Source organism: Cavia porcellus, unplaced genomic scaffold, assembly GCF_034190915.1.
Source record: "Cavia porcellus strain 051 isolate PalLab524CR breed Dunkin Hartley unplaced genomic scaffold, mCavPor4.1 scaffold_35, whole genome shotgun sequence".
Classification (NCBI taxonomy): Eukaryota; Metazoa; Chordata; class Mammalia; order Rodentia; family Caviidae; genus Cavia; species Cavia porcellus.
Window position 1 is genome coordinate 1,539,788 of NW_026947518.1, and position 72,089 is coordinate 1,611,876.

At 39.0% G+C, this 72,089-nt stretch overlaps 1 long non-coding RNA gene across 1 annotated transcript; it reads right to left on the reverse strand.

The window, feature by feature from the left end:
- Positions 1-26,920: 26,920 nt before the first annotated feature.
- Positions 26,921-52,529, reverse strand: LOC134474690 (uncharacterized). Its single transcript, XR_010045566.1, has 4 exons — positions 52,397-52,529; positions 42,249-42,375; positions 37,278-37,354; positions 26,921-28,164 (listed from the first exon to the last, which is right to left on the reverse strand). It is a non-coding gene; the product is annotated as an uncharacterized LOC134474690 (long non-coding RNA).
- Positions 52,530-72,089: the final 19,560 nt, after the last annotated feature.

A 72,089-nucleotide genomic window follows, 5' to 3' on the forward strand; every position in this document is an offset into this window, starting at 1 on the left:
AGAAGAGCCCTGTCCAGTAGCTCCCATCACAGCTCTACACAGGTGTCCCCGGACCTTGCAGTGCTCACAATAGAGATTTATCCCACACAGAGATCCGCATAACTTTTCAAGCTTTCTGTTCAAGGCTGTGGTTCACAGCACTGTTTGAAGCAGGAGGAAACTGGGAGCCTTGCTACACTCCACATAGAGAGTTCAAGTCATCAGAGTGGGTCATGAGAACCAGGGAAAGCTGCAGGGATGCTGAGCTCAGTCTCTCTGTGCCCACAGGGAAAGAGGAAAAGGAATCTGATCATGAAGTAATACACTGATGAGAGAAGGATGTGTGCATGGAGCATCTTGGTTTGGAAATGAAATGTCTCTGACATCAATGTGTGTCCATAAACAGACATGTAAGAATCTATGCCCAAGGATGGTGTCTCACCAGTGTACTTACTTATGCAAACCCTGACTCAAAATAAAAAGAAATTTAAAAACAGAATTTATTCTAGTTCTGTGCAAGGGCCTGCATTCACTTCCCAGAATTGAGTTAAGGAAAAAAAAATTGGGAGCAAGCTGAAGAGCTGCAGAACACCATTGCTTAGTCTTTCCAGAGAGTAGTGTGCCCCAAGCATCTTGAACTTCCACATCTTTCTTGGGCACTTTGATTTTAAAGAATAATCAGTTCCATGAGGGATGGAGAAAGAAGGATTTTCATAAAAGAATACAAAGTCTCATTAACAATGGAGAAGAAATTTTCAATGATTATTAAATTGCCTGGTGACCACAGTTAATAAGAAGGATAGCTTGCAAAACTGCTAAACAATGGGATTTGCAGTTGTGGTCACTGTGAAAGTTTTTGTAGGTTAGAAAGTTGGTAGACACATTAACTAGATTGATTCTTTCTGAAAAGGAGCCATAGATCAAAAGGACATGTTACCCCAGAAATATTCATAATTATTGTGAATTACCAAAGGATATCCTATACCTCTACTCCCAGCACTCCGGGAGTGTAAGGAAGGAGGACCACAAGTTTAAACCCAACTTGGAGAGCTGAGTAAATTATTTAAAGATTGTCTGAAAAATGAAAAAAAAAACAAATTTTAAAGTGCATGGGCATATAGCTCATACAGAAATCCCTGGGATCATTGAACACAGTGTATTAACCACTATTTTGTTATGAAAAAATTTAACCTATTTATAAAAGTTTTTTCATACTTTATTAATATCTACCTGTGCTACATTAAAATAAAAAAGAGTGGAAAAAGTGGTTGTTTGTTTGTTTTATTTTCCTTTAACACAAGGTATTGCTATGTACTGCAGGCTGACCTTGACTCAACAAGTATTTCAGGCTAGCCTTGAACTCCCTGTGATCCTCGTGTCTATCCCTCCCATGTGTTGGGATTACAGGCATGCACCACCATGCCTTTCAAGAAAGTGTTTTTTTTTTAATTGTAAAGAGGTTAAAACCAAATGAAATAAAACAGAATAGAATCAATCAAAACAAAAGGATGAACATGGTACATCCGTTAAAAATAAAATCCAACAGTAGGGTGTGTTGCCTCTCAGCTGGTACAGAAAATGACTCAGCACCTTGCTGAACTCCAAATTTATCCAGATAATTGGGTAAATGTCTAAATTCTGCAAGGTGTCTATTGTTAGTATGTCTTATCTAAGAAGTAATTCATTTCAAGTACTAGGGAAAGAACACAGAACTTTGATTTACTATTTCCAATGTCTGGAATTTATCCCAAGAAAAAAAGATATATGCTCAATGCAGTTTTTCTAAGAGGAACTAGACTTGGGTACATGGTCAGTAACAGGATAACTAAGTAAAACTCTACCTATGCATATAATATAAATAATCAACACTATGCAAATACATAAATGATGTGAGCAGAACTGGGGAGTATGGTTAGAGACAGCTGAATACAGACAAGATGGATATTCTGCAGCAGGTTCAACAATGTGGGTGAATTATTTTTTTTGTGGATTTAAATTTTTAAACTGCTGATCACCCTTCCTCATCCCTCAAAGCCCCATGCCACATTCAGACTCCTCACAAAGCTTAAACACCCAAAAGGCACCAATATTAAAACAAGCAGAAAGCTCTTATCAATGGAATGGACTGCAGACAAAGCATGTGCAGGTGGAATAATAACTGCTATCTTAGTTTAACATGTAGGTCCTCTCTCAGTCTCTGCACAAACTTTGAATGAAATGAAATCCTCGTTTTGGGGGCAAATGTCCGCGGCTCAGCAGGGCCAGGCTCACTCACAGCAGAGGCCATGTGAGACCCTGAGCCACCCCACCACAGGTCCCACAGCAGGGCTGGGCTCTCAATAGCATCTGGCGAGGGAGGGGTGCAAGGATCCGGGGCCACGTGCCAAGCTGGCCATGCGGACCCCGACAGAGAGGAGGGAGGAAAGGAGAGAGGGCCCTGAAGACCTGAGACTAGGTCGCCCCAGAGCCGCGCCCGCCGCCTCCCCGGACCCCCGACCATGGGCACTTGCGCCGCTAACATCGGGCCACCGGCCTGAGCTGCCACTCAACACCGGCTGCCACCCGCCTACCTGCCAGACCCCAGTCCCAGCCCAGCCACAGCCTAGGCAGAGGAAGAAAGGAAGAGTGCTCAGGTCTCCAGAAGGGGTCGATAGCGGCAAAGTGGCCACTCCGTGCATCCCCCGTGAAGCGAGGGCGGAGGCGGGGCGGGACTGGGTGGGATGCGGAGGCCAGTGGCTAGGGACCGTCACTGGGCGCGGGCCGCCCATGTTGGGCCGAGTGGAGTGTAATCTTGCCTGGGGGCCAGGGGGTGGGGCCAAGCGATGTGAGGGGCGGGGCCAGAAGCTGGGACCCAGGAGGTGCAGAGCCCTCCAGGAGGCAAGAATGAGGCGGTGGGCGTGGCAGTGGGGGTTAGGATTTCTCTGACGCTGGGTGTGGCTGCAGGTTGAGCTTCTGGGAGACTGAGCCCCAGGCCTGCTGTGAGAGGAAGCAGAGGCGTGGACTGAGTCTGAGGCTTGGAATTTATAGATGTCTGGACTCAAATCTTCCCAGGCCTGACACCTTAGGCACACTGCTTCTCTTCTGGGAGCCTCAATTTCCACTATTGTTATTCTCGTATTATTTTGCTTTGAAATATTGTGTGTGTGTGTGGTTTTTTTTTTTTTTTTTGTATTAAAAAAACAAACTGTGATGAATGTCAATACTCATCTCTTGGCACTGCTGTGAAGATCCAATGAAAACCCTGCAGAGTCTTCCCATGGTTCCTACCATACAGCTAGTGCTCAGATGCCATTGTTATTTGCGTTGTTGCCCTTCTTTTATTACAGAGAAATGAGAGCTTTCGGTATTCGTTGTCTGATGTCTTCATAACTTAAAAATATGTTTACATGTTAATATAACATACAAACAAGCATATGTAACACTTACAAGTGTAAGGCTAGGGCCTCTCTGAGGTGCTTAACATACGTTAATTCTTCCAAGAGTAGGAGTTAGGAATTATCTTCATTTTCATAGCTGTGTGAGCCAAGACACCAACATTTAAAACCTTTTCCAATGACAAACAAGTGGACAGAATTTTAACCCAGTAGGCCTCATACCAACACCTCCGTTAACTAACCCACACTTGGCACAGCACTGCTACTGTTCTGCTTTGCATTTTTCACATGAGTGAGGCATGAAATTGTTCATGGGAGGTTGCACAGGTAGCTAGAGGCAGTTTGTATCTGGGTTCACTAAAAGGTCAGATTTAATTCGTGTATGTGTGTGTGTATGTGTCATACATAAATGATTTATAAAGTAGGATTAAAATGGCCATCTGCAGAGTCACGGAGAGAACACAAGAGGGCCATGTTCTCCTTCAAGATGCAGAAAAATTGGCTGAAGTTTACATGGGCTGCTCATGGACACTGTGGGAATACTTGTTGGCCTGCTTTGGGAACTCAAGGAAGATTTTCTTGGGTGAGGTGCCAAGGTTAGAGAATGTACATGTTCAAGACATCAGCAACAGTGGTAGTCAGTGTGGAGCAGAGCAGAGAACCACGGTTTTTGTTGTATAATTGTTACAGTTTGTTATCTCATATTTACATTCTTGCATAGTGCTCTAAGCAGTCCATGGTGGCCAGGAAGCAGAGTAGAGGGACAGCGCCAGGGAGGAAGGAACCAGAGTCCAGATGGAGTAGCTAGCATCATTCCTCCATGACCCACACAGATGAACCCAGAAGTACACTTTACTAATCTCTTGGACAGTTCTCAAGCTCATAAAGTTGACAATGGAGTTAATCATCACATAGCAGAAGTTTTTTGATGTTAAAATTATAGGTGATTTACATATGTGCAGGCATATATACAGTATTTTGAGTATTTTCCACCTTTAAAATTCTATCCAAGATCAAAAAATGCTGAATTTTATGTTATAGAAATAAACTTTCCTTAGGTAAATTTTATAAAATGAACTGACAAAGACTGAAAAATAAATGAACAACAGGTTTAAAAACAACAGGGTTTAAAACTACTCACAGGAAGAGCCAGAAATCTTTACTTTGCTTTGAATAACTACTTGAAAGACAGTTAAAACAATTTCTGAGTTAAACATGCAAGACTTGAAATATTCAACTTCACACTAAGTATCTTCCCCTTGGAAATTGGTGCTACAGCTATACAAACACAAGAATGACTACAGCAACTTTATTTCTGAGATCAAAACTGGAAACACCACAAAGGGGCCTCAGCTGATGGACACATGAGGATCTGTGGTTCATCCGCACAGTGGGATGGGATGGCTCAGCCACTGACAAGGAGCAGCAATTAGGAAACTTAACATGGCTATGTGGATTGAATAAACCCTACCAGCTCCCCCCAAAACAAAAACAAAAACAAAAACAAAAACAAAACACCTTCATCCTGTGTGATTACACACCTGTCACCTCTAGAAAATACAAAGTGTTTCCCAGAGACAAAAAGCAGACACATTGCTTTGGATGGAAGAAAGCAATTATAAGGAGCCATAAGGAAAATGCTAAGGTGACATATTCATCACCACTTTGGTGACTATTTTCAAGGGGCTCTTGTATGACAAAATGCCTAGAGGAGTTTTTGTTTGTTTTTAGTTTTAGTTTTATTTTTGGTACCAGGAACCAAATTCAGGACCCTGTGCTTGCCAGGGAGCACTTTGCCACTGAGCTATATCCCTGGCCCATGTCAAGATTCATCCAATTTTGTAGTTCAAACCTGTAAGTTCATTGTATGTCAATTATAATGAAATAAAATTGCTTTTAAAACACTTCTCATCTGAGCTACCCACAAAAAATTTATTTACTTATGGATTTACTAACAAGCAATTGTGTTTATTTATAGATGTATTTCTAAGCAGTTTTGTTTATTTATAGATTATTTTATAAGAGTTTTTGTTTATTTACAGATTTATTTATTTTTTGCTGTGCTGAAGATTGAATCCAGTGCCTTGCTCCTCTTATCATAATTTATTCCCAGACAGGGCCTTCCTAAGTTGTTTACATGGGGCTGGAATTTTATTACATTTATTAGCATTTTATATACTGAAGTACAATAAAGGTAACTAAATTGAGTAGTCTCAAGTAAATCAATAAATACAGCTTAACAAACAAGAGCTGGGTGTGATGGTACATGCATGTAACCCTGGCACTTAGGAAGCTGAGGCAGGAGGATTGTTGCAAGTTCTAGGACAGCATAATTTACATAGTGAATGGAAGGCCAGCCTGAACTACACAGTAAGAGTCTCAAAAAGTAAATTAATAAAATAAACTCTGGACTAAGGCAAGGAATTATCTTCTAGTCCAGAGCATGGGCATCTGCAGAGGATTTACTTTAGAAGGTGTTATGGTTTGTATCTGGGTGTCCCCAACAAAGCCTCATGAAGTCACAGAGGCAGCTAAACCTAGCATCTGTGATTGGTTCATTGTTTAGTGCTGTGATTGGTGATGAAAATGCTTCACCTTCTTGGGGGATTTGAATTACCAGAGTAAAGGAGGTCTCACCTGTCCATTTTGTGAGAGAAGGGAGAAAGTCTTGTAATTGGAAAGGAAAGCACCACCTGTGGCCAACAGGTGCAGAAAACATTCAGCCTCCCAAAGTTGATTCATGCAGGCACAAATCACTGAGATGTGCTATATCCCCACCCAAAGGCACATTTTAAGGCAGGAGCTGAACAGCACTGGAGAGAACATGGGGGACAGAGCAGAGTCCTGTCCCACAGCTCCCATCACAGCTATATATGGAACCATCCTTAGACCTCACAGGACTAAGACAAGAGGTTTCTCCAACACAGAATAATACACAAATTTTCAAGATTTCTTTTCAAGAGTTTGACTCACAGTACTGTTTGAAGCAGGAAGGAACTGGGACCCTCCCTAGCCTTCATGTTGAGCATGCACAGGAGAGCTGTTTGGAGAATGCTGTGCATGATTGTTGGAGGGAACTATTCCCAGGCCATAGAGGTGCAGATTTAGGGGTGAAAATCTCATAGCACAGCAGGTTTTTCATGGGCTAACCAGTGTGCTGAGAGTCTAAATTGCAAACCAGTGCTTCCTGACACCACGGATAACACCGAGCAAGGGCATTTGGATGCCACAGTGGCCAGTCAGGTGAGGGGCAGCCCTGCCTGACACACCTGAGCAGAGTATCCCTCTGGAGCTGAACCCCCAGCAGGTCCACCTCACTTCGTGCTTCAGGTCTATCAGCAAGGACATCACACAGAAGAATGGCAACACAATTGAAGTTTGCTCAAACTAAATCATTTAGCTTCCTTTTGAAGAAATGATTGAAAATGCACAAGTCTGAGAAATACAAGGCTGAGAACAGCACTCTGCATGTTGTGTAAATAAACTGACCCTTTACAAGTCATGGAAACAATGCCTGTGGGTGAGTCTGCAATGGCAGATCTGTGAAACCTCATGCATGCAGGTTTCACAATTGCAAAAGAATAACTCCAAATAAATGCTACATGGACATGACTTCCCTTTGGAACTGCACTACAGCAACCTAGATTTACTGAACCACCTCTGTAAACACAAGGCAAAACCCACCAGGTGATTCCATTACCCAAATATGAGGGTTCGGGATCTCTGCTTCCTGCTTGATGCTGCTGCTTGTTGGCAATTTCAATGTGTTTCTATCTGCACAAGCCATCTCCACCCCTCCCAGCTCTTGTTTGACTTGGTGTAGATCAGACTATGTCTTTACATAAAATCCCATCATGATTTCAGGATCGGTAGCAGTCTCTTGTTTACTGAAAATTATTTTTGAAGTTTGAGTGTAAGAATCCTTAGACCATGTGCTTAGCAAGTTGAGGGGAAATGAGATTGCTTAAAGTAAATGTAGGAAACTCATTTGTCAGTGGCAGATTCAGTTGGTAGCGAAGCCCATATGTTATGGGTAAACATGCATGAGTCAGGGTTTGCTGTACAAAATGGTGGAAGGCACAAGAGTGTCCCCAAGTTCAGTTTCTGCTTTGCTTCCCTCATTCTACCAAGCTTGAGAGTGGATTCTCAGCATTCAAGCACATAGGGCTTGAACTACACTAGAAATCTATAAAAACTTCTCTTAACTGGGTAATGAAAAGACAAGGAAATGTTTTTTTTTTTTTTTTTTGGCAAAATGCAGTTCTAAATATATGCTTAAATAAACAATGAAGCCAGAAAAAAATAACAACGAAAAGAAATGTAATGACAATATTGTGTTTTGTTCCAATGCCACTGCCTCAGTCTCAAAGATAGGAGTGAAATTTGCAGAGTAGAAGGGTCACTGAAGACAGTGGTCTTCGTGGTCTTGATCCCCAGAGGTGCAGATTGGGTGCCCTGCCCACTAAGCCAGATGAATTCAGGATAGCACCTGAATCCTGGTGGAGGCTGAGACCAGGACCCAGGAACTGAGCCCCCTGGGGCTGAGGAATCAGAGTTTTTGCTGCATCCTGGCTGCTCTGCCTTTCCTTGCCTGCAGGGCTGCAGCACGGATGAGGTGGGGGAAAAGGGTGTAAGGCAGGCAGTGCTAGGCTCCTGTGCAAGCTGCACACTCCCTGTGCTGCCCGAAAGCAGCAAGATTCAGGACTTCCTTGCTGGAAATATAGACACTGAAGCAAATCGCTTGCTGTCCTATGGCAGTAGCAGGCAGGTCAGCATGGTGGCTTTTATGGTAGGAAGGGCAGGGACACCCTCTACAGCAGGTTCCTCATGGCTTTGTGTGTTGGAATTTTTAAAAGTTAGTCATGAATGATGTGTTGGCTTGCTGAATACCAAGCCTCCTTATTTTATATTTACAGTGATATTTGAAGTGTCTGTATTGTGCGTAACTTTCAGTATATATAATAAAATAAAATCAACCATTTTCACATACCTACTCAAGAAATTAGCCACAATTAAATATTAACTGATTTGAATAAAAGGAATATTGAATAGAATACTCTAAATAATGCAATGGAATGGAAAAATGGAAGAAACACCAAAAAGGCTTCCCCCCAGGTTCAGTGCTCTGCTCTCCAGGAGCTCCTTTCTTCTGTCCTTGCCTGCTATTCAGGCCTGGGTCTCTTCACTGCTGGGTGGAGAGAGGGCCAGGCTATGAGCTCTTCTATCATCTCAGGTAGGATCCAGGACATGGCCTAGGACATGGCCTTCTTTCAGCATTTTCTGTGAGTATAATTGTATAATTGGCTCAGGAGCTCTGCTGTGGTACATTCATGGTTTCTAACTATCTACACTCATAACTGAATAAGAAGAGATCATGGGTGTCTCTCAATCTCATTTTTATAATGAGGCCATAGAAGTGGAATTTCTAGGTTAAATGTATATAAATTGAATTTCCTGATGATAAAATTCACATTAAAACTCACCATAGAGTTGGAGCCTGGAAGGGGAAGCCTGGGGCTGCTCAGATCTCTGTGGAATTCTGAAGTTGGGGGAAGATGGACCATGCAGATGTGGAGGACACCACGGCACCAAGTAGTGTACCATGTGCAAGAAAGTCTCAGGTCCAGGACTCCTGATCCATCAATCAGCTTCTCAGCAAACAGCATACACTGCATGCTGGATAAGAGAGGGCTGCTGTGGCCCTGCTGCCAGAGCTCTGCCCTGCAGTCCTGAGGCCCCATGTCTCACTCAGGGGAACTCTGTATGAGAAGATCAGCATGTTTCAGAGCCTACAATGCCTGAATGTCTTCCACCCAGGTGAGATCTCAACTGCCACATGTGGATTCACCACAGCTGTGGAGCAGGACAGGTGTTTACAGGCAGCAGGTCAGGAGGTGGAGACACTGCAGGCAGGTAAGTGTACAAAGCCTGAAATAAGAGACTTGGCCCTACCCTGCCCCAGTGTCCTCCAGGAGTAACTGCACCTGCAACAGTGTGCTTTAAAAGACTAAATAACTTAACAGATTACTCACAAAATTATATACTGTAGGGGTAGTTTGAAGATATAAAAGTAAACTGCTACATCCCTAAGTAAAATGTGATGTGACCCTTAATCAGTACATGACCTCCTGTGGTGTCCCTGACCCACACCCTCAGAAGAAAACACACCATTTGACATAGCACTAACAAACACGGGCAATGAGTCAACAATCACAACTGCCTAATAACAACAACAAATGCCAGGATATGATAAAGGCATGCTGACTTGTATGAAGTGTATAGTAAAGAATAAATTCTGGATCTGTCCATGTTGGGACTTAGGCGTCTGAATAAGAAAACAGTTCTCCTGCCTTCCTGGCAAGCACCCCTAGTGCAAGTCAGGAGGAGAACCAGTCAGCATCTCCCGTGAGCCTACTGGTGCATGGACTGAGAGCCATACATCCCACTTGCCCACCCTTGGTTAGCAAGGAGAGGCAGAATTCTGAGCATCTCTTGGGAAGATGACTGTGTGCAATATAGAAAATATGGGGGATTTCTTTCTATCTTGTGTTTGGAAAACAAATGTTGTCTTTAATCTTTTGCTGTGTTCTGATTAATTGTTTTCTTCTATTCAACATTATATTTTGAGTGGTTTTAAAATGTTCTGTGTTTGTTTGGATGTTTGAATGGAAACCAATTGTGAAGATAATGATATATACTATGGTGCCTATTACTGTTATCATGGACCCTGCTGTGAATTTTTGTACCAATTTCAGTGCATTGTCTCAATTTGCTCTGTTTTGTTTGCTCTGTTGTGTTTTATTACCTTCAAAATGAAATTTTGAAAAAAAATAAATACTAATCATTTTTCACGTCTTTCAAGGGAAGGCAATGACCACCAATTCCTTTTAGATGACAAAGTCACCCTGATGACAAAGCCAGACTATAATGCATTCAAAAAATGGTTATACTCTAATGGCCAATATTCTTAATGAACATACACAAAAATATTCAAGTAAATGCTCATCAGCTAAATTCACCAGCACATGAAAAATTTAAACACCATAATAAACACTGGGTTCACCCTCAGTGGTGCTACAATGGTTCCACTTGCACAAATCATTCAGTGTCACTTGCTACATTCACAGCATGAAGCACAGCTAACCCCTCAAGAGATTTGGAAAAAGAACTTTGAGAAATTCAAAAGTTCACCATCTTTTCATGATAAGAACCATTCACACATCATGTGTAGGTGAAATGAATCTCAGAGAGCAAAGAACAGACATGAGAAGCCCAGCACTGACCTCATGCCCGAGGCTGACAACCTGCAAGATTTGCTTCTCAGGTCAGTAACAAGACCAGGCTTTGGACTCTTTTCAATACACTACTTGAAGTCCTAGTTCTAGAATTTAGTCAACAATAAGAATCCAAAAGTTTACCAACTCAGAAAGGAAGGATTAAGAGGTGCCTCCGTTTCCTGAGGATACATTTCATATAAGAAACTTAAAACTCCACTGAACAACTTTTAGAACAAATTGACAAATTACTTCAGTTTCAAGGTACAAAATCCATATGTCATAATCAATTCATATCTATGTGTTTCAAACAAACTGCAGCCTCAAATTCAAGGAACACAATTCATTTCATAATTCATCCAAAAGAATTAATGCTTATGTAAAATTTAAACCAAACTCACCTGTTCTTGGAAAATTGTAGAAATTGAAGCAATGAATGAAGTGGCACTAAGAGAAGAAAAGAGAGACTGTGATGGTGGATGGGAAGAATTCATGTTGTTATAATGTACATGCTACCCAGAGCAACCAGGTGTTTAAATGCCATTCCTGTCAAAATATCAGAGCCATTTTCTTAGAAATAGAAAAAACAAAATGAAAATTCACAGGGAAGGACAAAGAGTCATCCTATAGCCATGGAAAAACATTAAAGTTAGAGGCAACAAAAAACATAGTTTTCTGGTATATAATAAAGTGACAACAGTCAAAAGGGTCCTATACTGCAAGAACTGGACCACAGATTAAAAAGGCCAGCCCAGTAGAGAAAAACTCATACAGTCACCAGAAATTTTGTTTTGTTTCTCCTTTTTCCTTCGCTTCCCTCCCTTCCTTCCCCTCCGCTTTCTTTCATTTCCCTTTCCTTTAGTTTTCTTTGTTTTTCTTTTTCAGTTTTTGGTCAAGTTCTTCCTGTGTAGCTTTGGCCTAAGCTGAACTCAGAGTGTGTTGCAGGCTTGTCTGGAACTCCCAGGAATCCTGCTGCCTCAGCCTCCTGAGTGCAGGCATTGCAGGCATTTTCAACATTCCATGCTCAGCCAATGAGTTTTTAACAACACTATGATGAAACCAGGTCTGGTGGAGTGTCTTGTAATGCCAGCAGTCAGGAAGGCTGAGGCAGCAACATCACAAATTTAAGGACAGCCTCAGCAATGCAGCCACTTATCCAGAACTTGGATGAAAATAAAAAGAATTTTAAATGTGGAAGGCCATGGGGCTAAGTGCAAATCTCTGTATTCAATCCATAGAAACTGAATGTAAAACAAAAAAACTTGGAAAGTCGAATGGTAGAAAAAATATTTTACACTGTCCTGGCCTTCTGGAGGGCAGTGTGCCCCAAGTGACATTAGCTTTCACATTTTTCTTGTGGTTTGACTTCAAACAATCATCAAAATCCATGAGGGATTAAAAAAAAAAAACAGAATGTGCTTCAAGGACACCAAGTCTCAGTCCCAGTGCAGAAAGCATTTGCAGTGATATTCTGAAGGGCATGGTGAGCACAGTTACAAAACAGAGAATCTACAAACAGTGTTAATGGGATTTTCAATCCTACTCACTGTGAAAAAACTGCCAGTTAGGATGTTGATCGATGGCTTAACTAGATCCACTCTTTCTGCAAAGTGTCTAACGATCAAAGCCAAATATTTCATTCTATGAATGCAAAAATTACTGATGATGACCAATTCAAGATAATACCTGTAATCCTAGCACTCTGGGAGAGGGAGGGAGATTGAATAAGGAAAGGTTTAAGCCTGCCCTGGGAAACTCACAATCTTAGTGAGATCATGCTTTAGAATTTGTAAAAAACATTAACAAATTTTACAAATGTATGAAAATATAGAACATGAAATCATTGTGCACAATGCAGTAGCCAATGTTACTCTCTTTTATTGTTCTGTGTTTTATCCTTTTATAGACTTAACAATAGCATCTTTTATGTGTTCCTTATTAATATGTACTGGAGTTACATTAAAATAAGGAAAGAAAGTCTTTCCAAAAAACAGTAATTCTTTCCTCAAATCCTACTTCCATATATAAAGTTAGTACAAAAATAAAAAGAACCATCAAATTCTCTTTATACTATGCTATCCGAATCCTACGATTCTGTATTCAGTAGCATATATACATTCATCTCAGTAAAAAGGTCAAAGAAATTGAAACAGTTCAACTTCTTGGCAGTAGATCAATGTCTACCTCATGGTTAACCTAATGCTCAGTGTGTTGACTAAAGTACATATGTAAGAAAAATTCAGGAAGACTTGATTTGTTGATTTATAGACGATTTTGTGTCTTTTTAAACCTTTTAAATGTATTTTTATTTTGATTTATTTATTTATATTTGAGACAGGATTTTGCTATGAAGTTTAGGCTTTCATTGAACTCACATTGTAGCCCAGGCTGACCTAAACTCACAGCAATCTTGCTGCCTCAGACTTGTAACTTCTGGCCTTAGAGATGTTTACTACCAAACCTGGATCTCATTTACTTTTTAAATTTTTCCAAAATTAAATTACCCAGGATTATGTGATATGTCATAGTTTATCAGGTGAGTTATAAAAAATGAAATCAGAAAGCACTGAAAATGCACTGAAGGAGACTCAAAATCCTCACCAACAATAAACATAGTGTAACATAACATAATATAACATCATAACATAACATAACATAACATATTATAGTATAAAAAACAACAAAACAAAGCAAAACAAAATAAGAAAACAGGGTGGGAGGTTTAGTTCAGTAGTATAAGTACCCACTTGGCAAACCTGAGCTCATAAGTTCAATCCTCAGTACCAAAAAGAAAACAACCACCTAACTCTGATTTTAAAAAATGCTTCCAAGTGTACCTTAACAGTCTGTAAGCTAATCATACACAAGACATATAATCTGGCAATTTCACATCTAAGTACTTGTTCTTTGAAATAAAAGTCTAAGTCCACTTAAGACCATGTATAAGAATGGCTGTGGTAGCTGGCTTTCCAGGACCAACCCGCAAACAGAACAAATGGGATCAATAGATGGTGACAGAGGCATGAACAAGTTGCATTTGGTGGGTTCAGCCCCATGAGAGTGTGTGGTGGCTCCACCACCAATAAGCAGCTGTATGTGGAGAGCCCAGCACAGAGATGCTGCTTGAAGGAGACCAACCAAGAGCATTGAGAGTGAATAGGCTCAGCACCATCACCTCTAGGAAAGGCAAACTACCCAGCAGGGACGCAAAGCCCATGGTCTGTTTGGGATGGGAGAACAGGAAGTGAAAACAGTGATTAGGAGACAAATTCCCCAGGAGGGATGCCCATGTGTCCTCATCAGCACGGGGTGATGATGTCCACGGCCTTGCAAAGCCTGCCCTTGCCCTCACCACCTGTTGTCCTTCCTCAAAGGACGTCAGAGTACGGAGCACTACAGTGTGTGGCTGAGGTAAACAAGAGTAAAACTTGCTATGAATCCTCCTTTCCGGACACATGGGTGTTATAACATGAAACATTTCATATCCTTCAAGGAAAATTATTTTGGGCATTATGGGAACATCTCCATGCTCCTTAATGATAATGAAATGAAACTAATGTAAGTCCAGAAAAAAAAGTCAAAATAAAATTTGAGAAATCGCTAAATGAAGAAACTGCATCTCATTCTCAAGGGAAAGGATTTTTGGATGGAAAAGTTGAAAAACACACATTTTGCTAGTTTTTTAACTTGCTGTTTCTAAAGAGGACACAGATTAGCTCACAATAAAAACAAAGGAGGCATCAGAGGTGGAGCCTCAACTGTGGACCCCAGCACATGACCTCACTTCCTTGGTGACAAGTCCAAACAGAACTCTGAAGGCTCTGGTCACCAGGCACTGTGGTCTGGTGATAGTTGGCCTTCATGGATGGCTGGCTCGAGAGAGTGAACAAGGAACATGCTACACTACTTTCCCAGGGCTAGTGGCCCCAGCCTCAGGACCCCGTGTCAGGGAACCACGTGGGAACATATGGAGAGGATGGTTCACTTGGTCCAGATGCTTCAGGAAGCTCAACTGGAAACACCCAGCTGTCAGCAGCTCAGGCCAGGACTCATTGGCACACAGGCACCCAGAGGCACCCAGAGACAAGAGGAAGCACAGAACACATATTCTTAGGCTCAAACACCAGCCACTCAGAGACACTGAGTCCAGGGCTAGTTCAGATACAGGAAAGTTAAGTTCTCACCTGAGCAGCCCTGTGGGACTTGGGCACCGGTGTATACAAATCCTGGCAATGTACAAGCACCTCAGTCTCAGTTTACAACACTGAACTGTGGGGTGCTGCGTGGATCCAGAATGCAGGCTCACTGCGGATGAAATTGGGGCTACATGGCAAGGGATTAGCCATGGCCTTGGCCACATGAAGACCTGCTAAGGAGGCTGTCCTGATTCCCAGGGATGACCTTCCACCCACCTCACTGACACACACACATGGGGAAAACTGTTCTGTCCTTTGGAAAGGAGATTGGAGAGTCACTCTAGGGGTTTCAGGGTATGCTCAGGGCAGGAATTCTTAGGGATGGCAAAGTGTCCATGGCCCACAGGTATCATTGGAAAGTGGGTGGGTGTCATCAAGCCAAAATACACATGAAGACACCCTGTGTGAAGACACTTTTCTGAGTATTGTCCTTGATCTTGTACGCAGAATACGTGTAACCACTGCCCTTTTGAGTTTTGATGTTCTTTGGAGGCCACAGAGTTAGAATTGGCAGCAGAACAGATATTGCTCACCTCAAGGACGTCTTTCTGTGTCCAAGGCCTCCCTTAGAAATGGTTACAGACCATGTAGGAGGAGTTCTACAGAGCCCAAGAGAACTGGGCAGCAGATCTTTGTCTGATCTAGACACTGCAGAAAGTCAGGATAGACATCGATGACTCCTCACTTCTCAGATATTCATGGAGCTCCAGCCCTGACTGAGCCCTTGAGTGCAAAGACATGGCAGATATCAGTCTTTGCCTTTGTTGAGCTGACCTGTGGTGGGCAAGGGCAGGGAGAAACTGTGTCATGCTTCCCTAAATAAGGGAGTGGTGTCATGAGCTAAGCAAGGACTGCCTCCAAAGGAGCATTCTCTCAGCCTCTCAGGGAGTGGACACTGAACTTGCTGGGCTAGAGACCCATGTGCCTCTCCCTAAGGTAACCTGTGTAGGTAGTGTTAGAAGAGAGGCCAGACCTCTCACTTTGCTACCTCCCTGTTTGCTCCAGGTCCGCATCTCCTGTCCTTGACTCCTCACTGGAGCTGAACTCCAAGGTGGATTCCCAAGCCAAGCTTCTCATGGACCAGCTGGAGTCTCCTAAAGCCCTGGCACCTAAGTCACAGGTAAGGAGCCCTGGGATGTGTGTTGTGGCCTTGAGAGGAGGAATGTGCGAGGGAACTCTGCAATGTGCCAGATGGGGAGACCCAGGAACATGATCCCCTCAGCAGCCAGTGTGGGGATGCAGTCTGGGAGGTTTTACCGGGGCTGTGTTCAAGCACACAGCTGCCTCTGACAGGCAGTGGGAAGGTTTGGCCCTGAGAAGTCCCTGGAAAGTCACTGAAGTTTTCTTCTCCTGAAACTGCAGGGGCAATTCCAGTGCATGCTGAATTTGCACCCGCAGAGCTCATGTCAGCTCCACCTGCAGCTCCCTCACAGCTCTGGCCCCACAGCAAGAGCAGGCACATGTTTTCCTTTCTCCACGAGCTGCACAGCTCATCTCCTGGTGGCTCCCCAGCAGGAGGCATCTCTTGACCTCTACCTGCAGGCAGCTCTTGGCCCACACCTGCCATTCCCCTCTCTTCCAGATTTACTTATTATTCTATTTATTATTATTATTATATTCTGGGCTGCCAGTGATAGAATCATTGTAAATTAAATTTAAGGGTTTATTCTTGTTTCAGTTGATGAGTTTGGTACGATTTAGGGCATTCTCCATATTGTGAAACCTTCACCAGTGTCCTCTTCCAGAACATTTTCATCAACTCACTACCCAAATATATTTTCTTTTCTTTTCCTTCCTACTAGATCCTGGCCACCACTCATCCTATGTCCTTGTAATTTACCTGTCCTACCTTTTTCACATCACTGCAATTGTGTTTCTCCTCTGCCTTACCCTGCTGTAAGTAACCATTTAGTCTCTCCTTGTCTGAGAAGGGAAAATCCAGACACACTGCATCACTTTCTCATTCACGTATTCATGAACTCTTGGCAGGGCATAGAAAAAGAATTCAGGAATTTTTTGTAATTCTTAGGATTCTTTGTTTTCTTTATTATGTTCCTGGCTTTATAAACAAATACACGTCAAACTTGCTCCACATTTAATTACATGTAGGTCATTTCATATCTATTTCATATGAAGAAGACTAACTCACTTTCTTTTGTTACAGAGCAGCACCATGTGAGTGTCACACCCATATTTATACTTTAGATATTTCCAATGATAAATTATTAATTTTAATTTATGAGTGCTTAACAGGAAAAAAATCACAAAAGTAAAGTATTGTAGTTGTAATGCAACCATTAAAATGTGAGGCACTGTGTGTTCCATGGAAAGTCTATAACCCAGTATGGAAAGTGCAGTTTCGCAGGCAGCATGTCCATTGAATTCCCCTGTGGTTTATCTCCATGCAGTGTCATGAATATGGCTGCCTATGTCCTCTTCTCTGGACAGAGTAAATTTGCATAAAGTCTGACTCAGCATGTCACCACCTATAAGTTTTAGTTCTTACCCAGTAGTTCAGTCAAAGAACAAGACACATGAACACAGCCCAGTTAAGAATAATGAGGCCTTCTTTACATAAGAAAAGAAACATAATGGTCAAGGAGGCAAACATGCTGGAGAAATGAGCACTGGAAAACAGCAGTGGCATTAGGTCCCAGGCAGTAAAAACCAGCCAAGAACTCGAATCCACCAGACTCCTGGCCAGGCTGGGGTAGATGGTGGGGACCCAAGAGCTCTCCATGACTCCTCAGGAGCTGGGGTGCAGTCTTCAATCACAGATCTGCTGTGTCATGGTGTAAACCCCTGCAGCCTTCACAGAGGCCAGCTGACTGGTTGCTCCAAGCTATAAATGCTCCAGGCTGAAATTACTCCCCCAAGGCCTGGCTGCACTGTGCTGCCACTGGGGGCTGGGCAGCAGGAGAGGTTAGGTCACTGATTCAGCAACCACTAGCTTTCCCACAAAGAAATAGCTGAGCACGTGGGTGCCTCAGTGTGTGCTAAGGTGTAGGTCCTGAGTTCTATGGATGATAGAAAGTTTTCCCATGGTCTTTGAACCAAGTGGGCCTATAATGTGTCACAGGCTTGGGGCAAGGCATCAGTGACAGTGAGTGGTGAGTTCTAAGTCCAGGCTTTGCCCTGCCCAATGGACTGCATGTGACAATGGCAATGTGATGCAACCCAAAGATGATGGCCTTAGTAGGGATGGTACCAAATTACAGGCAAGTGTGGATGGGTACAGTGCCCAGGTGAAGAGAACCACATGTGACACTCTAGTGCCTCACCCCCAAGCATGCTAGAAAATCCACAGTAAAGGACTATGTGTGTTATTCCACTCCTGATGGACATTTCAGAACCAGTGCCAGGAGACGGACAATGCCAGGCCCAAGGCACAGGACATGGGCAGAGTGAAGAGGATGGGGGAGAAGTCCAAAGGAGAAAAACCTCCTAGCACAGGACCCAGCCCACTCCCAAAGGCATTAGAAAAGCAGCCCCCAGGATCCTGGGACCTGAGCCTGAACATGTGGGACTGATTTCAAGCAGCATCCCAAGGGATACACACACATGTGTGCGCACGCACACACACACACACACACACACACACACACACACACACACACATAGGAACACACAGTGATGCCATGGGCACCCACTGGGTTGCTCAGAGGAAAAGTGATCTGATTCTTTCAATTTACATGCCTCAAATTCTCACCTTATTCCTGGGCTGAACCAACACAGAACAGGACAATATGTCACTGGCCACCCAGAAGCTGGAAGGCTGGAGGAGAGGGACAAACCACAGCAGAATGTAGTGGAAGAGAAGACCCAGTGCTATATCCCAATAAAGCAAGGGCACACAGAGGTCAAAGTCACTACATGGGGGCATCTGAACAGCCTCACTGAGATGGAACTGATGCCTGAACCTGAGACATGTGGGCCCTAATGCTGTACAGAGTTGAGTCTGAGTGGCAGAAGACAAAGGACCAACAATTTAGAGATTCAAAGTCAAATTTTTTTTTAGTCAAAAAAGAGATGAGAAGTGACAACAGAAGGCCTGGCAAGAATATGGGAGGGGAGGAGTGGGGGAGGGACAGGGGTGGGGCAGATCCTGCTATAGTGCACAGTGCACATCTGCTATAGTGCATCAGTAACCACTGATGAATGTGTGGCTGCAAACTTAGGTACAAACAGGTAAACTTCAGTTCTCTCAGGTTCTGTGGGTCAGGAATTTAGGAGGTGCTCCTGCAGGATCCACCATAGTTTCTCCTGACCAGTTTCTACATAGTTTCTCCTGCACACTCAGCAGAAACACTGCTGTGGCAGAATCTGTTCTCAGGCTCTCTCTCTTGCTAACAGGCCGGAACTCAGTTAGGATGGAGTTCTGATCTCTCCTCTGTCTGTTACCCTTTTTCTCTGCAAAGAGTCAGCCTCTGCTCAGGGAAAATGCAGAGATAGTCAGAGATTTAGAGAGGAAGACAGAATGAAACAGAGAGGAAGGAAGGAAGAACAGAGGAGGGAGAGAGCAGGAGGTTGGTCACAGTCATTTTATGTGTGAACCTTGATAGTCACATCCCATTATATCTACCATGTTCTGTTATTAAGAACAAGTAAGGAATTGGGGAGAGAGCTCAGGATACAGCACTTGCCTACCATGCCTGAGGACCTGGGCTCAATTTCAGCCTGGCTAATACAAACCAGAACAAAAATCACTATGTGTGACCCACGCTCAAGGAATGGGCTACTCAGGATGCGGCCATCAGAAGGTGAGCTGTCAGCAGTTGAGCACCCTTGCCATGGATGTGGTGATTCACACAGGTGTGAATGTAGGCAGAGTGCTGGTAGATTTGGGGGTGCATCTGCATCCATAGTGCTTGCTTAGCCTGTGTGAAGTCCTGACTTGAGGCCACAACACCAATACATAGAAGAAATTGAGATGCTTAGCTTACATAATGATGCCCTAATCAATTCATTACTACATACTACAAACAAATTGTAGCCTCAAATACAAAGAACACAATTCATTTCACAAATAATCAAAAATAACTAATGATTAGGTTAGATTGAAGCAAACTCACATCTTATTGGAATGCAATAAGTAGAAGAGCACTAACAGAAGAAAAGCCATACTGTGATGAGGGATGGGAAGAATTCATGTTATAATGTACATGCTACCCAGAGCAACCAGGTGTTTCAGTGCCATTCCTGTCAAAGTATCAGTGCGATTTTCCTAGAAACATAAAAAAAGTATGAAAATTCACAAGGAAGTATAAAGAGTCATCCTATAGCCGTAGAAAGAACATTAAAAGTAGAGGCATCAAAATACTAGTTTCCAGGTACTATAAAGTAACAGCAGTCAAAAGGGTTTTGCACTGGAAGAAAAGGACACAGACTAAAACAGCTTGCCCAGATGCACACCAAGTGACAAAACCACTAGAAATTTTATTTATTTCTTCTTTTCTTTCTTTTCCTTTCCTTTTCTTCCCTATTTTGTCATTTTCATTTTATAGTCAGGGTCTCCCTGTGTCATTGTAGCCTCAGCTGAACTCAGAATATGTTGCAGGCTTCCATGGAATTCCTAGGAACCCTGCTGCCTCAGTCACTTGAGTACAGGCATTACAGGCATTTTCACCATTCCTTGCTCAGCCAATAAGTTTTTAACAACACTATGATGAGACCAGGTCTGGTGGTGTGGCTTGTAATCCTAGCAGTCTGGAAGGCTGAGTCAGGAGCATCACAAATTCAAGGGGAGCCTCAGCAATTTAGCCATTTATTAAGGACCAGGATCAAAACAAGAAAAGTGTTTAAAGGTGAAGACAAAGAAGCCAATGCAAAGCTCTGTATTCAAATCCTAGAAATTGAACAACAACAACAACAACAACAACAAAAATTAAAACCTTGCAATGGACACCAGGAGGTTAAATAAAGTTTTACACTGGCCTAGCCTTCTGGAGGGGAGTGTGCCCCAAGTAGCTTTAACCTTCCCACCTTTCTTGCGATTTGACTTCAAACAATCATCAAATTCCATGGGGGATCAAAGAAAAAGAGAATGTGCTTCAAAGACACAAAGCCTCAATCCTAGAGCAGAAGGCATTTGGAGTGATCTTCTGAAGTGCCTGCTGACCACAGCTAGAAAAGCAGAGAATCTACTAACAGTGTTAATGGGATTTTCAGTCCTACTCACTGTGAAAGAAGCTGCAGGCTAGGAAGGTGGCAGACAGCTTAACTAGAGTGACTCCTTCTACAAAGTGTCTGAAGACCAAAGCCAAACATTTTATTGCATGAATACACAACATTGCTACCAATTGCCAACTCAGGATAATATACACTTGTAATCCCAGCACTCTGGGAGGGGGAGGAATGATGAGGAAAGGTTTAAGCCTAGCCTGGGACATTTAGAAAATTAGTGAGACCATGTCTTAAAATTTGTACCAAACCAAAGCTTTTACAAATGTATGAAAATATTGATCTTTAAGAAATCTCAGAAGTCACTGAACAAGGTACATTAATCACTATTAATCTATACTTATTTTATCTCTTTATAGACTTAAAAGTGTGTTTTTATGTGATTCTTATTACTATCTCAAAATAAAATAGTAATCCTTTGCTCAAATTCTGGTACTAAATATAAATTTAGGACAGAAAAAAAACCTGAATGATCAAAATCTCTTCATACTGAACTACCCAAATCCTAAGAGGATATATTCAGCAGCATATCTGCAGTCATCTAAGTAAAAAGCATTTAAAAATTGAAAGAGTACAAACACCAGGAAGCACACCAATGTCTCCATGATGGTAAACCTTATGCTAGGTGTGCTGACTAAAGTACACATGCAAGAGAACCTCACAGAGATTTCTCACTAGGAAGTTGATTTTTGACTTCTCATTTTTATCATTTTTTTAGCTCTCTTTCTTCTTTCCTTTTTTCTTCAGACAGGGTTTTGCTATGCAGTTCAGTCTGGCCTTGATCTTCCCTTGTAGCCCAGGATGACCTAAAACTCACCACAAAATTTCTGCCTCAGCCTTCAGAGTCCTGGAATGACAGATGTGCACCAACATCCCTGATTGTGTTTTCCTCTTTAAATTTTCTCCAAAACAGAACTCCTCAAAGTTTTTGATATTCTAAAAGTACATCAGGTTGGTTATACAAAACCAAATCAGAAAGTACTGAAAACACTCTGAAGGACTTTCAAAATCCACACCAACATATAACATAATATAACATAACAGAGCATAATATAGTATAGCATAATATCACAAAACAAAATAAAAAAGGAACCACATAACTCTGCTTTAAACATCTGCTTCCAAAGATACAGTAATAATTTCTAAGTTATCCTTACAACAGCAATACAATGCATTTTCTTTGAAATAAATGTCAGTATCCACTCAAACGCTTGTGTAAAAATGGATGTGGCAGCTTCCTTTTGAAGTCCATCCCAAAAACATAAAAAATGACCATCACAAGATGGGTGACAGGTGCATGTGCTTGGTTCAGCCACATAATAGTGGGTGGTGGCAGCACAGAGAGAGCCCAGCATGGAAACACTGCTTCAAGGAGACCAACCAAAGAGTATTACAACTGAAAAGGTTCAGCACCATCACCTCTAGGAAACTACCCATCAGGGGCCCAAAGCCCATGGTCTGATTGGGAGGGGAGGAAACGAAGTGACAGTAGCAGCTAGGAGACAAGTTCCCCAGGAGTGATGCACATATGTCCTTCATCAGTATGGGGTGATGATGTCACCTCCCCTTGTACTCACCACCTGCTGTCCCCCTTCCCTGGAGGTCAGAGTTTGAAGCACTACAGTGTATAGCTGAGTTGAATGTCTAAGGATGAATAAATAATCATTCCTAAGCACGCGAGAGTAAAACTGGCTATGAATCCTCCTCCCCGGATATATGGGGTTTATACCATGAGACCTTCACATTGTTTGGTAAAATTTTTATGGCTATTCTGCTTCCTAATGGAAGTGAAATGAAACTAACATGAGCCCAGGAAAGGAAGTCATCCTAACATTTGACAAATCTTTAACAGAAGACAATGTGTGTTTCATCCTCCGAGACAATGGACCCTTGGCATGGACATTTGTGTTTGGCACACAGCCTGACACATCTGAAGCATCTACATGTTTGCTGCATTAAAATCTTCAAAGTGCAGCAAAGTCTAAAAGTATACACAGTTCTCTAGCATTTTAACTTGTTGTTTCTAAGGAGGACATAGATTTGTTCCACAACAAAAAGAAAGGTGATATCACAGAGGAAGGCCAAACGGTGGACCCCAGTGCATGACCTCACTTCCTTGGCAATAGGTCCAAACAGAACCCTGAAGGCTCAGGTCACCAGGCACCTTGGTCTGGTGACAGTTGGTCTTCACAGACAGTTGGCTCAAGACAGTGAACAGGGAGCAGGTTATGCTGCTTTCCCAGGACATGAGACCCCAGCCTCAGGATCACACATAGGTAGACAATGTGGGAATGGCTGAAAAAATGGTTCACTCGTCCCAGAGCCTTCAGGATGATTGAGGGCAAATGCCAAATGACAAGGGAATTAAAGTACAGGGCTCACTGTCCCCAGCCTTCTGGCATCCAGAGGCAGGAGAGAGACCAGGACAGGTGTCACTAGACTCAGCCACAAGCCACTCAGAATCACTGAGTCCAGCAGAGTAACCTTAAGGCCTGACTACCACTGTGAATCCCCCTACACAATTCCTGCCCTAAGTCAAATGTGACTGGGTCTGACATGCCCTGAAGGCAGATCCTCGTGGGCTGGTAAATGTCCTGGGAGGATGCAAGCCTGGGCCACTGTCAGGTTCCCACCCAAGACCGGGCTGGCAGAGCAGAAGAGCAGTACCCCTGTCTAATCCAGAGTCTCCAGATTCATCTTCTGTCTTCCTGGGTAGAAATATGGGACAGAGCTGTCTGTCTTACAGAACTATAAGATTATCTGTGTTCACAAAGAAAAACCTGTGTTGTCTCAGAGCCTCAGAGCTTCTGGCTTCCTGCCAGAAGCTGTGCTCTGCCTCAGCAGAGTGGCATATAGGACACCGGTCTAGAGGCGGTCACAAAGCTACATGTTCCATGGACTTGCAGCAGACTCTAGGACCCACAACAGGTGCTGGCTCAGGCACAAAGTGTGTGTACAGAAAGTACTATAGAGACTCTCAGATGACAGAGAGTTATCTTTGGGTCAGTGCTACACTGTACTTAACTGTCAGCATTTGCATGAAACTCTAGCCAGAATTATTGATCCTCTGATTATCCATGGAAATTTTAAAAATGTTTTCTAAGGAAAGTAGAAAAAGAAACAGTTATGTACAGCTATGTTTCACTGCAGTACACTGACAGCTCTGAACCCAGTAGACAATGTCATGAGGATGGTGATATGCACATCACCACCTCAATAAGGCCAAAGTTTCTACAAATGCTGGAGGTAAAATATGGAAATACTTTAACAACAAAAACAGTTGAAATAAAATATCCTGAATATGCACTTATTATACCAAATATAAACTAGGCATGGTGGCCCAGTACTTGAGACACTGAGGAAGGAGAATTGTTTGAGGCCACTCTGGGTTATAATGTGACCTCAAAGCCAGCCTGAACTTCATAGCAACATGCATTCTCAAAAAGATAAATACATCAAATCTAATGAATGTAATAGTGTACTAGTGATGGCCTTGTGATATTAGCATGACTATCATATTTATACTGACCTGTAGTCTACTGGAAAACCTAAGTCACAGCCAACTTCACAATCAAATATCACACCATTTATCAAATGGAGTACAGTGGGTGAGTATTTGTTGTTTATCATTGGTATTTGGTGGTGATGGAACAGTGCTTGCTGCTGCTCTCCACAGAAAAATGACTATTGCTGCAGTAACAGGAATCTGCATGCATCACTGCAGTATGTCCTTAGCTCTTTGGGGGAAGAGACCCACTAAAGGAAGCACTGCACTAATGAGAATTACTAATTTTAGTCTTTTGAATACTTTAAAAACTGAATTCAGTAGTAGTTGAACTACTTACCTACATTTCCACCAAAAAGATTAAATAATTCCTTTTCTCCTGTAGTCTCCTGAATGTTCTTTAGATTTTATGGTGATTGGTTCTCTCTGCAATGAAATGATGTCCCTATTTGCATTTCTCTATTGTGCAAAAATGCTCAATAGTTCTTCAAGTATTTCTGGGCAATTTGTACATATTCTGAAAAATGTGCATTCCTTTCATGTTCCTATTGGCTTTACATATCAGCTGTCAGGGAGTAATAGGCAAAATTTTTCTCATTCTGTAGTTTATTTCTTCATCCTTTTGTTTTGACTTTTTTGTGGCTTGTATGCTTATGCAGGAAGATTAAAATCTTACAAAGTCCTTTTTGCTTCTTTTGTCACCCTATCTTATTTTCTACACAAAACAGCAGGAATAGTATTTTAAAATATGTTTTTTAATACCTCTAGGCTAAACCATCTAGCAATTGCCTTCCAAAGTCAGCTTCAAAGCCATTATCATCCCATCTCATTCTCTCCTGATGCTTGAACTAAAGAAATCATCTTTAGCCTAATCTTTATAGGTAACTCCTTACCAATGCAATTATTGAAATACAAAATGATCCAAAATTGCATACTTTTTGTTAGTTTTTATAAAATAACAAGGAATATAAAAGTGACAATTCTACTGTATTCAATACAAGAATGAATGGTTTAAATTGACAACTGCCCAAATGATGCTCAGGATGGTCACTGCATAAACAAATGTGTTTCCCAAGAGATTCTCCGGGATAACTGCTACATGGCCAACCGATAAAAAGACAACTACTGATGTGCAATTGTGAGTATTAAAAAATGTTGATGCTGGGGAAGAAAAAGAGTAGATCTAAAGCATTAAGCAACATCTGCAGAACTTGAAGATATATTTTGAGACAAGGTCACTCTAATTGTGTAGGTTAGACTCAACTTCCTCTTCCACTAATTTAAGCCCACTGAGGTGCTAGGATTACAAGAATGCATCAACAGGACCAGCAAGATTTACTTTCATGGTAAAATGAGAAAGTGCATGTACTCAGGATATATGTCTTATAGATTCAGTATTCTATTATTAGCTGTAATACAAACTCCAAATATTCCCACTGATGGTAAGCAGAAATATGCTGCAGGGAATCTGGCCACATGCTGTAGTGCACAGAGGCTGACAATGTACTTCACAGTGTCTTTTACTTTGTGAAGTATATCAGGTTCTTCAGGTACAAAATAGATATAGTTTTAGTGGTGATTACATAAGAGGTGAGTTATTTATTTTCCCAAGGATAATTGAGACTTGGGCAAGTTATCTTCACTGGATTAGGGGTATTTACTGCAATGTTCACTTGTGTTTTCATGACACCACTGTTTTTAACAACATAATTCCTTTTTTTTTTTTTGTCTTTTTCATTTTTATCAGTACCAGGGATCGAACTCACGACTGCCTGCTTGCAAGGCAGGTGCTTATGCCGCTGAGCTAAATCCCCAGCCCAACAACATAATTCCTAAGCAGATTTTGTATTCAACAACACTGCATTAAACACACTACAAATTACATGAATGTTAAAATGGAAGTGAAAACCACAGGCCACAGGAAACCAACTGGGACTCATGGCCCACTTTATGTGTTTAAAGATAATCAGTACACACCACAAACATCATGCACTGGTCCTTATAAATAAGGTGATATGCCATTGTATAAATTCACAATTCAGTAAAACAGAACACAGTCTGAATCATAATTTAGCAAATTTACTTTTTACTGTGTTGACAGATCAAAATTTAGGTTTCCCTTCATGCCATTACTTCAGTATTTTAGGAAAAAACAGTAATAATTACAAAATATATAATGCATTCACAGCATCAAGGAATAAAATAAAGGCATTTGCATGATACATCCAATAACAACCTTTTCCACCAAAACAACTCCATATTTAAGAAAACCTGATTTCAAAGTATGGTTACTCATAAATCATGCCAAATTTTATAATTTCTGGAGATACTGATATATATATGGTGAAGTGCTATTGGAAACAAGTTATAATTCTGTCAGTATGGCACAATCAGAAATTCACAGTAGTATGGTTTACATTTGGTACATGTGGGGAAACCTTAATAGCAAATAAAGATGTAATATAAACATAACAAGTAAAATTCTGATGGTTAGAAAAACAAAGGTTTACTTAAATGACCAATATTGGCTCCACTGAGAAACAAAATCAGACAACATAATTTACATGATATGATATCCAGTGATGCTAGGAAATCAGCAGATCTCTTATCACAACTTGGAAAACATAACATTCATTAATGTACAAGTTATGTGAAAAGAACACAACTTTGTCAAAAACACGTACTTCAAGCCTCAACAAATGTATATCTTAATGCCAAATATTGCATCAACTTCAGAAAAATCATTTATGAAAGAGAAAATGAAGCATGTGCATCAAAAGATTAAAACAAAGCCATATTAAAATTACAATTCCCCCCAAAAAATAAGAGACTAGACTAATATCACTCTGAACAGTGAATAATAGTATTGCTCAATTTTATATCATAATTCTACATAAATAGCATTGGGTTTCTTAGTGTCACTTCTTCTTCAGAGTATCTCTTCATTACATTATGTATTATATTATTGGATCCAATAAATAGGTTATAAATTCTTCCCATGTGTGAATCTCTATGTGTATATCTATCCTTTCTGTGTTATGGGGAAAAACAGATCAAAATAAGACAACAAAACAAATTCCTAGAAAATCATGATATGAGAGAGACATATAAGGCCACAATATTAGGTGATATACAGTATTTATTATGCTTTCTCTTGTTATTTTCAATAGAATTGTCCACATCATCAGGGACTATATAATAAAGCATAACATTATATAGCTATTTTTATAAAAACACAACTTTGAAGACGTTGTAGGATGTGAAAGCAGTTAATAATCAAACCTGATGTAGAACCCGTGGTTTCCTGCCAGGACCAGCGAGTCAGGCCAAGGCACAGAATCCCATCCCAGTCTGGAGGAACTCTCTTCCTCACCTGGGGACCAGGTGGTTGCCCACTGGGAACAGTGAGTTGGGACCAGTGAGTCAGAACCAGGGAGTCAGGCCAAGGCACAGAATCCTTTTTCAGTCTGGGGAAACTCTCTTCCTCACCTGGGGATGAGCCCGCAGATTCTTGCTGGGACCAGCGAGTGGGGCAGAGGAACAGATTCCAATTCCAGTCTGGGGAAACTCCCTACCTTGCCAGCAAGTTCAGCCGAGGCCTGGAATCCCATCCAATCTGGGTGAACTTGCTCCCTCACTTGGAACAACACTTGAAGCTTGAAAATCAAGCAAAATGACAAAATGAAAGACCAAAATGCAATTTCAAACATCCATCCCATCCCAAAAAAGGCTAGGAGCCATGTGCATAGAAGAAAACACATTCCACATAACTGAAATACCTGAAATAATAGTACCTGAAATAAAGAAGCATCTTTGGGAAGCATTAAAGAAATTCAAACTAGAAATAATCTCGTAGGTAAAAAAAGAAATGTTAAAAGAAATAAAGGACATTCTGAACATATCTAAAGAAGACACAGTTAAAAAATTGGAGGAACTAAACAAAAAGATAGAATCCCTGGATGAACTCTGTAAGAAACAAACAGAATACATAAAGTAGATGCAAAGTGATATACAGGAAATCAAAAACTCCACTGAAAGTTGTAAAAACTGTCTCAATGAATATGAAGATAGAATCTCAGACCTCAAAGACAAGATTGCAGCCAGTGAACAGGAAAGGAAATATCTTTTAAAAATAACAAGATATCAGGAAATAACTATTGAACACCTGCAAGATGATGCAAAGCAGAACAACATAAGGTTGATAGGGATAAATGTAAAAGAAGGGGACAACATAAAGGATGTCAAGAGGATATTTAGAGAAGTAATAGCTGAAAGTTTCCCAAACACAAGATTGGAAACTGATATCAAGATCAATGAAGCATATAGAAATCCAAATACCCATAACCAAAATAAATCTACACCCAGACATATAATAATGACCATCCCAGAAATTGAGCAAATGAATAGAATATTAAAAGCTGTCAGAGAGAAGAGACAGATCACCTATAAAGGAAAACATATCAGAATCACAGCAGACTTCTAAGAACAAACAATGAAGTCAAGAAGAGCATGCAGCAAAGTATTTCAGATCCTAAAGGAAAATGATTTCCAACCTAGACTGATGTACCCTGAAAAACTGTCCTTCAAAATCAATGGAGAAATAAGATACTTATATGACAAAGAAAAGCTGAAAAACTTCATGATCACCAAGCCAACTCTGCAAAGAATACTGAAAGACAGCTTAGATACATTTAGGGGAAAAGCACTAAACAAAACAGACAGTTAAAAAGAGCAGAAAGATAAAAATGCAACAGCAAAAAGATAACATGTCAACAATAAACCAATATATAACTGTTCTAACCATTAACGTAAATGGTCTCAATGGACCAATTAGATGAAACAGACAGGCAGAATGGATTAAGAAACAAAATCCAAACAAATGCTGTCTACAAGAAACCCATCTAAACACAAAAGGATATTCACAGACTGAAAGTGAAAGGATGGAAAACAATACTTCATGCAATAGGAACCAAAAAAAGGGGGGGGGGTAGCTATTCTGTTTGCAGGCAATGTGAACTTCAAGCCAATAATGATCAGAAGGGATAAAGAAGGTTACTACATACTGGTTAGGGGAAAACTCCAAGAGGAAGAGAAAACTATCTTAAATTTATATGCACCAAACTCCAGAGCACCCAGTTATATATAACAAGTACTAACAAAAATGAAAAATCAAATTAGCATTAACACAATTCTAACAGGAGATCTTAACACACCATTGACACCAATGGAAAGATCAACCAGACAGAAAATGAGCAAAGACATTAAAGAACTGAATCGCACCTGGGAACAAATGGACTTAACACATATACAGAGTATTCCTCCCAACAACAAGAGCATACACATTCTTCTCAGTATTACATGGGTCACTCTCTAAAATAGACAATATATTAATTCACAGAGCATATTTAAATAAATGCAAAAGGGTTGAAATTATCCCTTGCATGCTATCAGACCATACCACTATGAAATTAGAAATTAATGATAAGATACTGCAAAAATCCCACAAACACATGGAAACTGAATAACACTCTTGAGTAATCAGTGAGTCACAGCGGAAATTAAAAAATACCTACAAACAAATGGAAGCACAAGTACAATGCACCAGAATCTGTGTGATGCAATGAAAGCTGTCCTCTGAGGAAAATGTATTGCACGAGTTCCCACATTAGGAAAACAGAACGAATACAAATAATAACCTGATGTTATACCTCAAACATCTAGAAAAAGAAGATCAAGTCAAGCCCAAAGCCAAAAGAAGAGAAGAAATTATAAAAATCAGAGCAGAAATCAATGCAATAGAGACAAAAAAAATCCAAAAAATCAATGAATCAAAGACCTTGTTCTTTGAAAGAATAAATAAAATCGAAAAGCTCCTAGCCACCCTTATTTAAAAAATGAAAAAAAAAGTTCAAATCCATGCAATAAGGAATAAAAGATGTGAAATTACTACAGACCCTATTGAAATACAGAAGATCATCAACACCTATTTCAAAAACCTCTACTCTCAAAAGTTTTATAACACAGAAGAAATAGACAGATTCCTAAAGCATATGAAGTACCAAAGCTAGGTCATGAAGATGTAAAACTACTGAATAACCCAAATTCTATTAATTAAATTGAAAACATAATAAAATCATTACCTACAAAGAAGAGGCCAGGCCCAGACGGATTCACTGAAGAATTCTACAAGAAATACAAAGAAGACCTAATGCCAACCCTCCTCAAACTCTTCATTGAAATCGAAAGGCAAGCAATCCTTCATAAATTGTTCCGAGAAGCAAATATTACTCTAGTACCAAAACCAGAGGAGGACCCAACTGAAAAAGAGAACTACAGACCAATCTCCCTAATGAACAAAGATGCAAAAATCCTCAATAAAATATTGGCAAATAGTATGCACCAAATCAACAAGAAGATCATATACCATGACCAAGTGGGATTCATCCCAGGCATGCAGATATTGTTTAATATATGTAAATCAATAAATGTAATACACCATTTCAATAGAGCCAAAAATTATAATCACATGATCATTACTATAGATGCAGAAAAAGTTTTTGATAAAGTCCAACATTCCTTTATGATAAGAACCTTGCAGAAAATTGGAATAGATGGTCCTTATCTCAATATAATTAAGGCTGACAATGACAAAACAACAGCTAGTACCATACTAAATGGTCAAAATCTGAAAGCCTTTACTTTAAAATCAGGCACAAGACAAGGATGTCCCTTATCACAGCTCCTATTTAATATAGTACTGGAAATACTGGGCAGAGCAATTAGAAAACAGAGAGAAATAAAAAGGCATAAAGATAGGAAAAGAAGAAGTTAAATTATCATTATTTGCAGATATCTTGATATTTTATATAGAAGATCCCTGAAGTTCCATTGAAAGACTCCTAGATACAATAAATAAATTCAATAATGTAGCTGGATACAGAATCAATACTCAAAAATCAATAGCATTCCTATACACTAACAACAAAGTCACACAGACAGAAATAAGAGAGGCCACACCCTTCACACTAGCAACCAAGAAAATGAAATATTTAGGAATTACTCTCACGAAAGAAGTGAAAGGCCTATACAGGGAAAATTATAACACACTGAAAAATGAAATTGAAAATGATCTCAGAAAATGGAAAGACATCCCTTGCTCATAGATAGGAAGAATAAATATTGTGAAAATGCCCATTTTTCCAAAACTGTTATACAGATGCAATGCAATCCCGATAAAAATACCATCAACATACCTCATAGAACTTGAGAAATCACCCCTAAAATTCATCTGGAATGAGAAGAAACCTAGAATAGCAAGGACAGTTAGAAGCAGCAAAAGCAAGGCAGGAAGTACCACAATCCATGACTTGAAGTTATACTACAAAGCAACTGTAGTAAAATCAACATGGTACTGGAACCAAAACAGAGCTGAAGATCAGTGGAATAGATGAGAAGATACAACCACAACTACAAACACACTCAAGTACCTTATTTTGATAAAGGGGCCAAACATGTTCACTGGAAGAATGACAGTCTCTTTAATAAATGGTGGTGAAAAACTGGCTCTCCATATGGCTAAAACTAAAACTAAAGCCATGCCTATCACCATGTACTAAAATAAAATCTAAATGGATCAAAGATCTAAATATTAAAACAGAAACACTAAATCTATTGGAAGACAAATTGGGAAAAAACCTTGAAGACATAGGTGTAGGTAGAGAATTGATGAACAGGACTCAAACCACATGGGAAATGCTTCGCAGAATCAATAATTGGGATCACCTCTTATTAAAAAGTTTCTGCACATCAAATGAAACCTCCAGTATAGTGAAAAGAAAGCCCACAAACTGGGAAAAAATCTTAGTGAACTGCCCCTCAGACAGAGGACTTCTGTCTAAAACATATAAAGCATTTTAAAAAAGGAGACCACCAAAATTCAAAGACCCAATCCAAAAATGAGCATCTGAGATGAATAAACAATTTTGAGTTGAAGAAATATAAATGACTAGTAAATACATGAAAAAATGTTCACCATCAATGGTCATTAGAGAAATGCACATTAAAACCACACTGAGATTGCATCTCACTTCTGAAAGAATGGCCAAGATCAAGAAAACCACCAACAACAAATGTTGGAGACACTGTTGGGACAAAGGAACTCTCCTGCACTTTTGGTGGGAGTGTAGACTGGTACAACCATTGTGGAGCTCAGTGTGGAGATTTCTCAGAAAGCTGGGACTGGAAGCACCTTTTGACCCAGCTATTCTGCTTCTAGGCATATTAACAGAAGAACTGAAAGCATCATTCCACAGTGATATATGTGCACCCATTTTTATAGCAGCACAGTTTGTAATAGTCAGATCTTGGAAACAACCTAAGTGTCCATCAACTGAGGAATGGATAAAAAAGTTATGGTGTTTTTATACAATGGAGAACTACTCAGCTATAAAGAATGATCACATTGACATATAAATAAATGGACACAGACTGAGACCATACTCATTAGTGAAATAAATCAAACTCACATGTATAAATACCAAATATATTCCCTAGTATAAGAAATGATAATACATAGAAGTATGTGGTAATCATGATACCCAATCATATTGGTTTGAATCCATATAATGTTTTCACTCATTAAGTGCAATGGTTTTACCCTGCGTTTTTCGATTTTAGTACCAAAAATAGCTGTTCTGAAGAAAATAACACATCATAAAAGCTAGTGCTGATTTAATATCATCTCCTTTGGAACTCCCATCAAGTTGTTGTACATGTTTCCACTGAATTTAACATGTTGTATCTTAATATATTTTACTGTGATAGTATAAAAAAATTTTTTACAGGCAAAGAGATAATATAGAAATTGTTGTTCATTTTCTGTTAACTGGTTCTAAATACCCTGAATTCTTTCACGTCTTGAATGGCTTCACACTGTCTTGATGTGATTGATTCTATAGTATAGTATACGATTGATTCTTCTATAGTATAGTATCTTCTATAGTATAGTATGTGATTGATTCTTCGTATAGTATACGAAGTTATACTCAAATAAATCAAGGAAAGAGGCATTATGGTGACTAATATTATGTTAGATTACCTGGTGGTGAAACCAAATGATGCTTTAATTGTTCACTTCTGACCTGCATTGTTCTATTACAATGTCTCTTTTATCTCGATCTCCACCCTTTTAAAAAAAATTATTCTATTTTTTTTCAATTAAAGGAAAACTAAATTAAAAAATAGTGGGATTTATAATAGTAACTTTTTATTTTCCTATTAACATGATTTTAACCCCAGTATTGCTCTCCCCATCTTGTTCTGCCTGATTTTACTATATTCTATTTTGTTTAATAGTATCAAGTTTGAGGGTATAGGCAACCACTTTGTAGGCAATAAGATTTAATATGATGCCCATTATGATTTGACTATTATCTTCTTTTGAAATTCTGTAAGGTCTCCAGTGTAGATTTTATTGGTCTTGTTCTGTACTGTTTTGATCAATTCTATTATACCTGATGATATAGGGAACTCTTTTTAAAAATACCAAGAGGCACAGTGGAAACCATTTTTGATCACCTGATATTCTATTTTTGCATCAAGTAGTATGCCCATCCTTATGTTCTAACCAACTCTGTTTTGTTAACTCACTTGAGGTTTTATTCTCTTCAAAAAAAAGTAATAAGAACTATGGGAGTAAAAAAAAACCCCAAAAGTGTAATTGTTATTGTGAAGAAGAGAAGAAAGGAAGGTGGTCTAAGGGAAGTAGGTGCCTGTTTGAGTGTGTAGGAAGGAAAACCATATTACTGAGCTTTGTTGGATCATTGAACGGACCTGTTTGCAATCTCGCTGTAGGAATGTTCACTTTATATGCTTTAATTTTATAATTTTGACAACTGTTTCTAAGAAGACAATATGTAACCTATTAACTAGTGATTTCTTACTGTATTTTTTAATTGAAATTTTGTATTATTTGTACCCTTTTACTGCTTTGCTTTTTTATGTTCTTTTTTTCTCCTTAAATAAAAAAATTAAACCTGGAATTTATATCTTTTATTTATTTATTTTTTGGTACTGGGGATCAAACTGATGACCTCACACTTGCTAGGCAGGGGCTTAAGCCACTGAGCTAAATCCCCAGCCCCCCAATATATATGTGTCACATCTTATCATCTTCAGAGTAGTTGCCTCTACTCTTGGACTTGATACCAGCAATCATATCAAATGTGAATAAAATCAGTCAAGGCCAAATAACATTCAAACAAACCAGCTTAAAATAAGTTCAGTCGTTGTAAGACAATGTTAGTAATACAGGGTTTCAGTTTTAGTTAATAGGAAATTAAGGACAATTACCATCATGGTATAACCTGCCATTTTTGGGTTATCTCCCTGTGCCCTCAAATCTAATATGAGTAGACAAACCAGAACAAAATATAATCAAACTAAACAGAGCAACAGATCTACTGTAGCTTTTAAATCCTGATACACTTTTAACAAGTACTCTGCCTTCTTTTTTTAGGCATTTCCTCACCTTTCTCCTTCTCAGGATACTATTATTCACTAGTGATATTAGTTTAGTCTCTTATGTTCAATTTCAGCATACATAAAAATAAAGATGTCTACTACGAAAAGAATGAGACACATTATGGTAATCATTATCAACTTCCCCAAAATCAGTCTTAAAGATCAAAAAAGCCTGCATCATCCTGTAATTATTTGATTAGCTCTATAATGTTCAGTATATATTCAATGCTTGTGAAGCTGCGAACAACTATTTTGAAGAAAACTAGAGACAGTAAGATAGAAAATGAACATCTCAGTGGACTTGCTTTGAAACCTGTGTTTCCTTAACTTGTTTCCTTATGAACTGTTCTGTTTTGTCATGTTTAATCTTACCGTCTTTAAGATAAAAAACAAGTTTGTAGAACAGATAAGCATATTAATACGTTTTTTTTGGATCACTGAGGTAAACTGTTTGCAATGTCATTATTTGAATATCACTTTGTATGCTTTAATTTTGTAACTTGAACAATTACTTCTAAGATGACAATATGTAACTAATCAACTAGTGATTTCTTATTGTTTATTTTTCAGACCTCTGTATTATTTCTACACTTTTTGGTTTTCTTTAAATAAAAATAATTCACCAAAAATATAAAAATTAAGGTTTAAAGACAAAATATTAAGTAGATAGACACTATCCACATTTGAAAGTGAAAAGCCCATTTCAGTTTACCATGTTTAATTACAAGATGCCATGTTGAAGCACAAAGATACTTTAAAAAATCTAAAGAGGTATAACTGATTAACTGAAAACCATACAAAATATGTACTTGAGTAGAGCTCCACTTCAGATTTGTCATTTCTGGAAAATTTGTGAAGAAATATTGATATCAAACTTCTGTATTGATTATTTCTTCAGGTCTACTTGGAATTTTTAAAGTAAACTTAGATTTAAACTGTCTGAAGAGTGCTGATTTTTCTATATATTTAACAAGAAACATGGATTGCCATATTTCTCACATTGTTCATGCACATAGGATCCAGTGAGTTCTTTCAGATATGTAACAATGATCATGTGTGCTGAGAGTATTCCCATAACACATAGGATTTATCTCTTGTGTGAGCTTCTTCACGTACTTCACTTATAATCTGGCTGCTGAAAGTGTCTCCACTTGCTTACTTAGCCAGTGGTTCTTCCCAGAGTGAATTCTTTCATGTGTTTTGCAATGACTGTATGTGGTAAAAGCTTTGCCACATTGTTATATACATAGGTTTTCTCACCAAAGTGGAGTCATTGATGTATTTTACAAAACCCATGTGTGGTGAAAGCTTTCCCACATTCTTCACATAAACAGGGTTTCTCAACATTTTAAATTTTTTCATGTATTGGACAATGAGCATTTCTGCTGAAACCTTTCCCACATTCCTTAAATATATAAGTTTTCTGCCCAGGGTGAAGTTTTTCATGCATTATGCAATATGTACTTGTGCTCAAAAAATTCTCATGATGCTTGTATACACTGGTTCTACCTTGAGTGTGAACTTTCATGTTGCTTACAATGTCAAGGTTGGGTAAAAGCTTTCCCACATTGCTTACATATATAGGGTTTCTCTCCAGTGTGAATTCTTTCATGTTTCTTAAAATCTCCCCATGTGTTAAAAGCTTTCCCACATTGCTTACATACATAGGGTTTCTCTCCAGTGTGAATTCTTTCATGTATTTTACAATTTGCCCATGTGTTAAAAGCTTTCCCACATTGCTTACATACATATGGTTTCTCTCCAGTGTGAATTCTTTCATGAACCTTACAATATGCACGTGTGTTAAAAGCTTTCCCACATTGCTCACATAAATATGGTTTCTCTCCAGTGTGAATTCTTTCATGCTGCTTACAATTTCCATGTCGGGTAAAACCTTTCCCACATTCCTTACATACATAGGGTTTCTCTCCAGTGTGAATTCTTTCATGTTTCTTAAAAATTCCCCTTGTGTTAAAAGCTTTCCCACATTGCTTACATACATAGGGTTTCTCTCCAGTGTGAATACTTTCATGTATTTTACAATTTGCCCGTGTGTTAAATGCTTTCCCACATTTCTTACATACATATGGTTTCACTCCAGTGTGAATTATTTCATGTTGCTTACACTGCCCAGATTTGGTGAACCCTTTTCCACATTGCTGACATACATAGGGTTTCTTTCCACTGCAATATTTTTCATGGATCTGAACATTGTGTTGTGTTTCTGTTTCTTTCACATTCACATTACCTTCTGCAGTACAAGGGAATACTTCTTTACACTGATTCCAAGATGTATGTCCATAGGATTTCCCTAGCTTGTCATTTCTGTAAAAAAACAAAATCACATATTGGATTGATAACCATATTACTAAGTTTTTATTGCAGTCTCACTGTTTGAATCCCCACATCATATATTTCACTTTTGTATTTCATTAACTATTTCTATGAGCAGCATATGTAATCACTGTCTTTAGATTTCTTACTGTTTATTTTCACTTTGAAAGTGGTATCATTTCTACTTATTTTTTTTGTTAGTCTTTCCTTACATTAAACAAAAAAAAAAAAGAAACACACAGTGAAATGGGTCTGAGTTTAATGATTGCATTAATGTCAAGTTCTGTTTTTAATGCCTGTTAAGAAACCATGAAGTAACAGATGGCCTTGTAAGACATGTTGAAAACAACCATTCCCAAAAGACTGGTACACATTTGGAAATCTTAAAATTTGGAACCTTTTGAAAGGCAGAATCTTTATCTTCACTTTGGGCATGGGTACATATATGTATCACATACAGATCATTATGATATGTTTCCCCATCACAATCTCCCTTCTGTCCTTAACCTGTAGTTCCCGTTTCCATATGGTCAGTCTTACTTTTCTCTATTAACTCTTTCATTTCATTCCACAATTAATATTTTGGTTTCTCATCTAAGAGAAACCCTGTGAACTTTTAAGTTTTATAGCTGAGCTATTTCACCGAATTGATGGGAGAAAGAACCACCTATTTCTTATGGCAAATGACATTATATTCTTTATTTTTTGACATTATATAACACATATTTTTCATGCTGGGAATGAACAACAGCTATTATCATAAAATCTATAGCTTTTTAAATCTGTTTTAAGAGATTTTCGCTGATCATTAAGCTTTGAAGTTTGAACTTGAATTTGCACTTCTGCAAAATCTGATTCCTAGTGTGCTGGATTTACAAGAATGCACAATCACAGAGAGTCTATTAACATTTTCCTTTTCCACAAATCCTGTCATCGATAGCTAAGCTTCTTTAAGGCCTGATCTATTATAACTTGATCTGCTTTGTATACGAGTAAGCATGTATCAGTATTTTAAGTGCATTTTGAATTTTTAAAAATATATCCAGGACGACTTCTGGGAGAACATGGCGGACAGATAACAGCAACTACCGGAGGCTCTCTGAAAGACTCGGCTCAGAAGCCAGGAATGGTGCGGACTAAGGAGACATAAGTCGGTGGAGATATGCTCTGCTGACTCAGGAACGAACTGGGCTGAGAGAAGCCAACTTGGAATGCAGTCCTGGTGCTAAAACAGGAACAGAAAAGACTTGGGGTGGAGGCTGGAACCGCGCCATTGTAAGCCGCGATTTGGGTTTCCCGCCGCGCGGCGGCTGGCTGCCTCTACAGCGGCTCGGCAAGGAGAGAGACGCGCGGAAGCTCTGAGAACGGCAATCTGCGAACGGCAGGGAGGTGTGCACTGACTTGTGGTGAGGTGAGTGAGAGAAACTGACACTCTACCACAGTTTGACTCCAGCAGAGGACTTTCTGGGCCCGGGCAGTCCTGCGGGAGCAGGGCGCGGTGGGACTCCAGCCACACATCCCCCTCTCGGGCGGGATTGGTGAAAAGTGCCTGACCTGCTTGACGCTGCCGGCGGACCTGGTAGACTGTCCCAACCCAGATCCCAGAGCCTGACGGTGGCCGGGAGGGGTGACGCGTAGGCTGCCTGGTCCGTAACTCCCTGGTGCGCAGTGGTGAGCGGGAACAACTAACTGGCGCAATTCGATCAGGCTGTGGCTGACTGGGAGAGAAGCTGGGCCTCTTATATAAGCTTGCATATATAAGGAACAGAGAAGAAGAGGCAGCATGGGAAGAGGCAGCAACAAGAAAGGCTCCTCGGCTCCCAATTCTGAAAATCAGGCAATAGCAGACACCACACCAATACACATAAGGCACCATATAGAGAGCCTCATAGACCAATTCAGGAATGAAGTTATCAATGACCTGAAGCTAGAAGTGTGCAGAATAGTTAGAGAAATGCTAAGTACCACCCAAGAAAAAACAGGTGGTGGAATGGAAGAACAGAAAAAAAGGGGAGAATTGTTTGATGGAGAAAACAGAGAAAGCATAGAATACGTGAAGCAGGTTCAAAGGGACTACCAAGATACTAAGAAGTCTATAGAAGACTGGCATAACAGCTTGAAAGAAACTAAGGACAGACTATCTGAACTGGAGGGCAGACTTGTAATATGGGAGAATGAAATGAAAAACTTCTTAAAAATAACAAAGAAACAAACAGCAATAATACAAAGACAAGAAGATGATAAGAGGATCCATAACTTAAGGATTAAGAACATAAAAGAACAAGTAGGGACACAAACAAGTGAACTACAAAAGCTACTCACAGAAATAATCCAGGAGAATTTTCCTAATTTAGCAAAAGGTAAAGATACTCAGATGTATGAGGCATACAGGACCCCAGCTACCTACAACCCTAACAGAGAAACACCCAGGCATATAATAATAAAAATCCCAGAAATTCAATACAAGAACAGAATATTAAAAGCTGTAAGAGACAAGAAACAGACCACCTACAAGGGAACACCCATCAGAATTACAGCAGATTTCTCTGCACAAACCATCAAATCACGAAGAGCGTGGGGGGAAATAATTCAAGCATTGAAAGATAATAATCTCCAGCCAAGATTGAGATATCCTGCACAACTGTCCCTGGAAATTGATGGAAAAACAAGGTGCTTCCAGGATAAAGAGGAACTGGGGGAATTTGCAACCACCAATTCAACTCTACAGAGAGTATTGCAGGATATTCTAAAAAAAGAAAAATACAAAGAATCCAGAAATAATGGCAGAGAGGCCACAACGAATGGAGCAGAGAACAAAATGAAGAAGACAAACTGACAGCTACGGACAGAAAAAGAGCTTAACAGAAATGAGGCAGAGAAGATTGGATGATAGGAACAGCTATTTTGGAGAAAATGACATCTTAATAGGTAATACAGATTTAGTATCATCTTGTTTTGAAGTCTCATCTAGCTTTTGTCCTTCTGTCTCCAATGGTCTAAATAGTCTGTATCTTATTGGATTTTATTATGTACGATAGTATAAGCAAAAACCTTTTAAAGACAAGGAGATTATACAGAAACCATTGTTCATTTTGTTAGTCGATTCTAAATACTCTGTAATGCTATCATTCTCTTGAATGGTTTTACATTGTTTTGATATACTTAATGCTACAGTATAGGAAGTTGTACTCAAGGATTTCAAAGAAAGAAACAATATGGTAACTACTTTTAGGTTAGGATTATCTGGTGGTGAAACACTATTCTGCTTAAATGGTTATGTTTTGATCTGCGCTGTTTCGTTGTTATGCCCTCTTTTATCTCAATCTCCACTCCATTATTTACTTTTTTATCTTTATCCTTTTAATTAAAGGAAAAAAAATAGCAGGATATATTATAGTAACCTACTTTGACTTTTCATTACCTTGATTTAAAGCCCTGTATTACTCTCACCATCTGGTTTTTAACTGATGTTCCCCTATTCTGTTTTGCTGGATAGTATCAGGTTCGAAAATTTAGGCATCAGCTGTGAAGATAATGAGATTCATTATGACGCCCATTCTTGTTGACTTTTGTCTACTTTTGAAGACCTACAATGTCTCCAATGTTTTGGTTTTGTCGGTTTTGTTCTTTACTGTTTTGTTCAATTGTATTATAACTAATGATATAGGCAATTCTATTAGAGATAGCGGGAGGCATTATGGTAACCATTGTTGATCACCTTGTATTATGTTTTTACATTATCTATTATGTCCACCCTTTTGACTTGACCGATTCTGTTCTGTTATGTCACATTTGGTTTTACTCTCTTCCAAAAAAGCAATAAGAACCGTGGGAGCAATGAAACCCAAAATGTGTAATAGTCATGGTACAAAAGAGAAGAAAAGAAAGTGCTCCAAACTATATAACTGCATGTATATTTAAGTGTATAAGATAGAAAATGATATCACAGAGTTTTATTGGATCAATGAACAGAACTGTTTGCAGTATCATTGATGGAATGTCCACTTTACAAGCTCTAATTTTGTGACTTGAACAATTATTTCTAAGATGACAATATGTAATCCATTAACTAGTGATTTCCTACTGTTCATTTTTTTTTCTGTAAATCTGTATAACTTGTACCCTTTCCCTGCTTTTTTTTTCTTTTCTCCTTAAATAAAATTAAAAAAAAATATATATCCAGGACAAGTATGAGGGGATCAATTTCTAGAGACAACTGCACACTGATATTCAGAATGAGTGCACTTAACATTCTACCATCCTTCTAAGAATTTTAGTCAAAATGGCTGATTCTTTAGAGCATGGCTTGGAAACACAAGAACTCCATTTTATTTCGAGTTCTATTGCAATCTAAGCAACTTTTAGATGATGAATGTGTTGTATTCACAGTATATATGGGTAGAAAAACTGAAGAGAGAATGTCATAACTCAAAGTGTATGCCTTTCATACACATCTATATGAAATGTCATACATTTTCTTGATTTAATCCACTCATTATACATACCCTAGCTTATACGTCTTTGGAGAATATTACTGACAATAAATTGAATGGTGCCTCATTTCTTTGGCGGTATTTTTCTGCTGACTCACTAATTACTTAGGAACATTCCTTCTCCTTAAGAGTGTGAATTACCTTAAGTATCTCCAGTAAATTTTGCATTCTTTTTTCAGCTTCCTGGATATCCCCAAGGCCTCCTGAATTGTAGACATTGAAATACCAGCGCTCATTAGAATAATACATACAAATTAATAGATTTTGTTTAGAGTTATGATATAATGTGTCCAGGTGTGACCTATTTTTAAAAATATTTTCACATTGTTTTTAATGAAACAGCGACATACAACATTCTGACAGCATGAGTGACAAAAGTATTTTGTCATTACCTATTGTAGTCACGTTCCTAAAGGTTTCGCCCATCACATCTCTGTAGAGGTTCTTTTGGGATGGACTCAGCAAACCCCACTCCTCATTGCTGAAGTTCATGACCACATCCTCAAAGGTCACCACCTCCTAAAGGATCATACATATATTTCTCACATGAAGTTTGAGACACCAGGTTTGGGATATCTTAAATTCTCTCCTACAAATCTGAATCAAAAGCAAATTGTGGTGGTATATATCTATAATGCCAGCACTCAAAAGGCTGAGGCAGGATGGTTTCAGTGAGTTCAGGTCAATTCTAGGCCCTGAACTCAAAAGGCTGAGGCAGGATGGTTTCAGTGAATTCAGGGCAATTCTAGGGTGTTCAAATCTAGCTGATATACATATAGAAAGCTTGTCTCAATAAAACAAAACAAAACTAAACAAATAAAACCAAACAAAACAGCTGAATGAAGACTGATTTCTTCAAATTTAAATCCATGTCTTGGTCATTAATTTTGTGTATATACACGTTTTGAAGACAGCAAATTTGATGATAGATTGCAACTCACTGCTAATGTAACAGTCAAATAGGAGCACTGATTCTTGTGCTGAGTCACTGCAATATTCCCTGTGTACTGTCTCTAATGCAGAGCTCACAGTGAGAAGCCTGCAGGACCAGCATCCACAAAGCACAGAGGTAGATAAATATCCCATGAATCAACTGGGAAGCCAAACAAGCACCTCCCTTCCCTGGTAAGTGGTGGTGGTGTGGTGGACTGTGGCCCATCAAGGGGGCAAACCAGCAGCAGCTCCTGAGATCCATGCCATGCTGGAATTTAGGACACTTGGAAGGCAAGCAATCACCACTTCTCCCTGGTAAGTGGTGGAGGTCTGGCAGAATGAGGCCCTTCCAGGGGGAGAACCAGCAGCAGCTCCTGAGATCCGCGCCATGTGGGAACTTAGGATGCTGTGAAACCAAACAACCAGCCTGTCTCCCTACTAAGCAATAGTGAACCTACTGATGCACAGCCTAGAATCAAACATCCCACTTCCCTACCCCTCTTCTCCTGTCACACACCCCCCCCCCCGTTATCAAATGGGAACCAGAAATCTGAGCGACTCCTGGGAAGCAGACGATAACAAATAAGGGGGACTTCCTTCTACTGTCTCTTTGAAGGCAAATATTTTTATTACTGTTTTGCTCTTTTCTGATTAATGGTATTGCTCTATTCAATACTCTGTTTTGATAAGTACTATAATGTTCTGTATTTCATCTCATTTTGATATACGTGTTTGAAAGAACAACTACTGGGGCTGGGGATTTAGCTCAGTGGCATAAGCACCTGCCTTGCAAGCAGACAGTCGTGGGCTCAATCCCCGGTACTGATAAAAAGGAAAAAGACAAAAAAAAAAAAAAGAACACCTATTATAAAGATAATAAAATATACTGTGATACCTATTACTGTTATCGCAGTAACCAGTTGTGAAGTTGTGTGCCAATTTCACTGTATGATCTTAGTTGGCCTTATTCTGTCTTGTTCTGTTGTATTTTACCACTTTCAATATTTAAAAAAAGAAAAAAAAACTCATCAATCACTTTCATAGGCTGCAGATAATGTCTCTTCAAATCTCATTTAGGCCAGTGAGTACTTTGTTCTTAATATACTTCAGCAGCATTTTGAAACATGAATTTGGTTTCATAGAACAAAACATAAATAACATCCAATATGGTACACAAATAATAACTCAAATGTTAGTGGAAAATGCTGTTTTTAAAAAATAAGTATATAAAATGGAACCAGGCCCTAGCTGTAGTTTATAGCTCACTGTCACCAAGCATTCACTTTCAATTCAGATATAAGGAATATATCTTGTGAGGCTGGTGAAGGACTTCTTCCTTTAATTTGGGGCTATCCTAAGTAACAGAGCTGTCTAAAATAGAGAAACCCTGACTGTGACACCCCACAGACAAAGTGAATCTTAAAAAGAGACTGCATAAGACACCTTTGGTTTGTTTTTTAAAAATTATAGCCATATAATATGGAAAAATTCCAAAAATATTCAACACTTTCTGGGAAACAATGTGGATATCTTCCATACAACAAAGAAAACACCTTCATAGTTGGGTATTTAGCTCAGTGGCATGAACGCCTGCCTGGAAAGCATAGGTCATGTGTTCGATCCTTGGTACAAAAAAAAATCCACATTTTACCTTCATGACACTGGGGCATAATTAGAGATAATCCAAATTAGATCTCAAGTATGGAACAGAAAATTCATGGGTTGGCAAGTATGTGAAATACTGACTGTTGCCAGAGCTGGTGTTGGTCACCTCAAGGAAGCAATCAGAACCCAAATTTAGCTTCACACTTACTCTACGAACTACCTGAATTTCAGTGAAGACCCTCTCTGTTGTATGTCCTGCTATTGGCTTCCTGAATCCTGTCAGTCACTTGCACATCCTTTCCACATGCCTCTGATCCATCCTCAGCAGGAACCCCTTCATGCCTAACTATTGATACCACTGCAAAATTTCTGTTTAGAGCTTCTCCTTTACACCACTTAGTAAATTCCATTGCAGAGCATTTCCATATTTAAACTATGAACAACCAAGCCACTAAATCAGCTGTTAATTCAGAGATGGCACAACTTTTCTTTTCAATTCAGAAGGAAATCACGTGTATATGTCCATGCAAATGCCTAAATTTCAGCATTTTTGATGAGAATTTAACAGGTAGCCCTTTCTGGGATTTGTCCTTCACAAATTTTTACCCCGTCCTTGATAACACTTTCATATTTCCTTCATTTTTCTCAGACTTCAAAACTCTATGGCTGTTCTCACAAACCTAGTCTGTGAGGAAGGGTGCCACCTAAATAATTAAGTATGTTCAGAAATTATTTTGCACTGATCTTTATAATACACAGGAGTTCACGACTTGTTTGGGAAGCCTTTTTCCACTGAGGCACACTACTACACCTCTCTGCATTCTCAGGAAGTTTGCCACTACCTGTCATGAGGATGGAAATATGAGAACATAGTATAAATTGAGGAGATCACTATAAATACAAAAAAGCCCAAGTTTAAGTTGAGCCCTTGTGGCTATGAGGCCCTGCATTACAGACATTAATAAACTCTGGACATTCTAGATCTGCTACTCTGAGGAAAGAGAGCAGAGACCTAGCTCATTACTGATCTACAAGCTACAAAAAGCATCATAGTCAGGGTCTTCCCAAGCTCCTTCCAGTGCCTAAGATGGTGGAGTTACCAGGCTAGCAATGAATTTCAAAGATGATACTTGAGTCTACTGCTGTCATAGTGAAGCCAGGGTACTTGGGACCCCTAATCACCCTTGCCAACAGCAAGAGACAAAAGGGAGAGTGAATGACCCATGGTCAATGCTGGAAGACCTCAGGAGCTGAAGCTAACTAAATACCTGGGGCTCCAGACACCGGAACTACTCCTAAATACTTGTAACTGGTTTCACCCAATCCACCCTACTTCTGGGCTCCCATCCACAAACTCACTATTCCATGGTTCCAGGATCTCACAGGATCTTTGCTAATCAGGCCACAGGACATCAAAAGTACTAAATGAGATCCAGCAAGCATTTTGGTACCAGTATAATACTCAGAACAGATAAATCATCCTGAGACACTGGAAGAGACAGAAGTCACAGCCAGCAATGCCTCACCTGATTGGACAGTTCATATAGCCTGCCTCTTCATCACTGATTGATTCCTGCTCTACTGCCTTCCTTCTGAGTCAACAATATACAGGGAAAGGAACCCCTTCTTGCAAGAGAGGATCCCAAATGATAGATTGTAGTGCAGAGACTTCTGGAGCTGCCATTCTTCTACAGTGGTGAACTGAGCTAGACAGAAGAGTGTTTGTACTGAAGAGCATTACCTGAGGCTTTTAATTTTCAAATCCATTTTATTTCAAGGAAAAAAGAGCACATCAACTAAAATTGAATTTCAAAACATGTGAATCAGAGGGCAACACTGGTATATACATTGCACATTGTCATCCCCAGATCATTCACCCAGAGCACAAGACATCTCTAATCAATTTTCAAAAAAGTACTGTTACAGGCACCTGAGTTACTTAAATACTCTTGACATGAACCAAGGCTAGGTCCTCCAAGGAGCCCATGCAGGAGACCAGATACCTTGCAACTATGGGGAAGACTGACACCTCATGCTATGGGCCAAGACTCAAGACAATGATAAACAAATTCATCCATATTCTAAGGATAGATATTCTAAATAGTTCCCTAGCACTCTGAGGAAGTTAGGAGTCACCATTCAAAGAAATGTATCCTTATCCTAAAGACTGTCATTCTAAATAGTTCCCGTCATACTGAGGAACTCAGAAGTCACCCTCCCAAACCCCTAAAGGAAGAGTCACAGCTGCCTAAGAATGCCTGCTTTCTATGTGACTCCCTTCCCCCTTTGTTCCCAATTTAATCAGCTTTACCTGAACTTAATAATCCTATTGGGTACCATAGCTCTGACCCATCTTATGCCCATCTGCATTGTGATTTCCTAGTTTTCCCCACCTTAAACTCATTTCACCACATGATTTTACTCTATAAAGGTCCCTAGAAAGGACAGTGTTTGGCAACCTCCTCAGGACCCCTTATCTCTCTCAGGCAGCTTTCTTTCTCTCAATAAGTACATTCTTTATTTTGATTTCTTCATTCCAATCAAAGGATATACTTCAAAGTGTTTTACCCTAGAAACAATTACAAGACCTCATGGTGGTAGTTCAAAGTGGAAGAAGGTGAAATCAGGGATGCTTACTCATATGGCCACTTCCTCTATTCTCCTTAATTACAATTTCCTCTTTCTTTCCCAGGGGCCTAATGAAAATTCCCATCAGCTCTCATATGACATCAATCTCCCCTCAAGCACCACATCGAGTCAAAATCCACATATACCCCATAACCCCATAGTCAGTTGGAAAAAAAAAGCCAAACCCTTAGGGGCTGTGGGCTCCTCTCCACATTCTTTAAGTAAAAGGCCACTTTTACATTTCTTATATTCTGCTTCTCTACTGTGCTAATTTATCTCCTCAGTAACTTCAGTAATCTAATCCATTTTAAACCTATCTCACCACACAATTTTATTCTATAAAATTCCTAGAAAACACAGAGTCCTTTGCTACCAGCTCAGAACCCCCCTGTTTCTCCCAGACAGAAGCTTTCTGATAGGATTTTTGGTGTAATAAAGAAGAGAATATAAAGTCAAAATGGTCTTTATTCTAAGAATATGGAGAGAACCCATGACCACTGGGGGTCTGGCTTTTTCTTCTGGAAAAGTGTGGGTGGCATACAAGTAGTTTTTGACTTGGTTGGTGGTTAAAGTTGTCATTGCTGATATGCCAGTAGCTGATTGAGATTCCTACCTTGCCACAGGTAGCTTGAATAGGGAAAAGGAAAGTCACTTCAAGGTAAAAGTCCCCTGGTTCCACTTCGACTTCCAAAATATCCTATTTAGAGCAAAATATTATCACTTTCTTTCTCTCAATAAATATATTCTGCTCTTCAACTCTGTTGTTCCTAAAATTCATTCTTGTGTTTTAGAGAATACAAGCTCATACCAGACATAGAAGGTCAGGAATTTCATTCCACTTTAAAACGGTATGGCTGCCTGTATTTCTAACTAACTCAGCTGCCTGTAACTTTAAGAATTGTTTATCAATTTGACTTGCAGCAACTGTAGCCAATAAAATGTTCTTAATGGATATAGGGAAATGTATCATTAAATTGAAAAAATGATTATCACAGTGTTTCTAGCTAGCATCAGCCAACATTTTCAATTTTCAAGTTTGTGGGAAAACAAAAAATAAAAACAACTCAGAAAATAGCAATCCTATAGGGGACAGAATATCATTCACTGTAGTTGCCATGTTATCTGCAGGTATTTCGTAGATCACAAAAGAAACATTGAGCCTATTAAATACCAAGTATCAGTTTCAATAAATGTGCTCATAGCACTGCATCAATGACAACTGTGATTTTTTTTTCTGTATGAGGGATTGAACTCATGACCTTGTGCTCTCCAGGCAGCTCCTTGTATCACTGAGCTCAATCCCAAGCCCAAACAACTTTAGATACTAAATATGACTATTAACAATGTTTAATTTGCCATTGCCATATTTAGCATAAATTTTGTAAACCTACATTTTCACAAATGCAATTATTTTCTTTCCTTGCAGTTTAAATTACTTTTTTTTTAGGTACTAGGGATCAAAGTTACAATCTACCACTATCCAGGCAGGCGTTTCTGTCTGCTGAGCTAAATCCCTGGCATGTATTAATGAATATTTCACTTTATTCATTCAAATAGTACTGTGATTTTAGCAAAGGTTTTCAATGTAGACAGAAATTGATATACAATCAGAGAGGAACTGGAACCTCAAAGAGTCAATGCAAAAAGCTAAATACAACAATCACTGCTACAGGCACAGCTGAAGAAAGCCAGACCTGAAGGTGAAGATGCAGTGACCAGGTCTACATGCTCCTGAAGAGAAAAACAACAGCTTGAAATGTACTACAGTTACCACCACCTCCTCCAGGAAGTGCCGATAGGCATCAATTACCATACTCAATGACCAGAACAACTGGACTATTGTTCCCACAAAATGCCTTTGCTCTTTCCACATACCTTTTCTGGCTAACTTGTTCCCCTGATGAATAATATTAGTTAAGCACCTATAAGCTTATAGATTGATTGTAGTTTGAGACCCACAGTTTGCCCACATTGTGACTATCCTGTATAAATGATCCCTGACAATATGACTGAGGCCAAAACACTGAAGACTACTCCTGAAAATTCAGAGCTATTCTCTTGTTTTTTCTAAGACAATTTTTGAACTTCTTTTGGTCTGTGACTTCATTTCTCAATGTTGTCAGCCATTAAAGGGTGCATTTGATATCAAGCAGGGCAGGGTTATATTTCTATTATCTCAATTTAAATATGAAATGTCTGCTAAAGACATTGTTCCAAAGCCCGGATTTCAAGCTGCTTGTTTGCCCTGAGTTTAACATTTCCATGAGCTTTTAGAAGTCCTCATTCTAGTGAACTGTAAATGTATTGCAGGAAGGAGGTCACTGCTGTGCTGTAGCACAATAGGTGCCATTCCTAAGCCTTTTTGTCTTTTTTCTCCTTTCTTTTTCACAATTATTCTTTCATTTCAGTGGCACTGCCATTTAATCCTGAGGTGTGCTTGTGTCAGTAAAGGTTTCTGCAGCTTGAGGTGAGTTTGTGAACAATAATATAGGAAGCCAATATAGGAACCCAATTGAGAAATGTAGAATTTCATAGCTGGTCTCAGGACCACCTGTATACAGAACCCCCACCCCCATATCAGGATCTAAACAAGAGGCTCTGAACTGGAAATTTACAGATGTTTTAAAAGATAGAATCACAAAAAGATCCTGTTGGAAATCATTTAGCTAGAATCTTATAATAATGGTTGGATGACAACTGTATTCTGCTTTTTTTGTTGAGCAGGTTAATTTTTTTCTTTGGGTACAGCTCATTTTGTTTTTCTCCTGGGACTTCAACACTGAGTAATTTTCCATTTTTCTGGGTGAAATACAGGGCACTAGTTAAATTCAAAGCTCAAGATGGCATCTATTATGCCAAGCTACAACACACCTAAGTTACAAGCCTCAATATTTTCTAGGGTAAAAACACACATATCTATAATCCCAGCACTAAATAGGCTGAGGCAGGAGTGCTGCTTTGAGGCTAGGGCAATTCTGTTCTCCATATAGGGTTCAAATCTAGCTGATATACATAGAGAAAACTTGTCTCAATAAAACAAAACTAAACTAAACAAATAAAACCAAACAAAACAGCTGAATGGAGACTGATTTCTTCAATCTTAATACCACATCTTGGGGATTAATCTTTGGTATATACACATTTTTTGAGACAGCAAATTTAATGCTCTATTGCAACTCACAGCTAATGTAACAGCCAAATAGGAACACTCATTCTTATGCTGAGTCACTGCAAGAGTCCCTGTGAGCTGTCTCTAAAGCAGAGCTCATAGTGAGAGCCTGCAGGACCAGCATCCATAAAGCACAGAGGCAGACAAATATCTCATGAATCACTTTGATGTACTAAAATTATATCTCTTCAAATCTCATTTAGGGCACTGAGTCCTTTGTTCTTAATATACTTAAGCAGCATTTTGATATTAAAATTTGGTTTCATAGAACAAAACATAAATAACATGAAATATGATACATAAATAATAACTCAAATGTTCATGGAAAACTGCTGTATGTAAAAAATGCATAAACAATGAAACCAGGTACAAGTTTCAAATTAGAGCTCAGTGTCACCAAGTGATCACTCTCCATTCAGATACAAAAAATATATCTTGGGAGGCAGATGCAGGAGAACTTCCTTGAGTTTGGGGCTAGCCTAAGTTACAGAGCTGTCTGAAATAGAGAAACCCTGACTGAGACACCCCACAGACAATGTGAAACTTTAAAAGTGACTGCCTAGGACACCTTTGGTTTGCTTTAAAAATTATATCCATATAATATAGAAAAATTCCACAATATTCAACATTTTCTGAGGAACAGTGTTGATATCAGACATAGTATACAGAAAACACTTTCAGAGTGAGGTATTTAGCTCAGCAGCATGAACACCTACCTAGCAAGCTTGAGATCATGAGTTCGATCCCTGTTACAAAAAAAATTCAAATTTCACCTTCATGACACTGGGTCATAATTAGAGATAATCAAAATTACATCTCAAGTGAAGAACACAGAATTCATGGGTTGACAAGGATGTGGAATACTGATTCTTACCAGAGCTGGTGTTTTTCACCTCAAGGAAGAAATCAGAAGCCAAGTTTAACTTCATGCTTACCCTAGGAACTACCTGACTTTCAGGGAAGACCCTCTCTGTTGTATGTCCTGCTATTGGCACACTGCGTCCTGCCAGTCACTTCCACATCCTTTCCATGCTCGTCTGATCCACCCTAAGCAGATAACCATTCACGACTAAGCTATTGATATCTCTGCACAATTTCAATTTATGGCATCTCCTTTACACCACTTAGCAAAGTCCATTCAGAGAATTTCCATATTTAAACAATGTATATGATCAGCCAAGCTATTAAGTCACCTCTTAATTCAGAGATGACACCCATATTCCCTTCCATTCAGAAGGATATCATTTGTATAAGTTCATGCAAATGACTAAATTTAGGCATTTTTCAAAGAGAATTTAACAGGCAGCCCTTTCTGAAATTTGTCCTTAGCAAACACATTTTACCCTGCCCTTGAAGACACATTTATATCTGCTTCCTTTTTCACAAAATTTAAACCTCTATGGATGTTCTCCCAAACATCATCTATGAGCACATGTGTCACATAAAGTATGTTCAGAAATTCTTTGCATTGTCCTGTATAATACACAGCAGTTTATCTGGTGTTTGGGAAGCCTTCCTCCACTGAGGCACATCACTACACATCTTTAAGTTCTCAGAACCTTTGCCTCCACCTTTCATGTGCATGGAAATATGAGAACATAGTATAAATTTAGGCGATCACAAAACACATAACTGCATAAGTTTAAGGAGAGCAGTTGTGGCTATGAGGTCCTGCATCACAGACATTTATAAACTTCTGGCTTCCAGATCTGTTGCTGACAGGAATTAGGGCAGAGACCTGGCTTATTACAGCTGCACCCAGCTTGAAACCACATTGGAATCAGGGTCTCCTCATGCCCCGTCCTGGGCCCAGACTGTTGGATGAGCAAGGGCAGCAGGCGATTTCAAAACTAGCATTGTGGCCTGGTGGTATCACAGTGGCAACAGAGTTCTAGGGATCCAGAACTGTCCTGGCACCAGCGAGAGGTAAGAGGGACAGAGGATGACTCACTGCTAGCACTAGAGGACCTCAGAATCTGAGGCTAAGCACACAGGCTCTAGACAGCACAGCTGCTTCTCACCTCTTCTTTTTTTGTTGTTGTTATTCTTTTTCCTTTTTTCAGTAGGGGAGATCGAACTCATGACTGTCTGCTTTTAAGGCAGGCACTTATGCCGCTGAGCTAAACCCCCAGCCCCTTCTCACCACTTCTAACTAGTCTCAAACGGATTCCACCCCATTTCACTGCTCCCATCCCATAACATCACCATTGTGCAGTTTGGAGATCTCCCAGGTTCTTTCTAAGCAGTCCACGGAGAATAGAAGCAAAAAATAGTGGTCAAGCAAGCATCTACTGCTCCCTTTTTTGCCCTGGCCTTGCAATGGACGCCATGACACCGGAAGAGACCGCCTACCTTGGACTGCCTGATTGGACAGTTCTTACAGCCAGCCTCTTCATCACTGATTGGCTCCTGCTCTCCTGCCTGCCTTCCCCACCAAGAATAATCACGGAAAAAAATCCACCCTGTAACTGTGGGTCCCCAATGAAACATGGTGGAGGCTTCTGGAGCTGGCTGTTTTCTGGAATGTTGATCTCAGCTCATCTGATGAGTATTTGCACTGAAAGTCTTTACCTCAGTCCTTGTTTTTTCTCCCAAACCCATTTTATTGGGAAGTTAAAAAGTAAAAAAAAGTGGTCCAGGGATTTAGCTTAAGTACTTGTCTGGCAAGCTAGAGTTCCTACATTCCATCCAAGATCTGGCTACCACAAACTGTGCTGCTAAAAACATGGGTGTACATATATCACTGTGGTATGATGATTTTTATTCTTTTGGGTAGATACCCAGAAGTAGAATACCTGAGTTAAGTGGGACCTGTGGACCTAGTTGGTGTGGAATCTCCACACTGATTTCCACAGTGGTTGCTTTACCACCAACAATGGAGAAGGGTCCCTTTTCCCCCCACAACCCCTCCAGCATTCCTTATTGCTTGATTTCTTGACAGTAGGCATTTTTTCTGGGGCAAGGTGACATATCAGTGTTAATTTCCAATTGTTAAATGGCGAGTGATGCAGAACATTTTGTCACATATTTATTTGCTGTTTCTATTTCTTCATCTGAGAACTGTGTATTTCACCTCAGATGCACATTTTTTGATTGGGTCTTTAAATCTGGGAAGACTGAAATATTTTAGTTTTCCGTGCTCTCAATAGAAATACTTTGTCTGAGGAACAGTTGGCAAACATTTTCTCCCACGTTGTGGGTTTTCTCTTCACTCTGTTAGTGATTTCACTTGCTGTTAAAAAGTTTTTCAGTAGGGTGAGATTCTCACTTAATTCTCTTGGATTTTTGCTGTTCAATCCATGTTTTCTTCATAAAGTCTTTGCTTACATCCATGTCTTCAAGAGTTTTACTTACTCTATCTTGCAGCAGATTTAATGTTTCTGTTTTAATATAAGATCTTTCATCTATTCTGATCTTAGCTTAATACACGTTGAAAGATAATATTCAGAATGTATAGAGCCAGTTTTTCCAGCACAATTTATTAAAGAGGCTGCTTTTTTTCCAATGACACTGTTTGGCACCTTTGTCAAAGATAAGATGATTTAGTGGTCTGGGGTTGTTTCTCCAGCTTCTAATTTGTTCCTTTGATCTTTGGGTCTGGTTTTGTTTGTTTTGTTTTTTGTCAGTACCACACCTTCTTTTTTTTCATCACAATACCTTTATAGTATAATTTCAAGTCAGGGATTTTAATGAACCCTATCTGTTCTTTGTTGGCCAGGATCACCTTTGCTACTCTATGTCTCTTCTGGTTCCAGATGAATTTTAGGATTTATTTTGTGTAATTCTTTGAGATATGCTATGGGGTTTTGATTGGGATTGCACTGAATGTGTACAATAGCTTTGGAAGTATGGTCATTTTCACTACATTGAATTTCCCTACCCAAGACTATGGGATAGCTCTTCATTTTAGAACATCTTCTTCAGTCTACTTGTTGAGAGTCCTATAGTTTACAATGTAGAGGTCATTTACATCCTTTGTTAGATTGATTCCTAAGTATTTCATTTTGTTGGATGCTATTGTAAAAGTTATTGTTTCCTTGATTTCTCTTTCCATGAGTTTTTTATTCTTGTTTATGAAGTCTATTGATTGTTGAGTGTTGCCTTTGTAACCAGCTATATTACTGAATTTGCTTCTCAAACTAGAAGTCTTTTGGTGGAATTTTTAGGGTCTTCTAAGTAGAGTATCATGTCTTCTGCAAATAATGATAGTTTAAGATTTTCCTTTCCTATCTTTATTCCTTTTATTTATTTCTCTTGTCTAATTGCTCCAGCTAGTTTCCAGGACTATATTGAATAAGAGTGGAGGAAGTAGACATCCTTGTTTTGTTCCTGATTTTAGAGTGAAAGCTTTTAGTTTTTGTCCACTTAGTATGAGGTTGACTGTTGGTTTGTAATAAAAGGCTTTTATCAGATTGAGATAAAGATCATCTCTCCCAATTTTTGTAGGTTTTTTATTATGAATAGGTGATGGACTTTGGCAAAATCTTTTAAGCATGTATTGAAATGATCAAATGATTTTTGCTTTTGGATTTGTCAATACAGTGTATTATAGGTATGGTTTTATGTATGTTGAACCACCCCTGTGTCCCATGGAATAATTCCACTTGATCGTGGTGTAAAATCTTCTTGATTATATTCTGCAGTCTGTTTGGCAGTATCTTACTGAGAATTTTTGCTTCAATGTTCACTAGGCAGAATGGTCTGTAATTATCTTTCTTATTTGGATTGTTCTCTGGTTTTGGTATCAGGGTAATGCTTGCTTCCAGGAATGAATTGGGAAGTACCATTTACCATTCGATTTCATTAAATTTTGAGAAGTGGTGGTGTTAGCTCGTCTCTAAATTTCCTATTTATCCCTGCCATTTCATGGCTACCCCTGCTTTCTTTCAAGGATCAGTGGACTCTTTCCATAATGGGCTGCAAATGTTTTCAGGATTCAGGTTCAACCTCCAGGAATAAATATCCACTGATGTCAGAAAATATTCTGAGAACAGGCCAAGGTAGGACACAACAGAACAGAGAGTTGGAAGTCTGTGTTAGAGGCAGCAGACTTCATTTTCATGACTTTCACTCGTTTCTATTAATTTTCCACCTAGAAACCCAGTATGTGAACACCAAAGGAGCACAGTTACCATGTAAAGTGAAGACATTGCATTTAAATGATAGTAATGGTCTGCAACAGAGTAAGGATGAAATAAAAGCGTGCATCAGTTCTCCAAGACAAGTTTGCTACTCATTCAGACTTATATAAATGCAGAATTCTGAAAGTGATCATATTGCCAAGCATGGGGGTGACAATTATTGCTGAAATGGAACAAATTCCTAATCCAATTAAAAATTTCCTTCTGGTGAGGTGGGGACACCCAAGGACTTCATGCTCTAAGTTTCCCTTGCCATATAGTTCCCTTGTCACTAATTGGCACTCAGCTCTTTGTTGTACTCTACTCAAAAAAAGCAGGGCCCCATGATGAAGAAACAGAGCAAGACTCCAAGATGACAAATGGGGCAAGACGTCTTTTTTAAAAGAAGCGCCTTTATTTTAGCTGGCCCAGTGACACAGTGCAGATGGAATTTGTAAAGCTGTGCAACTGAGTTAGAGTTTTGGCTGATTTTTATAGTTTATTTATGGTTAGCTCATTGATCATTAAGTACATAGTGAGAAATAGAAATAAGGTGGGCCTTTGTTTCCTTTGCTTGAGGTCAGAGGCTTTTCACAGTGGGTGGTTAGCCAGTTCATAGCCCTTGGTCTGCCAATTCCAGGAATATTTGTCTCTCATAAAGGGAACAGTGGTTGACACAGCCTCATTTATCTCTTACAAGGGGAACAAAAGTTCACATAGCACACAGGTCACTAAGGTGGGGGCGATGATGCATTACGGAACAGCAGAACGACGCGGTCAGTTAATTTATAACCATGTGGGTGGTGCTTGGTTATTAGGGTAATGAGCTCCGTAGAATGACAATATTACTAATAACTACTTTTTTAAGTAACTATTTTGGTAACTATCTTTTAATTAATTATTTTAATTTTTAGCATCTTAGTATAATACTCTTCGGATTTTAATATTCCTAGCAGTCATATATTCCCTAAAGCCTGTTGATCCATTTGTTAACACCTTTTTGGCTTCAGAAATGTGTAGGATATTACTATGATCGCTTCTATATGTATAAACTGCAGCCATGTGTGTTGGAACCCATGAACCAAATCTGGTCCCTGGATCCTTCCTCTTAAGTTCTGAAACTGTTCTCTGGCTCCTTGACCTCATACAAAAGTTACCTTATGCTTTTCACTTTTTTTCCAAGATATTTGTGCTTTGGAAACAGCCAAAAGCTTCCCTCATGGAAACAATGAGGTAAAGAATATATTTATATTAAATTCTGTAAGTCAGGTATTTTGTACCTGTATAAAAGTAAAGAAAGAAATATCTAATATAATTCAGCTAGCTGTATGTTCTGAATAATCTTCCAAATGCATCAACTCATTCTTCAACTAATTATGTAAATGAGTTTTTAATCTATGAAAACCCTGACAGTTTTTTAGTGTTTACCTGTTTCAGTTTGACTCCAGCAATTCTTTGGAGATCAAAACCACTTAATTTCCTGTACAATCCATTCTCTGCCAAGCAGGCATAACTGGCATCTGGTGAGGAATTCATGGTTAAAAGAAATGAACTGCTAGAAACACCGAGACTCATGTTACATAGTACTTAGCAAGTTGGTGGAGGCCTCCTTTATTATCTACCAATTTCACTTATAAGTACTGACTTAGAAAAGTTATGCAGAATACTCACAATGATGTAAAGAGGTGTATAATCGTGCCTTCTTAGAAATCACTATAATACCCCACAATATGTTAATAAGGTAGCATATGTTGATAAGTTAGCAATATATTTGTTGATAACACTTTTGTCTACAGGTAAAACAAATTAACACACAACAAAATTTTCAGGAAATTTACAGTTATCCTATCTGGAAGTTAATTTTCTGTTGGGGCCTATGCCTAAATATCTAGCCCACAAAAAAGTGCACAGCAAAGGACCAAAAGAATCAGAGAAGTGGCATTGTCTTAAGGGCAACAGGAAGAGTGAAATCTTCTTCAGAACTCATAACTCTGCTAAGCAGCCAGCCACCTGTCAGTAGGCACACCATATTTAATCAGAGCAAACAAGGAAGTGAGTGGACAATGGTAAAAACTTGAGCAGTCCCCTGGGAGAGGTTCAAGGAACCCGCAGATCAACAGATGATTCTAATTAAGAAAAACTATCCAGGAAGTCTCCAGGTGGCCTCAGCTGTGGCATATCTTGTTCCTTGCGGGGTCTCCTCATTCTCAATTCAGTCATGCCCAGGCCACACCACAGCCCTTCACATGTATTCATCTTCAACCCTATCCAACATCTCTCTTTTTTTTTTTGTTTTCTTGACTCCCAGGATGGGTAGCCAGCTTAAGGTGGGGAAGCATTGAGGAGAACTCCAATTTAAACTCATCATGGTCCATCAGTTCATAACAGCCAGCAATTGTCAGAGGATGTTAGTGATCCTAGCTTCCCCCACAGCCAAGATTTTACATTACACCATATCTTCAGAGGCCAGCCAAGGCCAAGCTAACATGAGACATGCATTAACTACTGTCTTAGTTATTTTTTACTTGTTTCTGAGACAAAATACCTGAAGCCCAATTTGAGAAAGGAAAGGTTTATTTCTTCAGTTTTTGGAGGTTTCAGTCCACACTCAGTTGGCTCCAAGGCAGATGGGCATGGCTGGGCTGCAGTTCATGGCAGCTGAAAACAGCAAGCAGGAACCAGCAAAAAGCAAGACACACTTTCTTCTTGCCATTATATTACATCCTGGCTCCACGCTTATGTGGGTGTAGCACCAACACCATCAATCTACGTACTACACAATGAGCCATCACAAATGCACAATGCAAACTCATGAAGCCTGGGGGACACAGGCATAAACCATGACATTCCACCCCTGACCCCCAAGACTCATGTACATCCATTATACAAAAGACACTTAATCCAATTCCACGAGTTGCCAACGTTTCAATGTTTCAGCATTGCTGAACAGTCCAATTCCCAAGTCTCCTCCAAGATCTAAGGCAAACCCTTAACTATAACCCCTGTACAAATGAAACAAGGTTAAACATTTCTCAAATGCAAAGGCACAAGATAAACATTACCATTCCAAAAGCTACAAGAAGGGGAAAATAAAGCATTGGGAACAAAATAAGTCCAGCAGGGTGAACATTAAGTCCTAGAATTCCATGTTCAGCATCAGAAGCATTCCTGTTGCAAACTCCAAAAGGCTTGGGTAAATCCACCCCCATGGCACTTCCATTGATTTTAACTCCCACAGCTTTTCTCTTAAATCTTCTCTGCTCTCTTTTTGCAGCTTCCCTTGAATCATCCACATTCCTGCTTTTTCCAAACTTCTGCAGTCTCCACCGCACCTTTGGCTTCACCCTTACATCTTCACAAATTGCCCTCTCAGGGGCACACTTTTTGGCCGCCCATGCAATTTGCAATTGAGGTGGATGCCATCTTGCCTCAGAAGTTGTGCATTTTCCTTGCACCTAAAATCAGCACCTTGTGGATGCCACCAAGGTTTGCTGCTGACTGCAGCAGTACCTAGGCTTTTCTGTCTTTTGGCTATAGGGGTCAGTTGCCTGGATTTCAGGGCTCTGTTTACCTGATTGTGAGGAAAAGCTTCTCCAAGTTGCCACCATTCTGGAACCTCAAGTGGCCTCTGTCGCCATTCTGGACCATGGCACTCTGCAGCTATTCCCTCTGAGCAAATTCTTTCACTTTTGCAGTGAGGCTGGACAGGGTGGGGATCCCTTCCTATGATGCCCCATGGCCATCTTTCTTATCTCTCTGTTTCTCCTCAAGAATCAAAATCTCAACTCTGTCTTTGCAATCCACAGACTTCCTGGAATTTTCCTTCTGGCCAAACTCAGAGCACTGTACACTATCCTGCTGATCTCTTTGCTTTTGATATGCAACATAAATCTGGCTAAAAGCCCCCAACAATAGCCATGCCACAGCCTCAAAGATTAATTGCTTTTTAATTTCTTTTGCAAGATTAATCAGTCCATTGCCCTTTGTCTCAGTCTCAGCAAAGTCTCTGGGCAGGAGCAAAATGCAGAAAAACCTTCTGCCAAGCCATAACACACACATTGTGGAGTCCAACAACCAATGCAGTCCTTCTTCCCAACAGAAACCTCCCAAGCCTGATCTTTACCATCAGACCCTCTATCAGGCTTCTGGTCTCCTGAGCTCTGACCAGAGTCCCCTCTACAGAACAGCCTAAGCTGCTCCAGCTCTATGCATCCAGGTGACATGTCTAAACCTTTCCAAACTCTGCTTACAAGCCATTTCCAAAGCGTCTCAAAACACATGGTCAAGTATAGTCACAGCAAATGACCCCACTCCTAGGTACCAAATTCTGCCTTAATTACTTTTTACTTGTTGCTGAGACAAAATACCTGAAGCCCAATTTGAGAAAGGAAAGGTTTATTTTTTACAGTTTTTGCAGGTTTCAGTTCACACTCAGTTGGCTCCAAGGCAGGCAGGTATGGCTGGGCCACAGTTCATGGAGACTGCAAACAGCAAGCAGGAACCAGTAAAAAGCAAGCCACACCTTCTTCCTGCCATTGAGTTACATCCTGGCTCCACCCCAATGTGGGTTTAGCACTGACACCATCAATCCAAGTACTAGACAATGAACCATCACAAATGCACAATGCAAACATATGAGGCCTGCGGGACACATGCATAAACCATGACAACTACAGTCAGTAACTTACTTCTTATCAAGGTCATTTAGGTCTTCTCAGGAGTTATCTTAGAACCATGCATAACATTTCATGGCTCTTCTGTCAGTGTCAGCCACTTAGAAGAGTCACAATCATTGCTTGACCACTTTGCTCTCTGTGAAAGCTTGGGAGATTTTTCTCCTGGTGACTCTTCTTAGGCACACCTTGCATTAAAGGTGACTTTCCTCTGTGGTCTCATCTTCTCCTTGATGAGACAACCAGGAACTCACTGAATATCTTAGGATGATGCAATCAAAGGGTATTTTATATCCTGGGTCTCCACCACCCTTGAAGGCCTGGGGCCAAAATATTGGCTATCCATTTAGCCCATCTCTTTCTCTAAGCTTTGGCTTCCAAACCTTACCTATCAAACATCCAAAAGAAGTTTTTGGTAACAATAGAGTATATTAGAGGCAGTAAGTTTAACATTACTATTTTATCTAAACATGAAACAACTTAGAACATTAAATGAATCCTATTTTCTTCTATCCATGGACATTTTAGCATTGGAATACCTACAGTACTAACAGTTGCATATTTTACATAATATATCAGGAATCAGAACCATACATAGTATTGCATCATGACAATCATGAGATTCTTGTAATAATCTAAATTCCTGTTTTGACATAAAATATCCCTTTTAGTCAATCACCCTTATCTAACACACAAGTAGTTTTTGTGTATTATTGAACAGCATATTGATCTTCAGTTGAATGTGAATCTCACAAGTGTTTGTTATCAGCAAAGGTGTGCACATGAGACAAAAATCTGTTACCATAAATAATCCCCACTTTACAATCATGGAGTCTTATGCATCCAGAATTACGAATATATGCAATACATCATATTACAATCAACTGTCATAACCATGTGAAACCTTTATACAGGCCTCATCAAACCAAAAACATGTATTAGTTCATTTGATAATGACCAATGTGAACACTTAGGAATATATTTCATAAATTTATTTAAGGTGTCTCCTATAATGCTCTGGAGATCATTGAGGTCTCTAATCAATGGACAAAAACTGGTTAAAAATGTTACCAGACAGCTGCTTTCTTATTTATCAATCAGAGCTTGGTCCACCAGTCTCACTGCTAAGGGACTTTGTTTATTTATTTATCTTTTTAAATTTATTTTTATTTAAAGAAGGACAAAACAAAATAGAAAGCAGGCATAAATAGTACATACATTCAAAGAAAAGAATAAACAGTAATAAGTCACTAGTTTAGGTTTACATAGTGTCCTCTTACAAATAATTGTTCAAGATACAAAAGTGGAACATATAAATGGGAATTCAAACAGAGAGACTGCAAATAGTTCTGTTCAACTATCTAATAAAAACTAAGTAATATGGCAATCAATTCTATACACTTAAACATGTATGTATTTATCCATATCTTCATTTATGTTGAGTTTAAAGAAACCAAAGCAGATTAAAATCACTCTAACTGAGGATTAATAGTATTGCTTGATTTCACATCGTGACACTATTGAATCAGCACTGAATACTGTAGTCCCTTTTTTCTCCTTCAAAGTATTTGTTCATTTCATTATGTGTCATAAGTTCTTGTAAATTGTTGATAGGTTTTATGGAAGCATGCATCTTAACATGTGTTACTATCCTTTCTATATTAGAGGGAGAAACAGAACAAAGCAGGACAGAGCAAAACATAATCCTAAACATACATAAAACTAAAAAGACATTTAAAACTGCTGTACAAGTAGTTCTACCTTGGATACTGTGTTGTCTCTTGTTATCATCAATAAAAATGGCTATATCATCAGATAAAGTATAATTGAATATATCGCTTCATAACAGTATTAACAGAAATAGAACTTTGTAGATACTGTAGAGCTACAAAAACAGATATTAATCAAGTCAGAATGGGTATTATACTGAATAATTGCTATTTTCAGTATAGTTGTCTACACTCTGACAATACTATCAACCTAACGGTTTTGAATACAATAGGCAATAATAAGAAGCAATCAAACATATCAGATTTAACTAAAATCAGTAATGATATAACAATATAAGTTATAGAGGGATCCAGTTTAAATTAACAGGAAATTAAAGATGATTACTGTGCTATATCCTGATATTTTTGGGATAGCTGTCTGTGCCCTCTGATGTAGTGCTTGTATAAAAACTAGGATGGAATAAGTTCTATCTAAGCAGAGTGGTACAAGTAATATAAATTTAATTCCTGATACACTTATAGCAGTATCTCCTTCTGTCTTTTTAAAGACTATTCTTCCCCTTTCACTCCCCCAGAGTGTTCTGTGTATTTTGGGGGTCTCCCCAACACCCTTGGTTTTATATTGTGGGCGTAACCTGCTATTTATCTAAGTGTTTCTGAACTTTCTCACTCCTGGCCTTGATCTCTAGTTGTATTTCTTTACTTATTAAAGCCTGTCTTTCCAACCTACCCATAAATACTGGTCCAGTTGCCCCTATTACTCTCTTGTTCCCTATCACATCGAGTTCTATTTTCTCATATTCAATTTTAGTCCAAATACACTTCTTCAAGTCAAATATAGTTCCTATAAAGAGCAACTCGGTTGGCCCTATTTCTTGATCAACTCTGCCTGTGATTCTCTCATTTTTCCTTAACTTAGTGTATATAGGACATCTGCATTAGAAATTATATCCAGCCTTCTCTGTCTCATTTCTGTTGTTCTATTTTTCTGTCATCAGTTGTGCATTTGTCTTCTTCACTTTGCTTTTTGCTCCATTCATTGTGGCCTCTCTACCACTGTTCCTGAAATCCTGGTGATTTTCTCTGTCTTTCTAATGTCCTATAGTAATCTCTGTAGGGTTGGATTGATGGTTGTGAATCCTGCCATTTCCACTTTATCTCAGAAGCATCTTGTTTCCCCATAATTTCTAGGAAAATTTTTCAGGATACATCAATCTGATCTGTAGTTTATTTTCTTTCAGGACTTGGAATGATTCACTCCATTTTCTTCTCAATTTGATGGTTTGTGCCAAGAAGTCTGATGTAATTCTGATGGACTTTCCCTTATAAATGATCTGTTTCTTCTCTCTGACAGCTTTTAATATTCTGTTCTTATATTGGATTTCTGGGATCTTGATTATTATATGCCTATGTGTAGTTCTGTTTTGTTTTAGGTGGCTGGAGTTCTGTATGCCTCATACACCTGAGTATCTTTTCTTTTTCATATGCTTGGGATGTTATCCTTACTTTTGTGAATAGCCTTTGTAGTTCCTTTGTTTGTACTCCTGCTTCTTCATTCACATTTGTTATCCTTAAGCTATACATCCTTTTGTCATCGTCTAGTCTTTGTCTTGTTACTACTTATTTCCTTGTTATTTTTAGAAAATTTTCCTTTCATGATCCCACAGTGCAAACCTATCCTCTAGTTTGGATAATCTACCTTAGTTTCTTGCAATCAATTTTGCCAACTTGCAAAGGAGTTTTTAAGTTCATGGTTGTCTCTTTGAACCAGCTTCCTTTTTTCTATCTTTTCTCTATTTTCCTCATGAAACAATTTTCCCCATTTTTTGTTTTGTTCCCTTTTTCCATGTATTTTCTTGAAAGGTGCTTAGCATTTCTTAACTTATTCTATTTATATCTTGCTTTACTCAGTTAAATACTTCACCTTTCAAATTATCTATGCATTCCTGAAGATACTGCTTTATGTCTACTGGACCCATGTCTGATATTGCATGTTTGCTGTCCTCATTCTCCTTTGCATTTACCTTTCCTGGATCCATGTTCTCATTATTGGGGAATGGGAACGCTTTCTTGTTGTTTCTTCTTATTATTTTTTTTTCTTTCCATACAGGCATATATGGGAAGTCCAGGTTCTATCTTTGTTGGTTACAGTTTGTCTGAAGTGCTGATTGTATGTCCCCATCCAGTGCAGTGTACTACGTAGATACAGACCAAGGAAGCCTATGCTGGGCCCGACCCTCTGGAATAATCAGCCTGCTGAAGGCTTCACTGCATTAGGGTGAACTAACAGGCATCAGCACTGGTATGAGCTATCTTATTGGTCTCAGCCTGAGGCATGACACAGGTCAGGTGCTCCCCATCAATCCCACTTGAGAAGGGAGAAGCTGACTGAAGTCACTGCAGCCCCTTGTTCTGGCCAACTTGCCCCATCCCAGAATGTCATCTCTTGCAGCTTTATGGAAGAGGTTTATTCCCGTCACTCACCACAGGTTGATACAGGGTTCCCTGCCATCTCAGCTTGTCTGTTAAGATCACTGACTCCCATCCTCCGTGCGAATGCATCTCCAGTGAGATGAAACTGATGAGTGTAGTTCCATAAAGCTTGGCTGCATGAGATCAAGTGTAGAAGTGCCAGCACTGAGACTGTAGCTGTTTCAGTAGAAGCACTGGGACCATATTTTTAAATGGTTTCTCTCAGCGTAATTTTTTCCAGGCTTGTGAGGGTCTATCTCCCTCTGCCTAGGTCTCACTATGGTGTATTATTTTTGGAATCTAAGTTGACATCTCAGACAGTCTCTGTGGCCTGCTGTTACCTATCCACCATCTTTTCTCCTCCAGGACTTCGTTTATTCATCCTAATAATATAATTTCTAAATAATGAGACTATAAATCAGTGATGAATAACAACATATTGCATTCATATACACAGTCTTTGTGATATTTTGAGCAGCTGGCAACCAATGTGAAACCATGCTTCATAAATTCACAACCCAAACATATCTTTGATCAAACAATGCAAACTTGGAAAAAGAGAAAAGTTACTGAGCTTAAAATGGAAGGAACAGCTGTTCACAGAGTGGACAAATGGACAAACAGACAGATGATCAGTGTGGATTCAAACAAACACAGAAATCAGCACACAACTTGTCGGGGTCTGTGAGAATATTTAAGTTCCCAAAAGGCAATTTATGTACTTGTACCATGCCTCTTTGTTAAACTAGATGACCTTTTAAACCCCATGTTCCCAGTGCTGGAACACCTGTTCACCTCAAGCATTCCATGCCCTCAGCGTGTTTCCCAGATGTTCTGTGCCACTTGAGCATGCCTGTATGGGTATTTTTGCTTTCTGCTTCACAGGTATGAAGCATCACTAGCTCTGCAAATTGCAGCAACTGCTTAAAAATGGACTGGACAAACATGCAACTGATATATGGACAGATTGATAAACATCTTACAAAATCAGAGTGCACTGAAGCATATCCTTAATCAAGCCAAATTACAATGCAGTGAAGCCTTCAGCAGGCTGATTATTCCAAATTACAATACCTTCTTACAAATTTCAGAACTACAACTATGAATCAACCAGTTGGATTTGCTTTAGACCAACTAGCAGAGATCTTATAAAAAGGATCAAAGGCCTGATTCAGGGAGAGTTGAAATGGTGGAATTGCATTTAGTAGCCTGTGATGCCAACTCATTCCATACAGGGCAAACACAATTAGCAGAAATCCACACAAGACCTTAGCAAAAACACAGAGGATGCCCCTTCCACAGATCAACAGAGGCATCAGCCCTGTTGGGTCTTGGGGAGTTTTGTATCATACAAAAGGGTTTGTCAGAGGTATATACTGGCAAGAATGTATTTGATTCAGGGAATAAAACGGCCTCATTGGGACAGACAACTGACCTAAAGTAAATAGCACCATGAAGAGAATTGTAAAACCTGTGCAGGAAGTGCATTTTTCTTTTTAATTGTTTAAAGAGAAGAGATATTCTTTTCTTATTTTTTATTTAAAATAGACTAAACAAAACAGAAAACAGGTAGAAAAGATATATGCTTTCAAAGACAAACTAAACTATAAGAAATCACTAGTTGTTTACATATTGTCCTCTTACAAATAAGTGCTCAAGATACAAGAGTGGATTATACAAAGTTGGGATTCACATGATTCCCCATTATGTGGCCTTGAAGGCTTACAAAGTTTTCACTTATTAATTGGAATGGCTTTATTCTGGGATGCTTGATATGGAAATATTTGAAGCTATGGTATATGAAGTTATATTCAAATATTTCAATTAAAAGACAGACATTATGGTAACTACTATTGAGTCGGATTATTTGTGCTGAAGAACTAGGTTGCTGAAACTGTCATGCTTTGACCTGTATTGTTACGTTGTTATGTCCTCTTTTATCTCAATCTCTCCCTTATTCATTAAAAAATTATTTAGTTATTTCTTATGATTTTTAATTAAGGGGAAAAATTAAAAGAAATTAGCAGGATATATTATAGTAATATTTTGATTTCCTATTAACTTGATTTGAAGTCCTATAATACTCCCACTATCTTGTTTTGACTGATTAGACTCTGTTCCATTCTGTATGATAGTATGAAGTTTGAGGGTATAGGTAACTACTTAGAAGGCAAAAGATTCACTAAGATGCCCATTTTGACTTGACTATTATCTCCTTTGGAAGTCCTGTAATGTTTTACAATGTTTAGGTTCTATTGGTCTTATTCTCTACTGTTTAGTTCAACTTCATAATACTTAATGAGATAGACAATTCTTTAAAAGGAAGCAAGAGGCATTATGGTAACAATTGTTGATAACCTTGTACTCTGTTTTTACATCATGGGCTATGTCTATCCTTTGTTTTGACTGACAGCTTTGTTTTGCCATATTTGACTTTATTCTCTTCCAAAAAATGTAGTAAGAACTAAGGAGTAATAAAACCCAAAATGTGTAAATTGTGTTGTAAAAAAGAGAGGGAAAAAAGTGCTCTAAAGGATACAACTGCAAGTGTGTTTAGGGGTGTTAAATAGATGACCATATTAATGTTTTTGGTTGGATCATTGAAGACAACTGTTTACAGTCTCACTGTTTGAATGTCCACTTTGTATGCTTTGATACTGTGACTTGAGCAACTATCTCTAAGATGATAATGTGTAATCTATTAACTGGTGATTACTTACTTTTTTTTTTGTAGTCTATATTACTTGTACCCTCACACGACTTTGTTTTGTTTTTTCTCTTTTTCCTTTTAAATAATATTTCTTTAAAAAGTGGGGATTCAAAGAGCAATGGATCAAAATCATGACTGTGCACTTGCAAGGCAGGCATTCATGCCACTCAGCTAACTCTACAGCCCTGTGTTTGCAGAGGGAACAGCAGAGGACAGCAAAAAGGAAAAGTAAGCCTTGGTAAGTAGCAAGATAGTAGTGGTTAAATCAATTCTAAGGAATATAGGTGTTCCAGTTCATCTTAAGAGATGAGAGGGAATAGCATTGACAATGGAAATAAAATATCACCAAGTTAGTGAAGTAAAAGAGAAACATCAGCTCCAGTAGCAAACATGAAAAGGAAAGGTGGTCAATAGTTAAAGTGAGGCTTTGGCATGCATCTCCTATGGGAATAGCAACAGACACCAAATTGCAGTCAAATCCTTGATTTCCACAAATAAAATGACAAGTTTTAAAAGAGACATAAGACAAGTTAGTTGAGCTACAGATTCAGAAACATTTAGTTGAATGGGTAAGAGAGATCACAATTGAATCAACAATATGCCTGTATAAGCAGCATCAATGACATCAGGAATCACAAAAGTGGCTATTTTTCATGCGTGTGAACAGGAAAGAACCAGGTCAGCTGTCCCAGGAGGTAGGGGATCATGAAAAGTAGTAGGGACCTTATAAAACTTACCAAGGATTTCCAAAGCAGTGTCAGGTTTCATATAAATGTCTTTCAAAGCATTTTTGTAGTCTGGGTTTGCATTTTTGAATGTTAATTGAGTTCAGACAGGTATATACTGCTATCATAAATATTTTTGGCAACTCAGGTTGTGCATCCTACATTTTTCTTCACATCAGAACATCAGTAAAAGACTTGAGAGACTTTCAAATGATTTTCCAATGAAAAATGACTGCCTCTGTGAGTGCATTCTTTAGTGACAATTTAGGTACACAGAGGCCAGACAGCATAGGTTGCAAAGGCTCATGTTCAGCTGACTGGCAGCACCATGCAGGTTCCTAACACACCTACTTCTTGCCCATGCAACACACAATGTAATGGCTTGATAGTACTGAAGAAGCTATCAACAGTCCTAAAAATCAAGCTATTGATATAGCTGGGTTTCTCTCCAAGAGAAAAATGATATATAACATTAGGTAACTAAAGAAATTTCTCCTGTCTCAAAAAGTCACATCTTATCCTTTCACATCTGTTATAGTCAGGGTTTGTGAGGAAAGAGACTTAACATGGAACTTATAATTGATAAGATAATATAAAAATATTTATCCCAGAATGTCAGATTTAGAGAGATGTAGAGTTTTTCAGACACTAGAGACCAAAAAATCCAACTGAGTACTTGAATGCTATAACAATATCCAGCACAAGTACAGCTGAAGAATTCGATCCCATGGCAAGGACAATCAAAAGTGTACCTGGAGACTTAGAGGTACTTACAATGTTTCATGAAAGTCTCTGTTAAGATAGTACCCTAGGAAGGCTCAAAGTTCAGTGTTGGAAGCTAGAAACTCTGTTTCTTTGGTCACAGACTCTATGCCAAAGAGTTGAGTGATCATTACTGGAGCCAAGGCATGAAGCTCAAGAAAAGAGCCAGAGATCAGCAAAAGAGAACAGTAGCCATGCACAGCAATAATGAGGACCGGAGCTTCTTTGATGATGATGATGATGGCTGAGATCATATCTGGAAAACCAGTGCTAACAGCTTCTCCATGAGAATCAACATCCCAGCTCCTTTCCCTCTAGTTCTCCTTTAATGCTCTTTTAAACAATCCATCAATGGACATTCTGTCCCAAAACCATGATGACTTCATTCACTGGGTAACCCAAGTTGACCATTACTAAGCAGGCCACAGCACCAGAGCAGTTCTTTAGATACTTAAAATCCAAACAGGCTTTATATCACTTCATATATTAAAGTGATCATCTAGTCTGCTTCACGTAAACCACAGTGAGAAAACCTGAGGCTCATTCTAATGAAATAATCAGGAACACAAACCTTCACAAAGTAGTCTTCACATCTGCTTTGACAAATCTCTCACTGGAACTATGTGATATGTTTCCATGTGTGTGTCCTACACACTACATAACTGTGGGCATTTGAATGAAACTATAGTCAGGGTAATTGACCCTCTGATTATCCATGGAAATTTTAAAAATCTTTTCTAACTAAAGTATAAAAAGAAACAGTTAATGTACACCTATGTTTCACTGCAGTACCCTGACAGCACTGAACCCAGGAGAGAATGTCATGAGGCTGGTGGTATGCACATGTCCACCTCAATAAGGCTGAGGTTTCTCCAGATGCTGGAGGTAAAATAGTGGAAATGCTTTAACAACAAAAACAGTTGAAGTAAAATATACTGAATACACTGAATATACCAAATCCTCACTAGGCCTGGTGGGTTGTGCATGGAGCCCATTACTTGAGACACAGAGGAAGGAGACTTGTTGAGACCACTCTGGTTTATAAAGTGATCTCAAAGCCAGCCTGGACTTCATAGCAACATGCTTACTCAAAAAGATAAATATATCAAATCTAATGAACATAATAGTGTACTAGTGATTGCCTTGTGACATTAGCATGACTATCATGTTTATACTGACCTATAGTCTACTAGGAAAACTTAAGATACAGTCCATTTCACAATAAAATATCACACCGTTTACCAAATGGAGTACACTGGTGAGTATTTATTGTTCATCATTGATATTTGGTGGTGATGGAGCAGTGCTTGCTGCTGCTCTCCACAGAAAAATGACTATTGCTGCAGTAACAGGAATCTGCATGCATCACTGCAATATGTCCTTAACTCTTTGGGGAAGAGACCCACTAAAGGAAGCACTGCACTAATGAGAATTACTAATTTTAGTCTTTTGAATACTTGAAAAACTGACTTCAGTAGTAGAACTACTTACCTACATTTCCACCAGCAAGGTTAAATAGTTTCTTTACTCCTGCAGTCTCATGTATGTTCCTTAGATCTTGTGATGATTTGTTTTCTCTGCAATGAGATGATGTCCCTATTTTAATTTCTCTATTATGCAAAAATGCTCTATAATTCTTCAGGTATTTCTTGGCAAGTTGTACATATTCTGAAAAATTTGCATTCCTTTCACATTCCTATTGGTGTTACATGTTAGCTATCAGGGAGTAACAGGTAAAATTTCTCTCATTCTGTAGTTTATTTTGTCATTTTGTTTGACTTTTTTTGGCTTCTATGTTTATGCAGGAGGATTTAAACCTTACAAAGTCCTTTTTGCTTGTTTTGTCACCCTTTCTTATTTTCTACACAAAACAGCAGCAATAGCATTAAGAAAAAATGTTTTTAATACGTCTACATACAGAACATGGAATGCCTGGCTCTTTCATGTTTCACTATGTTTTACTCTAATACAGGAATATTTGAAAGTGCTGCACAAATTACGATAAAAAGTACATTTCCTGAGTGAAAGAAAAATCACAATTTGCAGTAGTGATTGTTTTCTTCTATCATACATTTTTATTCTTGACCTCAACTTTCTTGTTTCCTTAAACTTCAAATGCATAGATAAAAACAACTGCTTCACACTGTGCTAAATCATCTAGCGGTTGCCACCCAAGTCAGCTTCAAAGCCATGATCATAGCATCTCATTCTCTCCTGATGCTGGGACTAAAGTAATCACCATTAGCCAATCTTTATTGGTAACTCCTTACCAATGAAATTATTTAAATACAAAATGATCAAAAATTGCATACTTTTTCTTAGTTTTTATAAAATAGCAAGCAATATAAAAGTGACATTTCTACTATACTCAATACAAGAATGAACGAATTAAATTGACAACTGCCCCAACGATGCTCAGGATGGTCACTGCATAAACAGATGGGCTTCCCAAGTGAATCTTGGGGATAACTGCTAGGTGGTCAAGTGATAGAAGGACAACTATTGATTTGTAATTGTGAGTATTTAAAAATGTTGACGCTGGGGAGTAAAGGGAAGAGATCTAAAGCATTAAGCTACATCTGCAGAAATTGAAGATAAATTTTGAGACATGGCCACACTAATTGTGTAGGTTAGACTCAAATTCATCTTCCACTATTTTAAGCTCTGTTAGGTGCTTGGATTACAAGTATGCATCAACAAGACCAGTAAGATTTACTTTCATGATAAAATGAGAAAGTGCATGTACTCAGGATATATGTATTATAGATTCAGTATTCTATTATTAGCTGTAATACAAACTCTAAATTTTCCCTTTGATGGTAGACAGAAATGTGCTGCAGGGAATCTGGCCACATGCTGTAGTAATACAGGCTGACAATGTAGTTTTCAGTGTCTTTTAGTTTATGAAGCATGTCAGGTACTTCAGGTACAAAATAGATATAGTTTTAGTGGTGATTACACAACAGATGAGTAATGTATTCTTCCAAGGATAACTGAGACTTGGGCAAGTGCTCTTCACTGGATTAGGGGTATTTAATGAAATGCTCACTTGTGTTTTCATGACACCACATTTTTAAAAAACATAATACCATAGGAACCTAAGCAGATTTTGAATTCAACAACAGTGCATTAAAAACTTTACAAATTACATGAATGTTAAAATGGAAGTGAAAACCACAGGCCACAGGAAACCAACTGGGACTCATGGCCCAGTGTATGTGTTTAAAGATAATCACCACACACCACAAACATCAGGCACTGGTCCTTATAAATAAAGAGATATGTCATTGTATAAATTCACAATTCAGTAAAACAGAACACAATCTGAATCTTAATTTAGCAAATTTACTTTTTACTGTGTTGACAGCTCAAAATTTAGGTTTCACTTCATGTCATTACTTCAGTGTTTCAGGAAAAAGCTATAACAATTACAAAATATATAATGCATTCACAGCATCAATGACTAAAATAAAGGCATTTGCATGATACATCCAATAGCAACGTTTTCCCCCAAAACAACTTCACATTTAAGAAAAATTGGTTTCAAAGTATGGTTACTCATAAATCATGCCAAATTTAAAAATTTCTGGAGATATTCATATATTTTGTGATGTGCCACTAGAGACAAGCTATGGTTATGTCAGTATGGGGCAATCAGAAATTCACAGTACTATGGTCTACTTTGTTACATGTAGAGAAACATTAC